The 72,089-nt window shown below is 46.4% G+C and overlaps 1 protein-coding gene across 1 annotated transcript; it reads right to left on the bottom strand.

Annotated features, from left to right (window-relative positions):
• Nucleotides 1-22,031: 22,031 nt before the first annotated feature.
• LOC138677400 (NXPE family member 3-like) lies at nt 22,032-69,679 on the bottom strand. The gene is made up of 6 exons (XM_069767495.1): nt 69,406-69,679; nt 63,087-63,578; nt 61,887-62,107; nt 60,936-61,009; nt 23,755-23,958; nt 22,032-23,530 (listed from the first exon to the last, which is right to left on the bottom strand). The coding sequence occupies exons 1-6, from the start codon at nt 69,454-69,456 to the stop codon at nt 22,998-23,000; spliced, it is 1,575 nt and encodes a 524-aa protein (XP_069623596.1). The 5' UTR covers nt 69,457-69,679; the 3' UTR covers nt 22,032-22,997.
• Nucleotides 69,680-72,089: the final 2,410 nt, after the last annotated feature.

The following is a 72,089-nucleotide window of genomic DNA, read 5'->3' as shown; positions in this document are numbered from 1 at the left end:
GCGAGGCAGCCGCAGTTACCGAACGCCAACAGTCCTACAGGGGGAGCTGGGCCTACTGGCACTATAGAACCAGCCTCGACTACCAGTTCACGCAGCCCACATAGGAAGCTCCTAAACTGGAGGCACCCTGGAGTTGGCTAACCCGACCGCAACACGACGGGGCAAGCATAGGCGTCTCAGTGAGCTTGACACTACCCGGAAACAGCTGACGGTGCTGGAACCAGGTTTGGCACGAGGGAGTACCAGTGACAAAAACACTGCCGAGAACCAGCTGGCGGTGCTGGAACCCAGATGCGTTGCCTATTAAAGATTGTCTTCCTTGAGCCCCAACTAGCGGTGCTGGAGCAAAGGGTAAGCAGGGGGAGCAGAGTGTAGGCCGAAGCCTGCACTGGAGGCAGCTTTGTGTCAGCGTTGCGTTTGCAGGACACTTTGCCGGCTACACAGTGTGGGAACAGCTGGCGTTGCTGAACCCCACTAACACAATGGCGGGTGTTTTTCTCTGTGCAGCTAGCACTTGCGGGCAAAAACTTGCGATGTTAGAGCCCGTGGTGAAGCAGGAGGAGGAGGAGGAGAGGAGCAGAGTGTAGGCCGAAGCCTAGTTGAACCAATTTCAAAGGAAACCTTTAACCCCCCCTCAGGTGTTACAAACTACAAGAGACACACCTTGTGCAGTATTAATGCTGCACAAGTGAAAGGTTGCTCTATTAATTTGTCTACTTGCACACGCTGAATGAAAGACGTACACAATTTAGCCCATTCTACAGTCAAACTGTAGTGGATGCGTGACTTGGCTTTTTAAGGAGACGCAGCACAGGTGTCCCAAATAACGCCTTGGTGCTTGGCGCAGCTTCCTGAGCGTTGTTATTTGCTGTACAGGAGTCTGCGCTCTTGTGTTATCCCTTGGCAATGCCCTGTTAGAGCTGCCCGTCTTATGACCTCATTTCATGTTGGCCGGTGCGGTTAACGATGGCCATAAATCCCAGACCCACAGTGCCTTTTCCTAAAGTCACACTGCGGTGCTGTGATTCGTGGCCTTGTGCAGTAAATATGTCCGCCGCTCACACATGTCCTTACACCTGCTTCAGACTGGGCGGCCTCAGCTGATCCCTTATCGCATGCCGCGGCCATGAGGCCGCACAGTCAGAAGAAGGCGGAAGGAGGGGAGTGAAGACAGGGGAACATATGCACTGCTCGTGCCCATCAATCACACCCTCGCAGTCAAAATATATGAGACAATGAGGGGCGTTGTGTCGGGCAGGGCGGACGCACAGGCACAGCCAGCCAACCAATGATGTCAGAAGACGGGCAGCGCTAACAATGCGGGTGCTGCGTGTCATTAGAAAGGAAAGTCACACCTCAGGGACAGTGGAATGGTCTCTAATGAGACACATTTTGTACGTGTTGAGTTCCACGTGGGCAAGGAAAAAAAGTCAGCCACCTTGTACAAATGCAGCAGTACTGCTGTACAAGGTGGCTGTTATACATAGAAACACCTGGGGGGGTGGGGCCAGGTTCCCTTTAATTTCAGTTCATGTGCCTGCGTGGCGTTTGCAGGTCACGTTGCCGGCTACACAGCATGGGAACAGCTGGCGGTGCTGAACCCCACTGACACATTGGCTGGTGTTTTTCTCTGTGCAGCTAGCACTTCCGGGCAGAAACTGGAGCTGTTTGAGCCCAGGGTCAGCAGGAGGAGGAGAGGAGCAGAGTGTAGGCCGAAGCCTGCACTGGTGGCAGCTTTTGGTCAGTTGTGCCAGCGTGGCTTGTGCTGGACACGATGCCGGCTACACAGCGGGGGAACAGCTGGCGGTGCTGAACCCCACTAACACAATGGTGGGTGTTTTTCTCTGTGCAGCTAGCATGTCCGGGCAGAAACTGGCGGTGTTTGAGCCCAGGGTCAGCAGGAGGAGGAGAGGAGCAGAGTGTAGGCCGAAGCCTGCACTGGTGGCAGCTTTTGGTCGGTTGTGCCAGCGTGGCTTGTGCTGGACACGATGTCGGCTACGCAGCAGGGGAACAGCTGGCGGTGCTGAACCCCACTGACACAATGGTGGGTGTTTTTCTCTGTGCAGCTAGCACTTCCGGGCAGAAACTGGAGGTGTTTGAGCCCAGGGTCAGCAGGAGGAGGAGAGGAGCAGAGTGTAGGCCGAAGCCTGCACTGGTGGCAGCTTTTGGTCTGTTGTGCCAGCGTGGCTTGTGCTGGACACGATGCCGGCTACACAGCGGGGGAACAGCTGGCGGTGCTGAACCCCACTGACACAATGGTGGGTGTTTTTCTCTGTGCAGCTAGCATGTCCGGGCAGAAACTGGCGGTGTTTGAGCCCAGGGTCAGCAGGAGGAGGAGAGGAGCAGAGTGTAGGCCGAAGCCTGCACTGGTGGCAGCTTTTGGTCGGTTGTGCCAGCGTGGCTTGTGCTGGACACGATGTCGGCTACACAGCAGGGGAACAGCTGGCGGTGCTGAACCCCACTAACACATTGGCTGGTGTTTTTCTCTGTGCAGCTAGCAGTTCCGGGCAAAAACTAGCGGTGTTTGAGCCCAGGGTCAGCAGGAGAGGAGCAGAGTGTAGGCCGAAGCCTAGTTGAACCAATTTCAAAGGTTACCTTTAACCCCCCCTCAGGTGTTGCAAGGTACAAGAGCCACACCTTGTGCAGCATTAATGTTGCACAAGTAAAAGGTTGCTCTATTTAATTTGCTCCTTGCACATGCTGAATAAAACACGTACACTATTTAGCCCACTATACTGTCAAACAGTAGTGGAGGCGTGACTTGTCTTTTTAAGGAGATGCAGCACAGGTGTCAAAATTTACACCTAGCTGCTGGGCGCAGATTCCTGAGCGTTGTTATTTGCTGTACAGGAGTCTGCGCTATTGTGATCCCTTGGTCATGCGCTGTGAGCGCTTCCTGTCTTCTGACCTCATTTTATGTCGGCCGTTGCGGTTAGCGATGGACATGAATCCCAGACCCACAGTGTGTTTTCAAAAAATCACACTGCGTGGCTGGGATTCGTGGCCTTGTGCAGTAAATATGTTTGACACTCACACATGTCCTTACACCAGCTTCAGACTGGGCGACCTCATCTGATCCCTTATCGCCTGCCGCGGCCATGAGGACACCCAGTCTGAAGAAGGCGGAAGGAGATGAGTGAACACAGGCAAACATATGCACTGCACATGCCCATCAATCACACCCTCACTGTCCAAAAAAATAAGACACCGAGGGGCGTTGTTTCGAGCAGGGCAGACGCACAGGCGCAGCCAGCTAACCAATGATGTCAAAAGACGGGCAGCGCTAACAAGGGTGGTGCTGCGTATCATTAGAAAGGAAAGTCACACCTCAGGGACAGTGGAATGGTCTCAATGAGACACATTTTGTACGTGTTGAGTTCCACGTGGGCAAGGAGAAAAAGTCAGCCACCTTGTACAAATGCAGCAGTACTGCTGTACAAGGTGGCTGTTATACATAGAAACACCTGGGGGTGGGGGGCAGGCTCCCTTCAATTTCAGTTCATGTGCCTGCGTGGCGTTTGCAGGTCACGTTGCAAGCTACACAGCAGGGGAACAGCTGGCGTTGCTGAACCCCACTGACACATTGACTGGTGTTTTTCTCTGTGCAGCTCGCATGTCCGGGCAAAAACTGGCGGTGTTAGAGCCCAGGGTCAGCAGGAGGAGGAGAGGAGCAATGTGTAGGCCGAAGCCTGCACTGGTGGCAGCTTTTGGTCGGTTGTGCCAGCGTGGCTTGTGCTGGACACGATGCAAGCTACACAGCAGGGGAACAGCTGGCGTTGCTGAACCCCACTGACACATTGACTGGTGTTTTTCTCTGTGCAGATCGCATGTCCGGGCAAAAACTGGCGGTGTTAGAGCCCAGGGTCAGCAGGAGGAGGAGAGGAGAAGAGTGTAGGCCGAAGCCTAGTTGAACCAATTTCAAAGGTTACCTTTAACCCCCCCCTCAGGTGTTGCAAGGTACAAGAGCCACACCTTGTGCAGCATTAATGCTGCACAAGTAAAAGGTTGCTCTATTTAGTTTGCTCCTTGCACACGCTGAATAAAACACGTACACTATTTAGCCCATTATACTGTCAAACAGTTGTGGAGGCGTGACTTGTCTTTTTAAGGAGACGCAGCACAGGTGTAAAAATTTGCACCTAGGTACTGGGCGCAGATTCCTGAGCGTTGTTATTTGCTGTACAGGAGTCTGCGCTATTGTGATCCCTTGGCCATGCGCTGTGAGCGCTTCCTGTCTTCTGACCTCATTTCATGTCGGCCGTTGCGATTAGCGATGGACATGAATCCCAGACCCACAGTGTGTTTTCAAAAAATCACACTGCATGGCTGGGATTCGTGGCCTTGTGCAGTAAATAGGTTTGCCGCTCACACATGTCCTTACACCTGCTTCAGACTGGGCGGCCTCAGCTGATCCCCTATCGCCTACCACGGCCAGGAGGCCGCACAGTCTGAAGAAGGCGGAAGGAGATGAGTTAAGACAGGCGAACATATGCACTGCTCGTGCCCATAAACCACACCCTCGCTGACAAAATAAATATGACAACGAGGGTTGTTGTTTTTAGCAGGGCAGATGCACAGGCGCAGCCAGCTAATCATGATGACAAAAGACGGGAAACGCTACCAAGGGGGGTGCTGCGTATCATTAGAAAGGAAAGTCACACCTCAGGGACAGTGGAATGGTCTCAATGAGACACATTTTGTACGTGTTGAGTTCCACGTGGGCAAGGAGAAAAAGTCAGCCACCTTGTACAAATGCAGCAGTACTGCTGTACTAGGTGGCTGTTATACATAGAAACACCTGGGGGGGTGGGGCCAGGTTACCTTTAATTTCAGTTCATGTGCCTGCGTGGCGTTTGCAGGTCACGTTGCCGGCTACACAGCAGGGGAACAGCTGGCGGTGCTGAACCCCACTAACACATTGGCTGGTGTTTTTCTCTGTGCAGCTAGCACTTCCGGGCAAAAACTAGCGGTGTTTGAGCCCAGGGTCAGCAGGAGGAGGAGAGGAGCAGAGTGTAGGCCGAAGCCTGCACTGGTGGCAGCTTTTGTTCTGTTGTGCCAGCGTGGCTTGTGCTGGACACGTTGCCGACTACACAGCAGGGGAACAGCTGGCGGTGCTGAACCCCACTGACACATCACCTAGTGTTTTTTCTGTGTAGACAACACTTCCAGGTGGCAACTGACAGTGTTGAAACCCAGGGAATCAAAGAGGAGCAGAGTGTAGGCCGAAGCCTGCAGTGGAGCAAGTTGAAAGGGAACTTTTAACCCCCCCCCCAGGCATTTGTTGCTGAAAGAGCCATCTTGTACAGCAGTAATACTGTACATGGAAAATGGTGGCTCCGAAAATTATGCTCCTTGCAAACGCTGAAGTACACACTCATATAATGTGTCCCCTCACACCGTCAAACCATCCCGGAAGTGGGACTTTCCTTTGTAATGTGACACAGCACAGCCGTCATTCCAACCCCCTTGGTGCCGGGCGCCACCTCCTCAACGTTGTTTGGTTCTGTCACGGAGCCCGCGCTGTAATGTTATCCCTTGGCCATGCACAGTTAGCGGTGCCCGTCTTCTGACATCATGTAGGTGTCAGGCTGGCAGTGCCTGTGCATCCAAGCTGCCCTAGATCCAACCTTGCAGTGTCATCTAATGTAGTCCCACTGCGGGCCAGGGATCCATGGGCATGCGCAGTGCATATCATCGCCTCTCACTCACCTCCTTCCTGCTTCTTCAGACTGTGCGGCGTCACGGCCGTGGCATGCTATTAGGGATCAGCTGACGCCGCCTAGTCTGAAGAAGCGTGAAGAAGGGGAGTGAGAGGCTAGTATATGCACTGCGCATGGCCATGGATACCAGGCCCACTGTGGGATCATATTAGACGACACTGCGAGGTGTGATTTCGGGCAGCGTGGACGCACAGGCGCAGCCAGGACGACAACAAATGATGTCAGAGGACGGGCAGCGCAAACTGTGCATGGCCAAGGGATAACATAACAGCGCAGGGTCCATGACGGAATCGAACAACGCTAAGGAGGCAGCGCACGGTGCCAAGGGGGTAGCAATGACGGCTGTGCTGCGTCACATTACAAAGGAAAGTCCCACCTCCGGGACGGTTGGACGGTGTGAGGGGACACATTACATGAGTGTGTAGTTCAGCGTTTGCAAGGAGCATAATTTCAAGAGCGACCATTCCCTTGTGCAGTATTAGTGCTGCACATGGTGGCTCTTTCAGTAACAAACGCCTAGGGGGGGGGGGACAGGTCCCCTTACATTTTAGTTGTGCCAGCGTGGCGGTCGCATGACACGTTGCCGGATACACAGCTGGGGATCAGCTGACGTTACTGAACCCCAATAACAGAGGAGCGACTGTTGACTGTGCACACAGCACTTCCAGGCACCAACTGGCGGTGTTAGAGCCCAGGGACAGCAGGAGGAGCAGATTGGAGGTATTGCCGCACACACAGCTGGGGATCAGCTGACGTTACTGAACCCCAATAACAGAGGAGCGACTGTTGACTGTGCACACAGCACTTCCAGGCACCAACTGGCGGTGTTAGAGCCCAGGGACAGCAGGAGGAGCAGATTGGAGGTATTGCCGCACACACAGCTGGGGATCAGCTGACGTTACTGAACCCCAATAACAGAGGAGCGACTGTTGACTGTGCACACAGCACTTCCAGGCACCAACTGGCAGTGTTAGAGCCCAGAGACAGCAGGAGGAGCAGAGGAACAGAGTGTAGGCCGAAGCCTGATTGAAGCAAGTTGAGAGGGAACCTTTAACCCCCCCGAAGACGTTTGTAGCTGAAAGAGCCATCTTGTGCAGCACTAACGATGCAAAAGGAAAAGGTGGTTCTTTTAATTATGCTCCTTGCAAACACCGAAGTAAACACTAAAAATGTGTCCCCTTATACCGTTAAACCGTCCCGGAGGTGCGAATTTCCTTCGTAATGGGACACAGCACAGCTGACATTCCTATCCCCTTGGTGCCGTACGCTGCCTCCTCAGCGTTGTTTTAAGCTGTCACGGAGCCTGCGCTGTTCTGTTAGCCCTTGGCCATGCCCAATTAGCGCTGCCTGTCTTCTGACATAATTTGGTGTCAGGTTGTTACTGCCTGTGCGTCCACGCTGCTCCAGATCCCACCTCGCAGTCTCGTCCAACGTAATCCCACTGCGGACCTTGGAACCATGGACATGCACAGTGCATATCCTCGACTCTCACTCCCCTCCTTCCCTCTTCTTCAGACTGTGCGGTGTCACGGCCGTGGCATGCTATTAGGGATCAGCTGACGGCGCACAGTCTAAAGAAGGCGGAGGGAAATGAGCGAGAGCCCGAGGGGAAGATATGCACTGCGCATGGCCATGGATCCCAGGCCCGCAGTGTGACTCAATCAGAAGACACAGCGAGGCGGGATCTCGGGCAGCGCGGCCGCACAGGCGCAGCCAGCCTGACACCAAATTATGTCAGAAGACAGGCAGCGCAAATAGGGCATGCCCAAGGGATAACAGAACAGCGCAGGCTCCGTGACAGCTTAAAACAACGCTGAGGAGGCAGCGCATGGCACCAAGGGGGTAGGAATGACGGCTGTGCTGCGTCACATTGCGAAGGAAAGTCCCAGCTCCGGGACAGTATAACGGTATCAGTGAACACATTTTATAAGTGTTAAGTTCTGCGTGTGCAAGGAGCTAAAAAAAAAGAGCTACCTTTTCCTTGTGCAGCATTACTGCTGCACAAGATTGCTCTTTCAGTAACAAACGACGGGGGGAGGGGACAGGTTCCCTTACATTTAGGTTGTTGTGCCAGCGTGGCGGTCGCAGGACACATTGCCGGCTACACAGCTGGGGATCAGCTGACGTTACTGAAACCCAATAACACTGGGTCGTATGTTTTTACTGTGCAGCCTGCACTTCTGAGCCGCAACTGGCGGTGTTGGAGCCCAGGAATAGCAGTTCAGGTGGTAGAAAGATGAACACAGCAGGAGACCTGGATGACACCCAATTACTTAATCAGGCAGAGGAGTGGCAAATTCCTGCGAGATCCAGGCCTGGTTCATTTTCAGGAAAGTAAGCCGGTCAACGTTATCGGAGGATAGTCGCATGCGACGGTCTGTTAGTACACCACCTGCGGCACTAAAGACACGTACCGATAAGACACTAGCCGCAGGGCAAGCCAGCACCTCCAATGCATACTGACTTAGCTCTGGCCATGTATCCAGCTTAGAGACCCAAAACTTGAACGGGGAAGAGCCGTCGGGGAGTACAGTAAGAGGGCAAGCCATGTAGTCTGTCACCATCTGACGGAACCGTTGCCTCCTGCTGACTGGAGATGATGGTGTAGACATTTGGGGCGAGCACACAAAAGTGTGCCAGAGTTGTGCCATACTGGGCTTGCCTTGGGCAGAGGCACTGCTTCTGCTCCCTCTTTGGGCAGAGCCTCCCCCACTGCCTCGACGCACTGAGCTGCTTTGTAAAGCACTAGCAGCACTCCTCTCAGTTGGACAGGAGAAGATGATGGAATTCACCAGTGTGTCGTGGTACTCCCGCAATTTACGCTCCCGGGTCAACGCAGGGATGAGGTTTTGGACGTTGTCCCGGTAGCGAGGATCGAGGAGGGTGAACACCCAATAATCAGGCATGTTGAGAATGTGGTCGATGCGGCGGTCGTTTCTCAGGCACTGCAGCATGAAATCCACCATGTGCTGCAGAGTGCCAACTGGCCCAGAAACGCTGTCCCCTGCTTGAGACATGATCTCTACCCGCTCGTCATCACCCCACCCTCGCTGTACACACTGACCACTGGACAATTGTGTCGCTCCCTCCTCTGGACGGAGCTCTTCCTCCTCCATTGACTCCTCCTCATCCTCCTCACAAATTGGCCCCTGCGTACCCCTTTGTGAGGAACCACGTGGCGCTGACTCTCCAGAAGCTGATGGAAAAGGTGACTCCTCATCCTCCACCTCTTCCACAACATCATCCCTTAACCCTTGCAAAGTTTGCTGAAGCAGGCAGATAAGGGGGACAGTCATGCTGACTAGTGCATCATCTGCACTTGCCATCCGCGTGGAATAATCAAAAGGACGCAAAACCTGGCAGACGTCCTTCATAGTGGCCCACTCTGTGGTTGTGAAGTCTGATCGGCGCTGACTGCGATTTCTTTGCGCCTGATGCAGCTGGTACTCCATAACTGCTTGCTGCTGCTCACACAACCGCTCCAACATATGTAACGTGGAATTCCACCGGGTAGGTAGGTCACATATGATGCGGTGTTCCGGAAGGCGGAATCGGTGCTGCAGAGCAGCAATGCGGGATCTGGCCAAGCTGGAACGCCGCAAGTGAGCACACTCTAGGCGGACCTTGTGCAGCAGGGCATCAAGATCCGGATAGTCCCTCAGAAAACTCTGCACAACCAAATTGAGCACATGTGCCAGACATGGGATGTGAGTGAGGTTGCCAAGGGCCAAAGCTGCCACCAGATTTCGGCCATTGTCACACACTACCATGCCTGGCTGGAGATTCGCTGGCAGTAACCACACATCGCTCTCCTGCTTGATGGCATTCCAGAGCTCCTGCGCTGTGTGGCTTCGATGCCCCAATGAAACTAGTTTCAAGACGGCCTGCTGACGTTTGGCCACGGCTGTGCTCATGTCGGTCATAGGTAAACGTTCACGGGTCCATGTGGAGGTGGACTGTGACGGATCCTGCAGAGAGGAATCAGAGGAACTGGTGTAAGAGGAGGAGTCGATGCGTACAGACTGGATTCCTGCAATCCTTGGAGTGGGCAGGACACGTCCTGCGCCACTCGCACGTTCTGTACCTGGCTCAACAACATTAACCCAATGGGCAGTGAGGGAAACATATCGCCCCTGTCCATGCTGACTGGTCCACGCATCGGTGGTGAGGTGGACCTTGCTACTGACGGCGTTCAGTAGCGCATGTTTTATGTTTGCCTCAACATGCCTGTGCAGGGCAGGGACAGCCTGCCTGCTGAAGTAAAAGCGGCTGGGCACCTTGTACTGTGGGACTGCCAATGCCATCAAGTCACGGAAGCTGTCAGTTTCCACCAGCCTGAACGAGAGCATTTCCAGGGACAACAGTTTGGCAATGCCTGCATTCAGAGCCTGTGCTCGGGGGTGGTTGGCCGAGAATGCCCGCCTTTTCTCCCATGCCTGTACTACCGATGGCTGTAGAGTAGACTGGGAGTGTGAGGATGACTGGGAAGGTGGTGCTGTGGGTGGAATTACACTAGGTCTCTGGACAACAGTGGAGGAAGAGGCAACACGAGATGAAAAGGTGGTAGCTGCCGCTGTTGGTTGGCCTACGTCTTCACTGTGTTTCTGTAACTCCACCGCGTGCCTGGTCCGCACAAGTTTCCACATATTTGTGGTATTGAGGTTGCTGACACTTTTACCTCTTTTTACTTTCTGATGACACAGCTTGCATTTGACAAAACAAATGTCATCTGCAACTGTGTCAAAAAAGGACCAGGCACTGCAAGTCTTGGGAGCGCCCTTTTTGGCTTTGGAAAGAGACAGGCTCCTAACGGGTGCCAAAGTGGAGGCTACAGGCTCCGCAGTCTTCCCCCTCCCTCTCCCTCTTTGGCCCGTAAGGGGAAGCTCTTCCTCAGAGCTGCTCCCACCACCTTCCTGTTCCTCACGCCACGATGGGTCAAGGACCTCATCATCTCCACTACCCTCTGCCACCAACTGCTCCTCCTGGGTAGTCTCGGCAGCACAGTACGCATCAGAAAGCGGCACCTGAGTTTCATCATCAGATGCGTACTGTGCTGTGGTCACCGGAGGCACTGGCCCACCTGCCTCTTCAGAGTCAGAGAGAAAAAGCTGTTGGGCATCACTGCACACTGCCTCTTCTTCCATTTCTCCAATGCTGCTTGGCTGGCCCCCTGTTTCCAAGCCAAGAGATTCAGAGAACAGAAGTAGAGACGGCTCCTGTCCTGGGCTCTCTGACTGCCTGGCCAATTTGGCAGGTGGTGAAGAGACAGATGGCTGCTCTCCAGTGCTCTGTGCCTGAGAGGATGTGGCACTAACTGAAGTCGATGCCGAGGCGTTAGCTGCCATCCACCCGACAACGGCTTCAATTTGGTCTTCACGCAGCAGCGGTGCACGGCGCTCTCCGACAAAGCTGCGCATGAAGGACTGTTCCCTGCTGAAACTGAGTGACGACGAGTCACCGGCGCCCGCAGCAGGCACAGAATCACCACGTCCTCTCCCTGCTCCTCTCCCTGCTCCGCGCCCACGCCCACGTGCCTTACTCCCTGCCCTCTTCATCTTGGTTGACAGATAAAGATAAGCAGAAAAGTACTAAGGCCTTAGCGTGCTTATTCCTGAAATGCTCCTTCTAACAGGTGTAAGAAACACTAATGTTGTAAAGTGTGGACTAAACTTTATTATTTTTCAAATGTGGCCTACACAAGTGTTAAGTTGTGTTTGGTGAACTTTACTTTTTTTTTGTGCAGATCGGGCTACAGAGCTAGTTTAAATCACACGGAGACCGTGCAGACAGCCGTAAACGGCGCTGCAAGGCCAAAAAACCCTCCTCTAGGTTATCCTATGTAGTGTTTTTCCACTATTTAGCTGGAGACGGGTGGAAAGACACTAATAGGAATTTTATTTTTTAAATTTTAAACAGGCTGCACTATTTGAAAAAAAGGAAATTGTTTTTCAAGGTATGAGGCAGTAACGCACCCTGAGCTGAATCCAACCGGCTATGGCTGCACACAGACTACAGGGCGAGCTGCGCTCACACAGAGACCGTGCAGACAGCCGTAAACGGCGCTGCAAGGCCAAAAAACCCTCCTCTAGGTTATCCTATGTAGTGTTTTTCCACTATTTAGCTGGAGACGGGTGGAAAGACACTAATAGGAATTTTTTTTTTTAAATTTTAAACAGGCTGCACTATTTGAAAAAAAGGAAATTGTTTTTCAAGGTATGAGGCAGTAACGCACCCTGAGCTGAATCCAACCGGCTATAGCTGCACACAGACTACAGGGCGAGCTGCGCTCACACAGAGACCGTGCAGACAGCCGTAAACGGCGCTGCAAGGCCCAATAAACCCCCTCTAGGTTATCCTATGTAGTGTTTTTCCACTATTTAGCTGGAGACGGGTGGAAAAACACTAATAGGGAATTTTTTTTAAAATTTTTAAACAGGCTGCACTATTTGAAAAAAAGGAAAATTTTTCTCAAGGTATGAGCCAGTAACGAACCCTGAGCTGAATCCAACCGGCTATGGCTGCACACAGACTACAGGGCGAGCTGGGCTCACACGGAGACCGTGCAGACAGCCGTAAACGGCGCTGCAAGGCCCAAAAACCCCCCTCTAGGTTATCCTATGTAGTGTTTTTCCACAATTTAGCTGGAGACGGGTGGAAAAACACTAATAGGGAATTTTTGTAAAAATTTTTAAACAGGCTGCACTATTTGAAAGAAAGGAAAATTTTTCTCAAGGTATGAGCCAGTAACGAACCCTGAGCTGAATCCAACCGGCTATGGCTGCACACAGACTACAGGGCGAGCTGGGCTCACACGGAGACCGTGCAGACAGCCGTAAACGGCGCTGCAAGGCCCAAAAACCCCCCTCTAGGTTATCCTATGTAGTGTTTTTCCACAATTTAGCTGGAGACGGGTGGAAAAACACTAATAGGAAATTTGAGAAAAAATGTGCAGCAGGCTGCACTAAGAGCAAAAAAGAACAACTGTGTGAGGCAGTGTGAACCCCCCCTGAGCTGAATACAACCGGGTATATGGCTGCACACAGACTACAGAGTGAGCTGCACACACACACACACACACAGAGACCTTGCAGAACGCTGTTAAAACAGCGCTGCAAGGCAAGAGCAAGGTGAACAGTGAAGAACACACAGCGTTTTGCTGAACTAGCCTTTGGAAAAGAAAATAAAGCAATTAGCTAGCTCAACTGGCCCTCAGTTAGAACACAGCGTCCTGTCCCTAACTGAAATCACAACAGAGTGAGCGCAAAATGGCGGCAGCGTTTTTTATAGTGCAGAGTGACATCATTTCAGCAGCCAATCACAGCCTTGCCAGTACTTACATGCCCACCATGCTAAACAGGATGTGCCCATACTTCCAATCATTCCTCATTGGCTGCTGCGTTCTGTTTGAATTCTGGGAACTTCCGATTCCGGTATCCGATACGCGGGAAGTATCGGAATTCGGTATCGGAATTCCGATACCGCAAATATCGGCCGATACCCGATACTTGCGGTATCGGAATGCTCAACACTAGTCACAACTCGTATGAAAGCTCAATAACAGTTGCTGCTGCCCTGAGGCTAACGGATGAATTTCAGCAGGATGCTTGAATGACGAAACAATTCACGGTTTTGGCTTTGCTAACTAATATGAAGATATTTGATCCAATATAATAAAAAAGGCAGATTTTATTCCACTGGCCGACTACTTCTTCGTATTATTGGATCAAGGATCTTCATTTTGAATAGTGCAGCCCAAATTGTGAATTGTGTTTTTCTTCACGTCTTTTTTGTTGGCAGTCTTCCTTACTATTTAGTAAATTATTGTACTTTTTGATTCCTTGGCCCAAGTGCATTTCTTATATTTATTTGCATTTACGATCAATTGCAATTTTTTCACCCATGCTTCTGACTTCAGAATAAAGCAGTAGTATTAGGCTGGCATCACACTCAGCGTAGGGAAATACGGTCCGTATTATACAGGCGTAATGTTTCCAAAATAGTGATCCGTATGTCATCCGTAGGCAGGGTGTGGCAGCGTATTTTGCGCATGTACTTCTGCGTATGCAATCTGTATGACATCCATAATGCGTTTTTTTCTCGCAACCATACAAAATTGACATTTAATGGTTTTCAGGGGGCATAAACCCTAATTAAAGCCTCTACAACAGGTGGCACGCTCCCATCTGGCCATTTTGTGGGTGTGCGTCTGTTGGTGTATTGTTGTTATGTTGGCACCATGTCTGAGCTGCTGCATTTAACCCCAACTCAGCGGGTGTTATTTAACTGGGTGTTGTCTCGTCGTTTTAGCCCGCCATCCATGATAGTGGATCCGCGAAGGAAGAGAAGAATGTGGGTGCATCCACTTTTGAGACAACGGATCACTAAAGGAGATTTTCACAGGCTGTATAGAGCTCTCCGGGCACATCCTGAAAAATGTTATCTTTACTGTCGAATGACAATACCAACCTTTGACATCTTGTTGGAGACAGTACATCCAGGAATAACATTTCAGGACACCAGGATGCGAAAATTCATATCCGCAGAGGAGCGTCTTCTCCTTAACTTACGGTATGTATTCACCATCCTCACATACTGTATGTTGATGATGTTTTCTTTTTTACGTTGTTTCTTAGCAGCTCCATAAAATTATATGTGTAAATTAGAGCCAAAGCTGCTACAAAATATGTATTTGCAATGTTCAATTACATACCCAGTGTAGATTTTGCAAGTTGCACTGTTAATCCTGCCTCTTTAATTTATAATTTTTTTTTAAACTCTTGTTTTGGTATAGTGTTTTAATTAGATAATATTATTTGTTCTGTACTTTGAGCTTCCTGTCAACTGGATTGTCCTTTGCCGGACTACATCTGGAGTTTCTCATAGGACGGTCCACTATTTCTGGCATTGTGCATGCAACATGTATGGAAATATGGTCAAAACTCCACGAACTTGTCGTGCCTGAGCCAAAAATGGATGATTGGCTCAAAATAGCCCTTGGATTTAATGTCATTTGCCAATTCACTCTTTGCATCGGAGCACTGGATGGGAAACATATCAGGGTGCGTAAGCCGGCGAACTCGGGCACCCAATTCTACAATTATAAGCAGTTTTTCTCTGTAGTTCTGTTAGCTGTAGTTAACAGTAACTACAGATTTATAATTGTAGATATTGGGGCCTATGGGTGAACTGGAGACTCTAGGGTCTTCAATTCGGCCATTGTGGGTCGGCAGCTATGTGAAAATCAGTTTGACCTCCCCCCACCACGACAACTCCCAGGCTCCAATGCTGAAGCAGTGCCATATGTTCTTGTGGGAGATGAGCCCTTCCAATTGATGAGGCATGTGATGAGGCCTTATCCCTGGTGCAACCGGGACCACCGGCGGCGGGGGTTTAATTTGAAGCTTTCCAGGGCATGGCGACTGGTGGAGTGTGCCTTTGGTATTCTGTGTGCCAAATGGAGTGTCCTCCAGTCTGCCATTCAACTGAGTGAGACTAATGTTAACGAAGTGATAAAAGCGTGTGTTGTTTTACACAATTTTACGAGACATCATGATTGCTCCTCAGCTGCTAATGGGGAAGATTAGAGTTGAGCGACTTTTACTTTTTTAGGATCGAGTCGGGTTTCGCAAAACCCGACTTTGTCAAAAGTCGAGTCGGGTGAAATCGGCCGATTATTGCGAAAAGTCGGGGGCCGACCGAAACATGAAACCCAATGCAAGTCAATGGGGAATCAAAGTCGCCAGTGAGAGGAGGACAAGAAAACACCTACAGTGCCCATTTTAATGCCAAAAACATCAATTCTTTTTACTTAAGCTTGTCAATCTTAATTTACTTTATAATAATAGTTAGGCATTGAAAACTGGGGGTTATTTGGCTAAAGTTGTGGGGGGGGGTAAGGCTGGCTCAAGATTTTTGTGGGCTCAGGAAACGCGGAATACGTCACAGCGGTGGAGCAGGGAGAGGTAAGTATGGCAACTTAGCATGTGCTGTGACCATGAGCAAGCAGGGGGGCCCAATCGTTGGCACTGGCACAACGCCCCTCATAGTACGGCGGTGTGTTTGATGGCAGGTGGCGCCTCTCATTGCCAGAGACACTTTTGCGCACTATGAGGGGCCCTGTGCCAGTGTCAACGAGTATGCCCCCCACCTGATGAAGGAACCTGCACTTTCATCTGCACCTTCCTCTTTGTCTCCGTGTAAGCTGGTATAGTATGCGGGAAGGGGAACCTGACTTTCAGCAGGGTCAGATTCTGGCTGTGTAGAGTGCAAGGGGAATGTAGTGGTCTGGGTCAATGTAGCAGCAGACTCATCTAGCAGGGGCTGGGCAATGGGCAGGATGAGGAGGAAACACAGATATAGGCCTAAACAATAAAATAGGCTAAATGCAGTTCAAAATTGGTAACAGGACTAAACAGCTGAACCAAACGGTCTACAAGAGTTGCTTGTTTGGTAGCCAATATTTGCTCAAGGTTCTTTTGTGGCATGATATTTTGTAATTTTCCTTTATATCGTGGATCCAGGAGGCGGGCCAATCAGTAATCGTCATCGGTCACCATTTTGATAATGCGGGGTCCCTTTTTAGGATATGCAAGGCATACTCAGCCATGTGGTCCAATGTTCCAGGTGTCAATTCACTGCTTGTGCTGGGTTGAGGAGCACTTTCTTGCAAATCAACATCACTTGTGTCCCGCAAAAACCCTGTACCTGACCTTGCAATGCCAACAGTTTCTAATGCCCCCCGAGAAGCATCCTCCTCCCATAAATATTCATCCCCATCATTCTCCTCCTCCTCCTCTTTATCCGCCACCTCATCCAGGAGAGTTCCCTGAGCAGACAATGGCTGACTGTCATCAAGGCTTCCTTCCTCCTCGGCTGCCAATGCCAGCTCCTTAATGTACGACAGACTTTGTATCAGCAGACGCATTAGTGGGATGCTCATGCTTATGATGGCTTCATCTGCACTTAGCAGCCGTGTGCATTCCTCAAAACACTGAAGGACTTGACAGAGGTCTTGGAGCTTTGACCACTGCACACCAGACAACTCCATGTCTGCAATCCAACTGCCTGCCCGTGTATGTGTATCCCCCCACAAATTAATCACAGCATGCCTCTGTTCATACAACCTCTGAACCATGTGCAGTGTGGAGTTCCACCTTGTTGCAACATCGATGATTAGGTGGTGCTGGGGAAGATTCAGCGATCGCTAATGGTTCAGCTTTCGGCTGCAGTGTACAGGCGACCGGTGGATGTGCGAGCAAAGTCTTCGCACCTTCAGGAGCAGGGCTGGTAACTCCAGATAATTTTTGAGAAAGCACTGCACCACCAGTTTCAAGGTGTGAGCCAGGCAAGGTATGTGTTTAAGTTTTGAAAGGGCTATGGCTGCCATAAAATTCCTTCCGTTATCACTGACTACCTTGCCTGTTGTGAGTTCCGTTCTGGAGCTTCCTCCTGTGGTTGCTAATGGTATTTTTGTGAGTTCTGAATTTGGGCTCCCTCTGGTGGTTTCAAGTGGAACTGCTGCTCCGTTAGGTAGTTGTAGCAGCTGCATTCACTAATCACCTTGCCTGGGTTTGTTATTTAAACCTGCTCTGGGCTTTAGTCTATGGCCTGCTGTCAATGTTCTTGGTTGGATTTGATTCTTCCCTTGCATTTCTCATATGGCCAGTCCTTGTCTGCAAAAGATAAGTTTTGCTAGTTTTGTTTGTCCATTTGTTCGGACTTTATTGCTTTGCATTTTGTCTCTTTTGTCCAGCTTGTCACCATGTCTTATTCAGGCTTGCTGGAAGCTCTGGGAAAGCAGATTTGCCCCTCCACACCGTGAGTCAGTGTGGAGTTCATTTTTGTAAACTCTGCGTGGAGTTTGTAGTTTTTATACTGACCGCACAGTATCCTTTGCTCTCTGTCTATCTAGTTTAGTTTTGGCCTCCCTTTGCTGAAATCTAATTTCATTTCTGTGTTCGTCATTTCCCTCTCCTTTCACAGTCAATATTTGTGGGGGGCTGTCTTTCCTTTTGGGGGTTTCTCTGAGGCAAGACAGCTTTCTATTTCCTTCTTTAGGGGTAGTTATATCTGAGACTGTGACGAGGTGTCTAGGGAGTGTCAGGAACATCCCACGGCTATTTCTAGTTGTGTTGTTAGGATTATGGACTGCGGTCAGTAGAGATACCACCTTCTCAGAGCTCGTTCCATGTTGCGTTTTAGCCACCAGGTCATTTCAGTGTGGCCTCTTAACCACCAGGTCATAACACTTGCCGGCCTCAAGATGTACACTGCCCAGCCATGACTGAGTTTGTTGCTGCAAGTACTCGGCCAGTACTTCCGCGGTGTGTCTGTTGTTGCCCAAACACTTCATTTCTAACACAGCCTGCTGACGCTTACCACTAGCTGTTCGATAATGGGACACCTCGTGTGCAACACTGGCAGCTGCGGATGGAGTGGTCATGCGACTGCGCTCTGTGGACGAGCTTTCGCTTCTGGAGGAGGAGGAAGAGGAGTGGTTGTTAACGCCTACAGCCAACTGTTTCCTAGACCATGGGCTAGGCAGGACTGTCCCACTATGGCTTTCCCCTCTGGACCTTGCATCCACGACATTAACCCAGTGAGCCGTGATGGACACGTAATGTCTATGGCCATGCCTACTGGTCCATGCATCTGTTGTGAGGTGCACTTTTCTACTGACTGATTGCCTCAGTGCATGGGCAATGCGGTCTTTGACATGCTGGTGGAGGGCTGGGAATGCTTTTCTCGCAAAGAAGTGTTGACTGGGTAGGTCAAAGCATGGTACTGCGTAGGCCATCAGGGCTTTTAAAGCTTCGCTTTCAACCATCCGGTAGGGCATCATCTCTAATGAGATTAGTCTAGCAATGTGGGTGTTCAAACCCTGTGTACGTGGATGAGAGGATGAGTACTTTCTTTTCCTAACGAGAGTTTCTTGTGGGGTGAGCTGGAGTGGAGAGGTGCATATGGTGGAACTAGCGGTGGTGGTGGTGGACATGGGGGATTGAGAGAGGGTTGGTGACGGTATTCTTGATGTTGGCCTACATATAGTGTTTCCTACCAATAACCTTGTGATTCCCTGACTGCTTTGGCCTTGCGACGATACCTCCACATTTGCTGCTGGTGGTGTCCTAACTGGTGGGCTTACAGTGAGGGAAGCAATGTAGCGTTGCTGACTACCTTCATTCTGAGCAGGTGCACCAACGGTATGGGACATTTGGTAATTAGTCCAGGCTTGCAAGTGCATGCTGGTTAAATGTCTAAGCATGCACGTTGTATTTAAATTTTGAAGATTCTTCCCTCTGCTAAAGGTCTTTGAGCATTTCTTACAGATAACTTTTGACTGATCATTCCGATCTTGGTTAAAAAATTCCCACACTGCACTCTTCCTACTATGCAATACCTTTTCAGGCATTGCACGCTGTGCTACTTTAACCAGATGGCCACGCTGTCCTAAAACTGTTTTTATTTTTGACAAACGTTTTTGGCCTGACACGGGCCTGCCAGATGACAGCTGTTGCAATGTAGATGGCTGCTGCGCATCATCCTCCTCTGCTTCCGAGCTACTGGCAGTGGCACCCTCTTCCCCCAATGGCTGCCAATCTGGGTCAACAACTGGGTCATCTCTCACCTCTTCTTCAATTTCATGTGCACCTTCCTCTGTGTCACCATGTAAGGTGCTATAGCGTTCATGACGGGGCACCATAGTCTCATCAGGGTCAGATTCTGGCTCAGTACACTGCGAGGGCAATGTAGTGATCTGAGTCAATGGAACAGCATAATAATCTAGCTGTGGCTGTGCATCTGTGCACTCCTTGTCCGATTCATCTTGTAATGGGCATTTAACAATTTCCCTCTCTAACCCAGGCACGCTTGTACCTGACCAGGAGCATCCACTGATGACGCACTGCTTTTATATTTGGAACTTTCTGAAGAAGATGTGAAAGAGCTAGAGGCTGAGACAGCAATGAAAGCCAAAATTTTTTCCTGCTGCTCCGGCTATAAAAGCTGTTTTCCTGCTCCCAGAAAAGGGAGCCTTCGAGGCCTTGTGTAGCCAGATGCTGACGCTGGCTGAACGGCTCCAGCCTTAGATGCTATTGTGCTTTTGCCACTACCACCAGATGCACCACCACCACCATCAGTACCAGCTGGCAACCACCGCCCACGGCCTCTTCCACGAGACTTCCTCATTTTTTGGAAAATCTAACCAAAATAACAACTGTTATATGGTACTGTAAAACAAGGTAGAAGGTGTATATAAACGTGTTGCAAATTTGAATCTCCCTTTTTTGGGGGGAGACTGAACCACAACTCAGGCCCAGTGCATAAAACAACACAATGTAAGTGGCAGAAAGTGGCTGGCTGATATACACCAAACTAACAGGACTGCAGTAGATCCACTTTGTGAGAATTTGAAACTCCCTTTTTTTGGGAAACTGACCCAAAACTCAGGTCCAGTGTATAGAACAACGAAATCTAAGTGGCAGAAAGTGGCTGGCTGATATACGACAAAAATACAAGGACTGTAGTACAATTTCAATCTCCCTACAATGATCTCAGGACAAGTATGGCAGCAATAAAAAGGACTGCTGCACACAAGAGTGTGGACAAATAAACAAGATAACTGTGCAAAACAGGATTTTTGCTTTTAAAAAAGCAGTTGGTTTGCACAGCGGCGTGCAAACAGCAATGCAGATATCAGGGAGACTTATAAGGCAGCCTAATAAGCTACAGAGATGATGCACAAAAATATAAACTCCACTGTCCCTGCAAAAAAATGGTGGTGTTGGACAGTGGAAATCGCTACAGCACAAGCAGTTTTGGGGGTTAATCTTCCCTCCCTAACTATATCTCGTCTTCTGATGAAGCTGCAGCAACCTCTCCCTATGCTACGATCGGCAGAAGTAAGATGGCGGTCGGCGGGAACGCCCCTTTATAGCCCCTCTGATGCTGCAGAAAGCAAGCTAATCACTGCCATGCCCTTCTCTAAGATGGTCGGGACCAAGACCTATGTCATCACGCTGCCCACACTCTGCGTCCTTCTTCATTGGCTGAAAAATGGCGCTGAAAGCGTCATACGAAACGCAACTTTGGCGTGAAGATCGCCTACCTCATGGCCGATCCCACACTAGGATCGGGTCAGGTTTCACGAAACCCGTCTCTGCCGAAAGTCGGCAATTTTTGAATTTGTCTGATCCGTTTCGCTCAACCCTACTCTTTAGTATTACATTTAGTCCTGAGTGCGGCCAGTGTTGTGTCCTTTTTAATCACATCTTTTAAATCTTGTTTGTTAAGATATGTTTGATGATCTGTTTCAACAAAGGTCGTTATAGAAATTTTGCGAAAAACTCCAATGTTTCTCCTTTTTGAATATAATTATCATGGAGTGGTGTGTAAGTAGCTAGGCATTAATTGCATGGCATACTGAACAATATGGGTATTTTTTCATTGACCTGACTTATTAATCAGAATACAAGTTGCACCATGGAAACAGGTTGTAAAACATAAGAATCTCATTAGTGTTAAATTTATAGCGTTGGGCATAAAACATAAAATGTTGCCATGTTTCACCGCCTTCTCTTCTTTCTCATTCTTAGTTTTACATAGCTAGCAGATTTAAAAGCAAACTTGAGAGATCTGCTAAATGTTATATCTGTCAAATTATATCAAACCAAAACTTTTATCAGGAAATTTAATTTTATGGAGTCAAACACTAGTGGGCCTGTATGGGTAATTACTAATGATGAGCCATCATGCACAGATATTGTCTTATCCGAGCATGATCGGGTGTATCTTGGGCGTGCTCGTATATTATGTTCAAGCCTTCGCAGCTGCATGAGTTGCGGCCTGAACACATGCGGGGACTGCCTGTTTGTTAATGAATCCCCCCATGTGTTCAGGCTGCCTAACAACTGCAAATCATGCAGCTGCAGGGACTGGAACATAATATACAGCATGCCCAAGATACTAGGATGTATCCGAGCACGTTATTCGAGCATATTCACCCATCACTAGTAATTGCTCTACTATTCGATCGACATTTCTTTGCTCCACCATTGTTGCACCTTGTTGATAAATTCCGCTCTTTTTGTGTATGCTTGTAGGGGTAGTGACATTTTTAGGTGGAGGGATGTCCTTTCACATCACTGAGCACAGTGAACCAATAAATGCTTTGGAGAGGATAATGAAGAAATAATCTACTCTGCAGAAATCCACATGGGTGTAAGATCTTCAATGCAAGAGTCAGTTGCATCAAAGTAGCAGGAAACGTCATCAATACTGCTGATTTTGTGAGACAGTTCTTAATAATAAAAATATTAATAATATTTTTTATTTAAATAACATCAAGATATTCCACAGCACTTTACAATAAGGGGTGAGAAATACAGACAGTAACGTCAGTACAAGGAAAGACAGTTGGACAGTTACATTACGAGTGAGGGTTCGGCCCACAAGCTACAATCTACAAGGACTTAGGGGGCACAATAGGTGATAATGTCTCGTTATTTCAGGTCCAAGCATTATAGCAAATAGAGATTTTCATGTAAACCTACATGATCCGGTCATCAGCCCCTGCGCTTAAATGCATTTATCGTGTGCATGGAGAGTGTGGGGACAGATGAATGGGAGGAAGCAGATTCCAAATAATGTTTAAGACAAGGGAACAGGGGATAGTTCGGTTAGTGAGTTGAGGGGATAAGTTTGTTTAAAGAGAGGCCTTTTTAATGACCACTTAAAAACGTGGGGCTAGGTAACAGTCAGATCGTCTGAGGTAATGCATTCCAGAGAATTTGCGTAGCACGGGGGAAGTTGTGGATGGAGGTGCAACTTTCGGACAATGGAGGATGTTAAAATCAAAAAACCTGACCAGCATCTCCGTAGTGGAGAAAAAGGTTTGGTGTTATCATTCATATTCTCTGAAAAAAAGGCCAAGAAAGTAAAAATTCTGACGGGGTATGTAAACTTTTGAGCACAACTGTATCTTGGCCCATACAGAGTGCTGCCGTGTCCTTTTTTGTATGGAGGATGTTAGTCTCTGGGCAGTTTCAGAACCAAGGGCACGTGTAGGGCAATAGACAGAGATGTAGGAGGACCACCTATAGGGTGGCGCAAAACTGTTGAGAGCCCTATGGATGAGAGGTATGACTTTATATTTTATTCTGGATGGACAGCCGGTGTATTGACTGGCACAAGCTGGAGGCATTGGTGTAGAAATATGACCCTGGCTGCCGCATTCAGGACAGATTGGAGAAGAGAAAGTTCTTATGTTTTCACTCCATATTATTGAGGACACATAAATGAAAGCATCAGGTCCACCTCATTTTTTATAATGATCCCTATCGGATGAAGATTTTCCGGTTCTCGGTGGCATGAGGTCATTTGCCAGACGTCCAATATAGTTACTGGAAGCTCGAAAAACATAGATCTCATCACTGTATCCAACTGATAGGACAACCAATCGCTTCCATGGTCAAACCTATATCCAGTGTTAGCTGATTTAATGAGAATCTTTGTATCAGGGCTACGTTCCAAGAGTTGTCTAATAGCTTCTCGAATGTGCCACAATCGTCGGACATAAAATGAAATGGGATATGTGAGAAAGTGACTCCAACAAGTCAACACAATGACCATATTTTTCCGTGGGCCGAGTCTCTGAAGCTCTGTAGCAATGTACTGCAGCTCTTTAATTCCTGTACGTTCCATGCGCAGAGGCTTCTGATGCGCTCTCCACTCGACTATGTAGTTATTATCCGAGTCTGTGGCCAACAATGGGCCAGGGTTATGAGTAACGTGAAGATCTATTTGCTTGAGAGCTGAAAATGAAGAAAATAAAATTAATTAGCTGATCTTTCCAACAATTTAAAAAGCAAAGTCTTGAAGATCTTCGTAAATTATAGTATATAACTCATACAACCCTTTTTAGAATTAAGTTTAAAAATGTATTAGATATTTCTTACTATTCCAGTAAAATTATATTAACACTCTGAAGTGCCTTTGGTATATCTGAGTACTCATGTGAGTCATTTGGACGACCTACTTGGAACAAACTTCACTAGGTATTCCCACCATTGGCGGAGTGTGGAGTCTCCGAACATGTAGACCATATTTCCGGCAAGGCACTTAGCTACTTTGATGGAGGTATTGAAATCTTGATTGGAGCAAACGTGAGAGGTCCATATATCTTCATAATAAAATCCTGATGGATTTGGATTTTTCAGTAGAGATGTACAAGTATTGTTAGCTTATTAAAAAAAAAATATACAGTTAATTTGAAGTATCATTCATAAGTTCATTTCTGATTATTTTCTGTTAGATTTTCAATAAAGTATTTAATATTTGAAAGATAATGAATATGAAGAATATGAAAAATAGTAGACAATCACCAAGGAAGCCTTAGCATACACAACAAAATAGTCTCCAAAATGTTTCTCATTACTTGACGCCCTTCATTCTCTACTAATTTTTATAGTATCATGTTTGTTTTTTGCACAATTGTATTACTTGTCACTAAGCATACACAGTTTTGTTTGAAGACTGCGGTTGCACACATTCACACTAGGGTTGAGCGACTTTTGTTTTTATAGGATCGGGTCGTATTTCACGAAACCCGACTTTTTCAAAAGTTGGGTCGAGTAAAATCGGCCGATCCTATAGAAAAGTCGGGGTCGGGGTCGGCTGAAACACGAAACCCAATGCAGTGCATTGGGTTTCTAATGGTTCCCAGGGTCTGAAGGAGCGGAAACTCTCCTTCAGGCCCTGCGATCCATATTAATGTGTAAAATAAAGAATAAAAATAAAAAATATTGCTATACTCACCCTCGGACGCGCCCTGGTTGTAACCGGGAGCCTTCCTTCCTAAGAATCAGCGCGTGAAGGACCTTTCGATGACGTCGCAGCTTCTGATTGTTCGCGTGACGCCCATGTGACCGCTCACGTGTCCAATCAGAAGCCGTGATGTCATTGAAAGGTCCTTTAAGCGCTGATTCTTAGGAAGGAAAGCTGTGGGTTACAACCAGGGTGCGTCCGAGGGTGAGTATATTCCTAATAGGCACGCTCGGGGTCCTCCGAGTATTTTTTAGTGCTCGGAGTTTTAGATTTTATTGCCGCAGCTGAATGATTTACATCTGTTAGCCAGCATAAGTACATGTGAGGGTTGCCTGGTTGCCCATAATTGACACCATTTTATGATATACACCTCTCAATGAATACATCTAGGGGTGCAGAGATAGTTTTGACACCATGGGTCTGTCACAGAATTTTATACCATTGGACAGCCATGATGAGTGACTCGAGAGGAACAAGCGCTATTTGCCTATTCAAGTGAATGGGTCTGTGCACATGTAAGTGTGTTTCCACGGACCGTGTGTCCATGGGTAGAACACGCTGACATGTCCATTTTTTAATGTCATCACGAGCCATAAAATGTCCCACAGTGCCCACACACGTGCATACGCATAATAAACATGGATGTCATCCATGTGCCACGCATCAGTGCCAGGGAAGAAGCGTTACAGTAAGCACTGTTCCCTGGTGCTGGGTGCTGAACACAGCTCTCATCATTCTCCACTGCTCTGTCGGCGATCGACATATGCAGGGGAGAATGACTCTCCCCTGCTTGTGCCAATCGCGGGAGAGGAGAGCAGAGGAGAATAATGAGGGCCATTTCAGCACCCAGCACCAGGGAACAGCGCTTACTGTAACACTTCTTCCCTGGTGCCCATCCTTGTGGTACTGATGCAACACACACATGCTTAAAGGTCCTTTAAGCGCTGATTCTTAGGAAGGAAAGCTGCGGGTTACAACCAGGGTGCGTCCGAGGGTGAGTATATTCCTAATAGGCACGCTCGGGGTCCTCCGAGTATTTTTTAGTGCTCGAAGTTTTAGATTTTATTGCCGCAGCTGAATGATTTACATCTGTTAGCCAGCATAAGTACATGTGAGGGTTGCCTGGTTGCCCATAATTGACACCATTTTATGATATACACCTCTCAATGAATTCATCTAGGGGTGCAGAGATAGTTTTGACACCATGGGTCTGTCACAGAATTTTGTACCATTGGACAGCCATGATGAGTGACTCGAGAGGAACAAGCGCTATTTGCCTATTCAAGTGAATGGGTCTGTGCACATGTCAGTGTGTTTCCACGGACCGTGTGTCCATGGGTAGAACACGCTGACATGTCCATTTTTTTATGTCATCACGAGCCATAAAATGTCCCACAGTGCCCACACACGTGCATACGCATAACAAACATGGATGTCGTCCATGTGCCACGCATCAGTGCCAAGGAAGAAGCGTTACAGTAAGCACTGTTCCCTGGTGCTGGGTGCTGAACACAGCTCTCATCATTCTCCACTGCTCTGTCGGCGATCGACATATGCAGGGGAGAATGACTCTCCCCTGCTTGTGCCAATCGCGGGAGAGCAGAGGAGAATAATGAGGGCCATTTCAGCACCCAGCACCAGGGAACAGCGCTTACTGTAACACTTCTTCCCTGGTGCCCATCCTTGTGGTACTGATGCAACACACACATGCTTTAAGGTCCTTTAAGTGCTGATTCTTAGGAAGGAAAGCTGCGGGTTACAACCAGGGTGCGTCCGAGGGTGAGTATATTCCTAATAGGCACGCTCGGGGTCCTCCGAGTATTTTTTAGTGCTCGGAGTTTTAGATTTTATTGCCGCAGCTGAATGATTTACATCTGTTAGCCAGCATAAGTACATGTGAGGGTTGCCTGGTTGCCCATAATTGACACCATTTTATGATACACACCTCTCAATGAATTCATCTAGGGGTGCAGAGATAGTTTTGACACCATGGGTCTGTCACAGAATTTTATACCATTGGACAGCCATGATGAGTGACTCGAGAGGAACAAGCGCTATTTGCCTATTCAAGTGAATGGGTCTGTGCACATGTCAGTGTGTTTCCACGGACCGTGTGTCCATGGGTAGAACACGCTGACATGTCCATTTTTTAATGTCAGCACGAGCCATAAAATGTCCCACAGTGCCCACACACGTGCATACGCATAACAAACATGGATGTCATCCATGTGCCACGCATCAGTGCCAGGGAAGAAGCGTTACAGTAAGCACTGTTCCCTGGTGCTGGGTGCTGAACACAGCTCTCATCATTCTCCACTGCTCTGTCGGTGATCGACATATGCAGGGGAGAATGACTCTCCCCTGCTTGTGCCAATCGCGGGAGAGGAGAGCAGAGGAGAATAATGAGGGCCATTTCAGCACCCAGCACCAGGGAACAGCGCTTACTGTAACACTTCTTCCCTGGTGCCCATCCTTGTGGTACTGATGCAACACACACATGCCACACGTGTGCCGCAAGTGTTACACATGCAGGCACTGAGATCTCTGGTACCGGAAATATCAGGACGTGTGAAAGAGACCTTACAGAGGGTTTTTATATTTGGCAGCTGTCACACACTAAAAGACGCTTTTTATTGCAAAAAAAGTTTTTGCATCATCACATTTTGAGAGCTATAATGTTTCCAAATTTTGGCCGACAGAGTCATGTGAGGGCTTGTTTTTTGCGAGATGAGTTGACGGTTTTATTGGTACAATTTTCGGGCACATGACTTTTTTATTGTTTTTTATTCTGATTTTGGGAGGAAGAATGAAATAAAAACAGCAAATCATGAATTTCTTTTGGGGGAGGTGTTTATACCATTCCGCATGTAGTTAAATTGATAAAGCAGTTTTATTCTTCCGGTAAGAACGATGACAGTGATATCTCATTTATATCTTTGTTAATGTTTTTGCGCTTTTATACAATAAAAATATTTTATATAAAAATAATTATTTTTGAATGGCTTTATTCTGAGAGCTATAACTTTTTTATTTTTCCGCTGCTGGAGGTGTATGAAGGTTTGTTTTTTGCCTCCATACACCCCTTATTACAGAGCAGGAGGATAATAAGAATGTCAGATATTAAAAGTGGAGCATGATTGGAGTTTATGTGGTGACTTGCATAACTTAAAAAAAATAATAATAATCAAACATGGGGGATTTGAATCCAGAAAAAGCTCAACTCTAAAGACCATGGACAGCAGCCTTACCATTGCACCACCAGCTCATGGAGATGAAACATTCAAGTACTGTAGTGAGGGAATCTGAATAACCTTTTGATTGTGATGTTTGAATGTTTCAGGTATCAGACTCAGGTATCAGAGTCAGGTATCAGAGTCAGGTATCACAGTCAGGTATCAAAGTCAGGTATCAGAGTCAGGTATCAGACTCAAGTAGTAGAATCAGGTATCAGAGTCAGGTATCAAAGTCAGGTATCAGACTCAAGTAGTAGAATCAGGTATCAGAGTCAGGTATCAAAGTCAGGTATCAGACTCAAGTAGTAGAATCAGGTATCACAATCAGGTATCAGAGTCAGGCATCAGAGTCAGGTATCAGACAGATTATTTCTGATGTTTGACTTTGATACGTGATCATGTCCTAAAATGAACACTGCACATATGGACAGGATAGTACCTCAGAAGTTAGAAAGGGGTTAAAGAGTCAATATTGACTTTTAGGATTGCTATTTTGAATGAATTTAAAGGAATTGTTCATTTAAATTAATAAAAATAAAAATGCATTGCTCACTGATCTCCAGTTACTGTTATTCTGATCCGAAATCTGATTAGCTTTGCTTCCTGCTGTGGCGATCTCCCAGCAGAAGGACATATTGCCATCTATTTTATGTCAGAGAATGCACCAGGAAGCACAGACAAGCCAGGACTAGATAAGCATTAGAGCAAAAATAAATGCAGATGATCACTCAGGGTCTGATTTGTTGTCTGTTTATGTTGTCGGAACCCTTTTAAAAAAATTTTAAATTCCTTGAAAAATATTTTTAACCCCTTAGCGACCGCCGATACGCCTTTTAACGGCGGCCGCTAAGGGTATTAATTAACGGCGCTGTGGAAAAAGTAAATAGCGCCCCCCAGAGTCAGACTTTCTCCCGGGTCTCGGCTGCCGGGGGTAGCCGAGACCCCAGAGAACATGATTCGGGGTTTTTTTAACCCACCCCGCATTTGCGATCACCGGTAATTAACCGTTTACCGGCGATCGCAAAAAAAAAAGAAAACACGATCTCTTTTTAATTTCTCTGTCCTCCGATGTGATCGCACATCGGAGGACAGAGAAAAGGGGTCCCAGGTAGCCCCCCAATACTCACCTATCTCCCCCGATGCTCCTCGTGTCTCCCGGTGGGCGCCGCCATCTTCAAAATGGCGGGCGCATGCGCAGTGCGCCCGCCGGCCGGCCCCGCGAGGATCTTTGGGGTCTCGGCTGCCGGGGGTAGCCGAGACCCCAAAGAGCATGATCGGGGTCGGTTTTACCGACCCCTGTTTTGCGATCGCCGGTAATTAACTGTTTAGCGGCGACCGCAAAAAAAAAAAAAAAAAAAGAAGTAAAGTGTAATTCTCTGTCCTCTGATGTGATTGCACATCAGAGGACAGAGAAATAGGGGGATTCGGGGACCCTACAATACTCACCTGTGTCCCTGGATCCTCTTGCTGCTCCTCCTGGCCGCCGGCAGAAGAAAATGACGGGCGCATGCACAGTGCGCCCGCCATCTGTCTCCATCTGCCGGCCGGCAGGAGAACAGCAGTTGGGGCTAAAATTAGGGTTAGGGGTAGGGTTAAGGCTAGGGTTAGGGTTAGGGGTAGGGTTAGGGGTAGGGTTAGGGTTAGGGGTTGGGTTAGGGGTAGGGTTAGGGTTAGGGCTAGGGTTAGGGCTAGGGCTAGGGTTAGGGCTAGGGTTAGGGTTAGGGTTAGGGCTAGGGTTAGGGCTAGGGTTAGGGCTAGGGTTAGGGCTAGGGTTGGGGCTAAATTTAGGGTTAGGGTTGGGGCTAAATTTAGGGTTAGGGTTGGGGCTAAATTTAGGGTTAGGCTTCTTTCACACTTACATCGGTACGGGGCCGTCGCAATGTGTCGGCCCGACAAACCGACGCACGTTGTGAAAATTGTGCACAACGTGGGCAGCAGCTGTAGTTTTTCAACGCATCCGCTGCCCAATCTATGTCCTGGGGAGGAGGGGGCGGAGTTACGGCCACACATGCGCGGTCAGAAATGGCGGATGCGACGTACAAAAAAACGTTTCATTGAACGTTTTTTTGTGCCGACGGTCCGCCAAAACACAACTGATCCAGTGCACGACGGACGCGACGTGTGGCCATCTGTCACGATTAGAGTTGAGCGACCTTGACCTTTTTAAAGTTGAGCCGGGTTTCGCGAAACCCGACTATCTCAAAAGTCGGGTCGAGTGAAATCGGCCGATTATGGCGAAAAGTCGGGATCGACCGAAACACGAAACCCAATGCAAGTCAATGGGGCAGCATAGTCGGCAGTGAGTGGGGGCCAGGAAAACACCTAGAGTGCCCATTTTAATGTCAAAACCATCCATTCTTCTTAATGAAGCTTGTCAAGCTTAATTTACCTTATAATAATTAGAAGGCATTTGAAATTGGGGGTCATTTGGCTAAAGTTGTGGGGGGTAGGGCTGGTTCAAGTAATTAGTGGGCCCAGGAAATCTGGACCACGTCACGGCAGTGGAGCAGGGAGAGGTAAGTATTTCAACTTTGCAAGTGCTGTGAACCTGAGCAAGCAGGGGGGGCCCACTTGTTGGCATTGGCACTGGCACAGGGCCCCTCAAAGTACAGCGGTGTGTTTGCACGGCGGGGGCGCCTCCCACCGGCAGCAACACTTTTGCGTACTATGAGAGGCCCTGTGCCAGTGACGTCGCCAACTAGTATTCCTCCCCCCACCTGATGAAGGAACCTGCGCTTTCATCTGCACCTTCCTCTTTGTCCCCGTGTAAGGTGGTATGGTATGCGGGAAGAGCAACCTGACTTTCAGCAGGGTCACAATGTTGTTGTGTAGCGTGCACGGGGAATGTTGCGTTATGGGTCAATGTACCAGCAGACTCATCTATCACTGGCTGGGCAATGGGCACGATGAAGTGGGAACACAGATATAGGCCCAAATAATAAAGTGGGCTAAATGCAGTTCAAAATTGGTAACACAGGAATAACCAGGGGGCATTGCAGTGGAGGACAACTGGAATGAGAGGCTGACACAGAGAGTAGGGCCAAATCAGTAAGTAGTCGAAATGCAGTTCAAAATTGGCAACCGTAGTAAACAGGCAGCACAGCTTTGTTCAGTGGAGGAGAACAGCAAGGAGTGGCAGACACCGATAGTAGGCCCCAAACCAACTAGTACGCCAAATGCAGTTGTTCCATTTAACCACAATTTAATGAGAGCCTGAAGATAGAAGCTCAGGAAAGGCAACCTGGGGAACACCTTGGAGTGTAACACACCATCTCTCTCCACCCCATACCCAATTTGTAGGCCTAATGCAGTGTAGTTTCCAAGAACTACTAAACGAGAGCCGGAAGATCGAAGCTCAGGAAAGGCAACCTGGTGAACACCTTGGAGTGTAACACAACCTCTCTCTACACCCCATACCCAATTTGTAGGCCTAATGCAGCGTAGTTTCCAACAACTACTAAACGAGAGCCGGAAGATCGAAGCTCAGGAAAGGCAACCTGGGGAACACCTTGGAGTGTAACACAACCTCTCTCTACACCACGGAAGGGCTGATTCTTAGGAAGGAAGGCTGTTGGAAATAAGCATTGCGCGTCCGAGGGTGATTATATTCTTATTAGGTATATACTCACCCTCGGACGCGCCCTGCTTCTTTATTTGTAATGAATGTTTATTTGCAATGTGGTTTTGACTTACTCGATTATTTTTGTAATTAATGATTTTATTAATTTCATTGTTTTACATCTTCTTGGCAATAATATAAAGAAGACGCGACAGGACAACACTCGGTGGATGCCATATCTGTGTTTTCAATTAAAAAAACCTTTCAGTTAACTACTTGCAGGAGAAAGTAATTGTAGCTGGTGGACATTTTTAGTACAGTTCCAGATTTTTGTTGTGTGTTTGTTTTTAATGTTAAAATGTCTGCATTTGATATCTCACCAGTATTTTCTTTTTTATAAGCAAAATACTTATTTTTTTACTTTATGATGTTGGTTCAAGGGGTACACGGGCAGCAGTAGACAGGTCAGTGGAGGCCTAGTGGAAGGAGGGAACGCAGACAGGCTTCGAAGGCCTAACATAATAAAATGGGCTGGCTGTAGGCAATTTATAATTGGTTCCATGGGAACACGGGCAGCAGTAGACAGGTCACTGGAGGCATAGTGGAATGAGGGACCGCAGACAGGCTTCGAAGCCCTAACATCATAAATTGGGCTGCCTGTAGGCACTTTTAAATTGGTTCCAGGGGTACACGGGCAGCAGTGGTCTGGTCAGTGTAGTAGTAGTTGAAAGGAGTGACCGCAGACAGGCTTCGCAGGCCTAACATAACAAAATTGGGCTGGCTGTAGGCACTTTTAAATTGGTTCCAGGGGTACACGGGCAGCAGTGGTCTGGTCAGTGGAAGTCTAGTGGAAGGAGTGACGGCAGACAGGCTTCGAAGGCCTAACATAACAAAATTGGGCTGGCTGTAGGCACTTTTAAATTGGTTCCAGGGGTACACGGGCAGCAGTGGTCTGGTCAGTGGAAGTCTAGTGGAAGGAGTGACGGCAGACAGGCTTCGAAGGCCTAACATAACAAAATTGGGCTGGCTGTAGGCACTTTTAAATTGGTTCCAGGGGTACACGGGCAGCAGTGGTCTGGTCAGTGGAAGTCTAGTGGAAGGAGTGACGGCAGACAGGCTTCGAAGGCCTAACATAACAAAATTGGGCTGGCTGTAGGCACTTTTAAATTGGTTCCAGGGGTACACGGGCAGCAGTGGTCTGGTCAGTGGAAGTCTAGTGGAAGGAGTGACCGCAGACAGGCTTTGAAGGCCTAACATAACAAAATTGGGCTGGCTGTAGGCACTTTTAAATTGGTTACAGGGGTACACGGGCAGCAGTGGTCTTGTCAGTGGAAGTCTAGTGGAAGAAGTGACGGCAGACAGGCTTCGAAGGCCTAACATAACAAAATTGGGCTGGCTGTAGGCACTTTTAAATTGGTTCCAGGGGTACACGGGCAGCAGTGGTCTGGTCAGTGGAAGTCTAGTGGAAGGAGTGACGGCAGACAGGCTTCGAAGGCCTAACATAACAAAATTGGGCTGGCTGTAGGCACTTTTAAATTGTTTCCAGGGGTACACGGGCAGCAGTGGTCTGGTCAGTGGAAGTCTAGTGGAAGGAGTGACGGCAGACAGGCTTCGAAGGCCTAACATAACAAAATTGGGCTGGCTGTAGGCACTTTTAAATTGGTTCCAGGGGTACACGGGCAGCAGTGGTCTGGTCAGTGGAAGTCTAGTGGAAGGAGTGACGGCAGACAGGCTTCGAAGGCCTAACATAACAAAATTGGGCTGGCTGTAGGCACTTTTAAATTGGTTCCAGGGGTACACGGGCAGCAGTGGTCTGGTCAGTGGAAGTCTAGTGGAAGGAGTGACGGCAGACAGGCTTCGAAGGCCTAACATAACAAAATTGGGCTGGCTGTAGGCACTTTTAAATTGGTTCCAGGGGTACACGGGCAGCAGTGGTCTGGTCAGTGGAAGTCTAGTGGAAGGAGTGACCGCAGACAGGCTTTGAAGGCCTGACATAACAAAATTGGGCTGGCTGTAGGCACTTTTAAATTGGTTCCAGGGGTACACGGGCAGCAGTGGTCTTGTCAGTGGAAGTGTAGTGGAAGGAGTGACGGCAGACAGGCTTCGAAGGCCTAACATAACAAAATTGGGCTGGCTGTAGGCACTTTTAAATTTGTTCCAGGGGTACACGGGCAGCAGTGGTCTGGTCAGTGTAGTAGTAGTTGAAAGAACGGACCGCAGACAGGCTTCGAAGGCCTAACATAACAAAAATGTCAAAACAATGGTATTGTCAGTGCCAGGCATTGAAGGATGGCAGCGCATAGACTAAACATTGGTGAAGCTGTGAGAGATAATTTTGCTAGTGGTAGAGCACTGTTTGAGCTGGGGGGGGGAACTGTCTTGTGGCCGGCGGTACAGGCACAGGGCCCCTCATATTACAATGGTGTGTCTGACGTTGGGTGCGCACCACCACCGCCAGAGACACTTTATTGTACTATGAGGGACCCAGTGGCAGTGCCGTCGACCAAAAGCGGGCACACCCACCTCTTCAGACAAACAGCACTCTCACGGGTGCTGGCGCAAAGTGGCGATACCACGGCCCCGTGTGGGGAGTTTGGCCATTTTGTTAGGAGTAAACATGTCGTATGCTGGACAATCAGGTGCAGAAAATTACGAGATTGGAAAAGTCATTCAGAAGAGTCCACAGTCAAGACCTTTTCATAGGAAAGTTAGGTGTCAGCCGGGCAAGGTGGGGCAAAAGATTTCGAAATCCAGTTGTGGTTCATTTTAATGAAGGTTAGATCATCTACATTTTGGGTAGCCAGACGAGTCCTTTTTTCAGTTAGTATTGAACCTGCAGCACTGAATACTCTTTCTGATAGGACACTAGCTGCCGGGCAAGCAAGCTCCTGCAATGCATATTCTGCCAATTCTGGCCAGGTGTCTAATTTGGATGCCCAGTAATCAAATGGGAATGAAGGTTGAGGGAGAACGTCGATAAGGGATGAAAAATAGTTTGTAACCATACTGGACAAATGTTGTCTCCTGTCACTTTGAATTGATGCTGCAGTACCTGTCCTGTCTGCGGTCATAGCAAAATCACTCCACAACCTGGTCAGAAAACCCCTCTGGCCAACGCCACTTCTGATTTCTGCCCCTCTAACACCTCTGGTCTGCTGGCCCCTGGAGCTCGTGTGAGAACGATCATGGGTGCTGTGTGCAGGGAATGCCAGAAGCAAACGGTCAACAAGAGTTGATTGTTTTGTTGCTAATATTAGTTCCAAGTTCTCATGTGGCATAATATTTTGCAATTTGCCTTTATAGCGAGGATCAAGGAGGCAGGCCAACCAGTAATCGTCATCGTTCATCATTTTTGTAATGCGTGTGTCCCTTTTGAGGATACGCAAGGCATAATCCGCCATGTGCCCCAAAGTTCCTGTTGTCAAATCTGCGGTTGTGCTTGGTTGAGGGGCAGTTGCAGGCAAATCTACGTCACTTGTGTCCCTCAAAAAACCAGAACCCGGCCTTGCCACGCCACCAATTTCCAGTGACCCCGGGAAAGCTTCCTCATTAAAAATATACTCATCCCCATCATCCTCCTCATCCTCCACCTCCTCTTCGCCCGCTACCTCGTCCTGTACACTGCCCTGACCAGACAATGGCTGACTGTCATCAAGGCTTTCCTCTTCCTCTGGTGCAGACGCCTGATCCTTTATGTGCGTCAAACTTTGCATCAGCAGACACATTAGGGGGATGCTCATGCTTATTATGGCGTTGTCTGCACTAACCAGCCGTGTGCATTCCTCAAAACACTGAAGGACTTGACACATGTCTTTAATCTTCGACCACTGCACACCTGACAACTCCATGTCTGCCATCCTACTGCCTGCCCGTGTATGTGTATCCTCCCACAAAAACATAACAGCCCGCCTCTGTTCGCACAGTCTCTGAAGCATGTGCAGTGTTGAGTTCCACCTTGTAACAACGTCTATGATTAGGCGATGCTGGGGAAGGTTCAAAGAACGCTGATAGGTCTGCATACGGCTGGAGTGTACAGGCGAACGGCGGATATGTGCGCAAAGTCCACGCACTTTGAGGAGCAGGTCGGATAACCCCAGATAACTTTTCAGGAAGCACTGCACCACCAGGTTTAAGGTGTGAGCCAGGCAAGGAATGTGTTTCAGTTGGGAAAGGGAGATGGCAGCCATGAAATTCCTTCCGTTATCACTCACTACCTTGCCTGCCTCAAGATCTACAGTGCCCATCCACGACTGTGTTTCTTGCTGCAAGAACTCGGACAGAACTTCCGCGGTGTGTCTCTTGTCGCCCAAACACTTCATAGCCAATACAGCCTGCTGACGTTTCCCAGTAGCTGCCCCATAATGTGAGACCTGGTGTGCAACAGTGGCAGCTGCGGATGGAGTGGTTGTGCGACTACGGTCTGTGGACGAGCTCTCGCTTCTGCAGGAGGACGAGGAGGAGGAGGAGGAGGAGGGGGTGCGAACGGCTACAGCCAACTGTTTCCTAGACCGTGGGCTAGGCAGAACTGTCCCAAACTTGCTGTCCCCTGTGGACCCTGAATCCACCACATTTACCCAGTGTGCCGTGATGGACACGTAACGTCCCTGGCCATGCCTACTGGTCCATGCATCTGTTGTCAGGTGCACCTTTGTGCTCACAGATTGCCTGAGTGCATGGACGATGCGCTCTTTAACATGCTGGTGGAGGGCTGGGATGGCTTTTCTGGAAAAAAAGTGTCGACTGGGTAGCTCGTAGCGTGGTACAGCGTAGTCCATCAGGTCTTTGAAAGCTTCGCTTTCAACTAACCGGTAGGGCATCATCTCTAACGAGATTAGTCTAGCTATGTGGGCGTTCAAACCCTGTGTACGCGGATGGGAGGCTAAGTACTTCCTTTTTCTGACCATAGTCTCATGTAGGGTGAGCTGGACTGGAGAGCTGGAGATCGGGGAACTAGCGGGGGTGCCGGTGGACATGGCAGACTGAGAGACGGTGGGAGATGGTATTGTTGGCGCCGGTGCCCTAGATGCAGTGTTTCCTACTACGAAACTGGAGATTCCCTGACCCTGACTGCTTTGGCCTGGCAAAGAAACCTGCACAGATACTGCAGGTGGTGCAGAAAATGGTGGCCCTACACTGCCGGAAGGGATGTTGCGTTGATGACTAGCTTCATTGGCCGAGGGTGCTACAACCTTAAGGGACGTTTGGTAGTTAGTCCAAGCTTGCAAATGCATGGTGGTTAAATGTCTATGCATGCAACTTGTATTGAGACTTTTCAGATTCTGCCCTCTGCTTAAGGTAGTTGAACATTTTTGACAGATTACTTTGTGCTGATCAATTGGATGTTGTTTAAAAAAATGCCAGACTGCACTCTTTCTAGCATCGGATACCTTTTCAGGCATTGCAGACTGAGCTTTAACCGGATGGCCACGCTGTCCTCCAACAGGTTTTGACTTTGCCACGCGTTTTGGCCAAGATACGGGCCCGGCAGATGGAACCTGTTGCGATGTTGATGCCTGCTGCGGCCCCTCCTCCTCCGCTTCAGAACTGCTGCCGCCTGCACCCTGTTCCCCCAATGGCTGCCAATCGGGGTCAAGAACTGGGTCATCTATTACCTCTTCTTGTAGCTCGTGTGCAACTTCGTCTGTGTCACCGTGTCGGTCGGTGGTATAGCGTTCGTGATGGGGCAACATAGTCTCATCAGGGTCTGATTCTTGATCAGCACCCTGCGAGGGCAATGTTGTGGTCTGAGTCAAAGGACCAGCATAGTAGTCTGGCTGTGGCTGTGCGTCAGTGCACTCCATGTCAGATTCAACTTGTAATGGGCATGGACTGTTAACTGCTTCACTTTCTAAGCCAGGGACGGTATGTGTAAAGAGCTCCATGGAGTAACCCGTTGTGTCGCCTGCTGCATTCTTCTCTGTTGTTGTTTTTGCTGAAGAGGACAAGGAAGTGACTTGTCCCTGACCGTGAACATCCACTAACGACACGCTGCTTTTACTTTTACCAGTTTCACGAGAGGAGGCAAAAGAGCTAGAGGCTGAGTCAGCAAGATAAGCCAAAACTTGCTCTTGATGCTCCGGCTTTAAAAGCGGTTTTCCTACTCCCAGAAAAGGGAGGGTTCGAGGCCTTGTGTAGCCAGACGACGAAACTGGCTCCACAGCTCCAGACTTAGGTGCAATATTCTTTTTCTCACGACCACCTGATGCTCCACCACTACCACTACCCTCATTACCAGCTGACAATGAACGCCCCCGGCCACGACCTCTTCCACCAGACTTCCTCATTGTTTTAAAACCGTTACCAAATGAACGGTATTTGTTGCTGTCACACAACTTACACGGTGAGCTATAACTTCACTATGATTTAGCTACCCCTTTACAGGTGGGTGAGACCACAACGAAAATCAGCCACAATGTTACACACTCTGTTGTTGTTGGCAACAAATGAGATACCACACACGCAGGACTGTCACTGAAGCACAAATGTAAATATTTATCTCCCACTGGTTTTTTTTTGTTTATTTTAAAGGGAGACTTCAGAAAGAAAAAAAAAAAATTTTTACAGAAGAATTTATAAAACAAATAAAATGAAATGATTGCTTCAGGGAGAATTTAGGAAAAAAAAAAAATTTCTAGGGCCCACTGAGTGACAGATGACGCACACAGGAGTCAGGAGTGGCACACAAGCCCAGAGGCCAATATTAATCTCCCACTGATTGATTTAGTGATTTTTTTAGGTAGATTTTGTAACCCAAATCAAGCAAAAAAAATAATAGGCTTTCTATGGCCCACAATTGTGGAGAGAGAGAGAGATGGCACACCCAGGAGTCAAGACTGGCACACAATCAGAAGGGGCAATAAGAATCTCCCACAGATTTTTTTTTTTTTTTTTTCAGGGAGACTTTAGAGAAAAAAAACAAACAAAAAAAATGATTGTTTTCAGGAATAATTTAGAAACCAAAGAAAATAAACTGATTTTTTCAGGGAGAATTTAGAAAACAAATAAAACAAAAAATAGGCTTTCTAGGGCCCACTGAGTGACAGATGACGCACACAGGAGTCAGGAGTGCCACACAAGCCCAGAGGCCAATATTAATCTCCCACTGATTGATTGTGTGATTTTTTCTGGTAGATTTTGGAACACAAATCAAGCAAAATAATTAATAGGCTTTCTATGGCCCACAATTGGGGAGAGAGAGAGAGATGGCACACCCAGGAGTCAAGACTGGCACACAAGCAGAAGGGGCAATATGAATCTCCCACAGATTTTTTTTTTTTTTCAGGGAGACTTTAGAGAAAAAAAACAAAACAAAAAAAATGATTTTTTCCAGGAATAATTTAGAAACCAAAGAAAATAAAATGATTTTTTCAGGGAGAATTTAGAAAACAAATAAAACAAAAAATAGGCTTTCTAGGGCCCACTGAGTGACAGATGACGCACACAGGAGTCAGGAGTGCCACACAAGCCCAGAGGCCAATATTAATCTCACACTGATTGATTGTGTGATTTTTTCTGGTAGATTTTGGAACCCAAATCAAACAAAAAAATTAATAGGCTTTCTATGGCCCACTATTTGTGAGAGAGATGGCACGCTCAGGACTGGCACACAAGCCCAGAGGCCAATATTAATCTCCCACTTCTTTTTTTTTTTTCCAGGGAAAATTTATAAAGCCAATAAAAAAAAAAAAATAAATAGGCTTTCTATGGCCCACTATCTGAGAGAGAGAGATGGCACGCTTAGGACTGGCACACAAGCCCAAAGGCCAATATTAATCTCCCACTGATTGATTGATTGATTTTTTCAGGTAGAATTATGAACCCAAATCAACCCAAAAAATAAATAGGCTTTCTATGGCCCACTATTTGTGAGAGAGATGGCACGCTCAGGACTGGCACACAAGCCCAGAGGCCAATATTAATCTCCCACTTTTTTTTTTTTTTCCCCAGGGAAAATTTATAAACCCAATAAAATAATTAAAAAATAGGCTTTCTATGGCCCACTATCTGAGAGAGAGAGATGGCACGCTTAGGACTGGCACACAAGCCCAAAGGCCAATATTAATCTCCCACTGATTGATTTATTGATTTTTTCAGGTAGAATTTAGAACCCAAATCAAGCAAAAAAATTAATAGGCTTTCTATGGCCCACTGAGTGAGAGATGGCACACACAGGAGTCAGGAGTGGCACACAAGCCCTGAGGCCAATATTTTTCTCCCACTGATTGATGTTGTGATTTTTTCAGGTAGATTTTGGAACCCAAATCAAGATAAAAAAAATAGGCTTTCTATGGCCCACTGAGTGAGAGATGGCACACACAGGAGTAATGAGTGGCACACAAGCCCTGAGGCCAATATTTTTCTCCCACTGATTGATGTTGTGATTTTTTCTGGTAGATTTTGGAACCCAAATCAAGCAAAAAAATAAATAGGCTTTCTATGGCCCACTGAGTGAGAGATGACACAGACAGGGATGGCACTCTAGCAGAAATGCCAATTTTAATCTCCCACAAAAAAAAAAAAGGAACTGTCGTTCAATTACTATCTCCCTGCAGTAATCTCAGCCAGGTATGGCAGGCAGCAATAAGGAGTGGACTGATGCACAAATTAAATAAAAAGTGTGGACAAACAAACAAGATAGCTGTGCAGAAAGGAAGGAACAAGAGGATTTGTGCTTTGAAAAAAGCAGTTGGTTTGCACAGCGGCGTACACACAGCAATGCAGCTATCAGGGAGCCTTGTAGGGCAGCCCAATGAGCTACAGCGCTGAGGAAAAAAAAAAAAAAAAAAGGAGCTTCCACTGTCCCTGCACACCGAAGGTGGTGTTGGGCAGTGGAAATCGCTACAGCACAAGCGGTTTTGTGGTTAATGGACCCTGCCTAACGCTATCCCTGCTTCTGACGAAGCGGCAGCAACCTCTCCCTAAGCACAGATCAGCAGCAGTAAGATGGCGGTCGGCGGGAACGCCCCTTTATAGCCCCTGTGACGCCGCGGACAGCAAGCCAATCACTGCAATGCCCTTCTCTAAGATGGTGGGGACCAGGACCTATGTCATCACGCTGCCCACACTCTGCGTTTACCTTCATTGGCTGAGAAATGGCGCTTTTCGCGTCATTGAAACGCGACTTTGGCGCGAAAGTCGCGTACCGCATGGCCGACCACGCACAGGGGTCGGATCGGGTTTCATGAAACCCGACTTTGCCAAAAGTCGGCGACTTTTGAAAATGTTCGACCCGTTTCGCTCAACCCTAGTCACGATCCGTCGGCAATACAAGTCTATGGGCAAAAAACGCATCCTGCGGGCACATTTGCAGGATCCGTTTCTTGTCCAAAACGACGGATTGCGACGGAATGCCAAACGACACAAGTGTGAAAGTAGCCTTAGGGCTAGGGTTAGGGTTGGGGCTAAAGTTAGGGTTAGAGCTGGGATTAGTGTTAGGGTTTGGATTAGGGTTGGTATTAGGGTTAGGGTTGGCATTAGGGTTAAGGTTAGGGTTGTGATTAGGGGTGTTTTGGGATTAGGGTTAGGTTTGAGGTTAGGGTTCAGATTAGGATTAGGGGTGTTTGGATTTAGGGTTTTGATTAGGGTTATGGTTAGGGTTGACATTAGGGTTGTTTTGGGGTAAGGGTTGTGATTATGGTTAGGGTTAGTGATTAGGATTATGGATCAGGTTGGGATTAGGGTTAGGGGTGTGTTGGGGTTAGGGTTGGAGCTAGAATTGGGGGGTTTCCACTGTTCAGGTACATCAGGGGGTCTCCAAACACGACAGCCAATTTTGCGCTCAAAAAGTCAAATGGTGCTCCCTCCCTTCTGAGCTCTGCTGTGCGCACAAACAGTGGGTTACCCCCACATATGGGGCATCAGCATACTCGGGATAAATTGGACAACAACTTCTGTGGTCCAATTTCTCTTGTTACCCTTGTGAAAATAAAAACTTGGGGGCTACAATATCTTTTTTGTGAAAAAAAAAAATATTTTCACGACTCTGCATTCTAAACTTCTGTGAAGCACTTGGGCATTCAAAGTTCTCACCACACATCTAGATAAGTTCCTTGGGGGGTCTAGTTTCCAAAATGGGGTCACTTGTGGGGGGTTACTACAGTTTAGGTACATCAGGGGCTCTGCAATCGCAACATAATGCCCACAGACAATTCTATCAAAGTCTGCATTCCAAAAAGGCGCTCCTTCCATTCCGAGCTCTGCCGTGCGCCCAAACAGTGGTTTACCCCCACATATGGCACATCAGCGTACTTGGGATAAATTGGACAACAACTATTGCAGTCCAATTTCTCTTGTTACCCTTGTGAAAATAAAAACTTGGGGGCTACAATATCTTTTTTGTGGAAAAAAAAATATTTTTTATTTTCACGACTCTGCATTCTAAACTTCTGTGAAGCACTTGGGCATTCAAAGTTCTCACCACACATCTAGATAAGTTCCTTGGGGGGTCTAGTTTCCAAAATGGGGTCACTTGTGGAGGGTTTCTACTGGTTAGGTACATCAGGGGCTCTGCAAACGCAACATAATACCCGCAGACCATTCTATCAAAGTCTGCATTCCAAAACGGCGCTAATTCCTTCCGAGCTCTGACGTGCGCCCAAACAGTGGTTTACCCCCACATGTGGGGTACCAGCATACTCAGGACAAATTGGCAACAACTTTTGGGGTCCAATTTCTCTTGTTACCCTTGTGAAAATAAAAACTTGGGGGCTACAATATCTTTTTTGTGGAAAAAAAAAATATTTTTTATTTTCACGGCTCTGCATTATAAACTTCTGTGAAGCACTTGGGCATTGAAGGTTCTCACCACACATCTAGGTAAGTTCCATGGGGGGTCTAGTTTCCAAAATGGTGTCACTTGTGGGGGGTTTCCACTGTTTAGGCACATCAGGGGCTCTCCAAACGCGACATGGCGTCCGATCTCAATTCCAGCCAATTCTACATTGAAAAAGTAAAACGGTGCTCCTTCTCTTCCAAGCTCTGCGGTGCGCCCAAACAGTGGTTTACCCCCACATATTGGGTATTGACGTACTCAGGAGAAATTGCACAACAACTTTAGTGGTCTAATTTCTCCTGTTACCCTTGTGAAAAAAAAAATTTGTGGGCAAAAAGATCTTTTTTGTAGAAAAAATGCAATTTTTTTTTTCACGGCTCTACGTTATAAACTTCTGTGAAGCACGTGGGGGTTCAAAGTGCTCACCACACATCTAGATAAGTTCCTTAAGGGGTCTAGTTTCCAAAATGGTGTCACTTGTGGGGGGTTTCCACTGTTTAGGCACATCAGGGGCTCTCCAAACGCGACATGGCGTCCAATCTCAATTCCAGCCAATTCTACATTGAAAAAGTAAAACGGCGCTCCTTCACTTCCAAGCTCTGCGGTGCGCCCAAACAGTGGTTTACCCTCACATATGGGGTATCGACGTATTCAGGAGAAATCGCACAACAACTTTCGTGGTCTAATTTCTCCTGTTACCCTTGTGAAAATAAGAATTTGTGGGCGAAAGATCATTTTTGTGTAAACAAAAGCGATTTTTAATTTTCACGGCTCTACGTTATAAACTTCTGTGAAGCACTTGGGGGTTCAAAGTGCTCACCACACATCTAGATAAGTTCCTTAAGGGGTCTAGTTTCGAAAATGGTGTCACTTGTGCGGAGTTTCCACTGTTTAGGCACATCAGGGGCTCTCTAAACGTGACATGGCGTCCGATCTCAATTCCAGCCAATTCTGCATTGAAAAAGTCAAACGGCGCTCCTTCACTTCTAAGTTCTGCGGTGCGCCCTAACAGTGGTTTACCCCCACATATGGGGTATTGGCGTATTCAGGAGAAATTGCATAACAAAATTTATGATTACATTTCTGTTTTTACACTTGTGAAAATAAAAAAAATGGTTCTGAATTAAGATGTTTCCAAAAAAAAGTTAAATGTTCATTTTTTCCTTCCACATTGTTTCAGTTCCTGTGAAGCACGTAAATGGTTAATAAACTTCTTGAATATGGTTTTGAGCACCATGAGGGGTGTAGTTTTTAGAATGGTGTCACACTTCATTATTTTCTATCATATAGACCCCTCAAAATGACTTCAAATGTGATGTGGTCCCTAAAAAAAAATGGTGTTGTAAAAATGAGAAATTGCTAGTCAAATTTTAACTCTTATAACTCCCTAACAAAAAAAAATATTGTTTCCAAAATTGTGCTGATGTAAAGTAGACATGTGGGAAATGTTATTTATTAACTATTTTTCGTGACATATCTCTCTAATTTAAGCGCATAAAAATACAAAATTTGAAAATTGCAAAATTTTAAAAATTTTCGCCATATTTCCGTTTTTTTCATAAATAATCGCAAGTAATATCGAAGAAATGTTACCACTATCATGAAGTACAATATGTCACAAAAAAACAGTCTCAGAATCAGCGGGATCCGTTGAAGCGTTCCAGAGTTATAACCTCATAAAGTGACAGTGGTCAGAATTGCTATAAAAAAAACAAGAAAAAGAAGACATACACAGAACCGGGGATCACCAAAAAGGACAACAATAATCCCTATACAAAAATCATCAATTTTATTAAGGTCAAACAGAGACACAACAGACGGTTAAAAACAATGTTAAAAACAGTAACAGTACATCCCCAGATGGGGAATGCCCCCCCCAAGACCAAGAAAAAGTTAATGCGGGAATAGATGTATAAAGATACACAATCCAGATAGCATACAGAGTGCATGTAGAAACAAGAATATATATATAAATATAAACATATATACACACAACTGCTCAGAAGGACAGGACAAAAAAAAAAAAAAAACTATATACGCCCTATAGGCATGTGATTGTTATGGCCATAACAAAATAAAGAAAAATATAATGCTATAATTTTCACAAATTAGTTTTGATCAGTATCATAGCCACCAAGTTGTTAAATATATAAAATAGACCTAGCCCAAACTATATGGATATAAATACTACAAATGCGGGTACACTGAAAAAGGTACTGTCCACCATATCATATAGCTAGATCAACTGATATAAGTACAGTTAGGGCCAGAAATATTTGGACAGTGACACAAGATTTGTTATTTTAGCTGTTTACAAAAACATGTTCAGAAATACAATTATATATATAATATGGGCTGAAAGTGCACACTCCCAGCTGCAATATGATAGTTTCCACATCCAAATCGGAGAAAGGGTTTAGGAATCATAGCTCTGTAATAGAGTTGAGCGACCTTGACCTTTTTAGAGTCGAGCCGGGTTTTGCGAAACCCGACTATGTCCAAAGTCGGGTCGAGTGAAATCGGCCGATTATGACGTAAAGTCGGGATCGACCGAAACACGAAACCCAATGCAAGTCAATGGGGCAGCATAGTCGGCAGTGAGTGGGGGCCAGGAAAACACCTAGAGTGGCCATTTTAATGTCAAAACCATCCATTCTTCTTAATGAAGCTTGTCAAGCGTAATTTACCTTATAATAATTGGAAGGCATTTGAAATTGGGGGTCATTTGGCTAAAGTTGTGGGGGGTAGGGCTGGTTCAAGTAATTAGTGGGCCCAGGAAATCTGGACCACGTCACGGCAGTGGAGCAGGGAGAGGTAAGTATTTCAACTTTGCAAGTGCTGTGAACCTGAGCAAGCAGGGGGGGCCCACTCGTTGGCATTGGCACTGGCACAGGGCCCCTCAAAGTACAGCGGTGTGTTTGCACGGCGGGGGCGCCTCCCACCGGCAGCAACACTTTTGCGTACTATGAGAGGCCCTGTGCCAGTGACGTCGCCAACTAGTATTCCTCCCCCCACCTGATGAAGGAACCTGCACTTTCATCTGCACCTTCCTCTTTGTCCCCGTGTAAGGTGGTATGGTATGCGGGAAGAGCAACCTGACTTTCAGCAGGGTCACAATGTTGTTGTGTAGCGTGCACGGGGAATGTTGCGTTATGGGTCAATGTACCAGCAGACTCATCTATCACTGGCTGGGCAATGGGCACGATGAAGTGGAAACACAGATATAGGCCCAAAGAAGAAAGTGGGCTAAATGCAGTTCAAAATTGGTAACACAGGAATAACCAGGGGGCATTGCAGTGGAGGACAACTGGAATGAGAGGCTGACACAGAGAGTAGGGCCAAATCAGTAAGTAGTCGAAATGCAGTTCAAAATTGGCAACCGTAGTAAACAGGCGGCACAGCTTTGTTCAGTGGAGGAGAACAGCAAGGAGTGGCAGACACCGATAGTAGGCCCCAAACCAACTAGTACGCCAAATGCAGTTGTTCCATTTAACCACAATTTAATGAGAGCCTGAAGATAGAAGCTCAGGAAAGGCAACCTGGGGAACACCTTGGAGTGTAACACACCATCTCTCTCCACCCCATACCCATTTTGTATGGCCTAATGCAGTGTACTTTTCTACAACTACTAAACGAGAGTCGGAAGACCGAAGCAATGGCAAGGAAACCTGGGGAACACCTTAGAGTGTAACACACCCTCTCTCTACACCCCATACCCAATTTGAAGGCCTAATGCAGTGTAGTTTCCAAGAACTACTAAACGAGAGCCGGAAGATCGAAGCTCAGGAAAGGCAACCTGGGGAACACCTTGGAGTGTAACACACCCTCTCGCTACACCCCATACCCAATTTGAAGGCCTAATGCAGCGTAGTTTCCAACAACTACTAAACGAGAGCCGGAAGATCGAAGCTCAGGAAAGGCAACCTGGGGAACACCTTGGAGTGGAACACACCATCTCTCTACACCCCATACCCAATTTGAAGGCCTAATGCAGAGTAGTTTCCAAGAACTACTAAACGAGAGCCGGAAGATCGAAGCTCAGGAAAGGCAACCTGGGGAACACCTTGGAGTGTAACACAACGTCTCTCTACACGACGGAAGGGCTGATTCTTAGGAAGGAAGGCTGTTGGAAATAAGCATTGCGCGTCCGAGGGTGATTATATTCTTATTAGGTATATACTCACCCTCGGACGCGCCCTGCTTCTTTATTTGGAATGAATGTTTATTTGCAATGTGGTGTTGACTTTCTCTATTATTTTGGTAATTAATGATTTTATTATTTTCATTATTTTGCATCTTCTCGGCAATAATATAAAGAAGACGCGACAGGACAACACTCGGTGGATGCCATATGTGTGTTTTCAATTTAAAAAAACTTTCAGTTAACTACTTGCAGGAGAAAGTAATTGTAGCTGGTGGCCATTTTTAGTACTGTACCAGATTAGAGTTGTGTGTTTGTTTTTAATGTTAAAATGTCTGCATTTGATATCTCACCAGTATTTTCTTTTTTATAAGCAAAATACTTATTTTTATATTTTCTGATGTTGGTTCCAGGGGTACACGGCCAGCAGTGCCCTGGTCAGTGTAGTAGTAGTTGAAAGAATGGACCGCAGACAGGCATCGAAGGCCTAAAATAATAACACATGGCTGTAGGCAATTTTAAATTGGTTCCAGGGGTACACGGACAGCAGTGGTGTGGTCAGTGGAGGCCTAGTGGAAGGAGTGACCGCAGACAGGCATCGAAGGCCTAAAATAATAACACATGGCTGTAGGCAATTTTAAATTGGTTCCAGGGGTACACGGGCAGCAGTGACCTGGTCAGTGTAGTAGTAGTTGAAAGAATGGACCGCAGACAGGCATCGAAGGCCTAAAATAAAAAAATTGGGCTGGCTGTAGGCAATTTTAAATTGGTTCCAGGGGTACACGGGCAGCAGTGGTGTGGTCAGTGGAGGCCTAGTGGAAGGAGTGACCGCAGACAGGCATCGAAGGCCTAAAATAATAACACATGGCTGTAGGCAATTTTAAATTGGTTCCAGGGGTACACGGGCAGCAGTGACCTGGTCAGTGTAGTAGTAGTTGAAAAAATGGACCGCAGACAGGCATCGAATGCCTAAAATAATAACACATGGCTGTAGGCAATTTTAAATTGGTTACAGGGGTACACGGACAGCAGTGACCTGGTCAGTGTAGTAGTAGTTGAAAGAATGGACCGCAGACAGGCATCGAAGGCCTAAAATAAAAAAATTGGGCTGGCTGTAGGCAATTTTAAATTGGTTCCAGGGGTACACGGACAGCAGTGGTGTGGTCAGTGGAGGCCTAGTGGAAGGAGTGACCGCAGACAGGCATCGAAGGCCTAAAATAATAACACATGGCTGTAGGCAATTTTAAATTGGTTCCAGGGGTACACGGACAGCAGTGGTGTGGTCAGTGGAGGCCTAGTGGAAGGAGTGACCGCAGACAGGCATCGAAGGCCTAAAATAATAACACATGGCTGTAGGCAATTTTAAATTGGTTCCAGGGGTACACGGACAGCAGTGACCTGGTCAGTGTAGTAGTAGTTGAAAGAATGGACCGCAGACAGGCATCGAAGGCCTAAAATAAAAAAATTGGGCTGGCTGTAGGCAATTTTAAATTGGTTCCAGGGGTACACGGGCAGCAGTGGTGTGGTCAGTGGAGGCCTAGTGGAAGGAGTGACCGCAGACAGGCATCGAAGGCCTAAAATAATAACACATGGCTGTAGGCAATTTTAAATTGGTTCCAGGGGTACACGGACAGCAGTGGTGTGGTCAGTGGAGGCCTAGTGGAAGGAGTGACCGCAGACAGGCATCGAAGGCCTAAAATAATAACACATGGCTGTAGGCAATTTTAAATTGGTTCCAGGGGTACACGGACAGCAGTGACCTGGTCAGTGTAGTAGTAGTTGAAAGAATGGACCGCAGACAGGCATCGAAGGCCTAAAATAAAAAAATTGGGCTGGCTGTAGGCAATTTTAAATTGGTTCCAGGGGTACACGGACAGCAGTGGTGTGGTCAGTGGAGGCCTAGTGGAAGGAGTGACCGCAGACAGGCATCGAAGGCCTAAAATAATAACACATGGCTGTAGGCAATTTTAAATTGGTTCCAGGGGTACACGGACAGCAGTGGTGTGGTCAGTGGAGGCCTAGTGGAAGGAGTGACCGCAGACAGGCATCGAAGGCCTAAAATAATAACACATGGCTGTAGGCAATTTTAAATTGGTTCCAGGGGTACACGGACAGCAGTGACCTGGTCAGTGTAGTAGTAGTTGAAAGAATGGACCGCAGACAGGCATCGAAGGCCTAAAATAAAAAAATTGGGCTGGCTGTAGGCAATTTTAAATTGGTTCCAGGGGTACACGGGCAGCAGTGGTGTGGTCAGTGGAGGCCTAGTGGAAGGAGTGACCGCAGACAGGCATCGAAGGCCTAAAATAATAACACATGGCTGTAGGCAATTTTAAATTGGTTCCAGGGGTACACGGACAGCAGTGGTGTGGTCAGTGGAGGCCTAGTGGAAGGAGTGACCGCAGACAGGCATCGAAGGCCTAAAATAATAACACATGGCTGTAGGCAATTTTAAATTGGTTCCAGGGGTACACGGGCAGCAGTGACCTGGTCAGTGTAGTAGTAGTTGAAAAAATGGACCGCAGACAGGCATCGAATGCCTAAAATAATAACACATGGCTGTAGGCAATTTTAAATTGGTTACAGGGGTACACGGACAGCAGTGACCTGGTCAGTGTAGTAGTAGTTGAAAGAATGGACCGCAGACAGGCATCGAAGGCCTAAAATAAAAAAATTGGGCTGGCTGTAGGCAATTTTAAATTGGTTCCAGGGGTACACGGACAGCAGTGGTGTGGTCAGTGGAGGCCTAGTGGAAGGAGTGACCGCAGACAGGCATCGAAGGCCTAAAATAATAACACATGGCTGTAGGCAATTTTAAATTGGTTCCAGGGGTACACGGACAGCAGTGACCTGGTCAGTGTAGTAGTAGTTGAAAGAATGGACCGCAGACAGGCATCGAAGGCCTAAAATAAAAAAATTGGGCTGGCTGTAGGCAATTTTAAATTGGTTCCAGGGGTACACGGGCAGCAGTGACCTGGTCAGTGTAGTAGTAGTTGAAAGAATGGACCGCAGACAGGCTTAGAAGGCCTAACATAACAAACTTGGGCTGGCTGTAGGCACTTTTAAATTGGTTCCAGGGGTACACGGGCAGCAGTGGTCTGGTCAGTGGAAGTCTAGTGGAAGGAGTGACCGCAGACAGGCTTCCAAGGCCTAACATAACAAACTTGGGCTGGCTGTAGGCACTTTTAAATTGGTTCCAGGGGTACACGGGCAGCAGTGGTCTGGTCAGTGGAAGTCTAGTGGAAGGAGTGACCGCAGACAGGCTTCCAAGGCCTAACATAACAAACTTGGGCTGGCTGTAGGCACTTTTAAATTGGTTCCAGGGGTACACGGGCAGCAGTGGTCTGGTCAGTGGAAGTCTAGTGGAAGGAGTGACCGCAGACAGGCTTCCAAGGCCTAACATAACAAACTTGGGCTGGCTGTAGGCACTTTTAAATTGGTTCCAGGGGTACACGGGCAGCAGTGGTCTGGTCAGTGGAAGTCTAGTGGAAGGAGTGACCGCAGACAGGCTTCCAAGGCCTAACATAACAAACTTGGGCTGGCTGTAGGCACTTTTAAATTGGTTCCAGGGGTACACGGGCAGCAGTGGTCTGGTCAGTGGAAGTCTAGTGGAAGGAGTGACCGCAGACAGGCTTCCAAGGCCTAACATAACAAACTTGGGCTGGCTGTAGGCACTTTTAAATTGGTTCCAGGGGTACACGGGCAGCAGTGGTCTGGTCAGTGGAAGTCTAGTGGAAGGAGTGACCGCAGACAGGCTTCCAAGGCCTAACATAACAAACTTGGGCTGGCTGTAGGCACTTTTAAATTGGTTCCAGGGGTACACGGGCAGCAGTGGTCTGGTCAGTGGAAGTCTAGTGGAAGGAGTGACCGCAGACAGGCTTCCAAGGCCTAACATAACAAACTTGGGCTGGCTGTAGGCACTTTTAAATTGGTTCCAGGGGTACACGGGCAGCAGTGGTCTGGTCAGTGGAAGTCTAGTGGAAGGAGTGACCGCAGACAGGCTTCCAAGGCCTAACATAACAAACTTGGGCTGGCTGTAGGCACTTTTAAATTGGTTCCAGGGGTACACGGGCAGCAGTGGTCTGGTCAGTGGAAGTCTAGTGGAAGGAGTGACCGCAGACAGGCTTCGAAGGCCTAACATAACAAAATTGGGCTGGCTGTAGGCACTTTAAATTGGTTCCAGGGGTACATGGGCAGCAGTGTATGGTCAGTGGAAGTCTAGTGGAAGGAGTGACGGCAGACAGTCTTCGAAGGCCTAACATAACAAAATTGGGCTGACTGTAGGCACTTTTAAATTGGTTCCAGGGTAACACGGCCAGCAGTGGCCTGGTCAGTGTAGTAGTTGTAGAAAGAAGGGACCGCAGACAGGCTTCGAAGGCCTAACATAACAAAAATGTCAAAACAATGGTATTGTCAGTGCCAGGCATTGAAGGATGTCAGCGGCTAGACTACACATTGGTGAAGCTGTGAGAGATAATTTTGCTAGTGGTAGAGCACTGTTTGAGCTGGGGGGGGGAACTGTCTTGTGGCCGGCGGTACAGGCACAGGGCCCCTCATATTACAACGGTGTGTCTGACGTTGGGTGCGCACCACCACCGCCAGAGACACTTTATTGTACTATGAGGGACCCAGTGGCAGTGCCGTCGACCAAAAGCGGCCACACCCACCTCTTCAGACAAACAGCACTCTCAAGGGTCCAAGCGCAAAGTGGCGATAGCACGGCCCCGTGTGGGGAGTTTGGCCATTTCGTGAGGTGGAAACATGTCGTATGCTGGACAATCAGGTGAAGAAAATTACGAGATTGGAAAAGTCATTCAGAATAGTCCACAGGCAAGACCTTTTCATAGGAAAGCTAGGTGTCAGCCGGGCAGGGTGGGGCAAAAGATTTTGAAATCCAGTTGTGGTTCATTTTAATGAAGGTTAGATCATCTACATTTTGGGTAGCCAGACGAGTCCTTTTTTCTGTTAGTATTGAACCTGCAGCACTGAATACTCTTTCTGATAGGACACTAGCTGCCGGGCAAGCAAGCTCCTGCAATGCATATTCTGCCAATTCTGGCCAGGTGTCTAATTTGGATGCCCAGTAATCAAATGGGAATGACGGTTGAGGGAGAACGTCGATAAGGGATGAAAAATAGTTTGTAACCATACTGGACAAATGTTGTCTCCTGTCACTTTGAATTGATGCTGCAGTACCTGTCCTGTCTGCGGTCATAGAAAAATCACTCCACAACCTGGTCAGAAAACCCCTCTGTCCAACGCCACTTCTGATTTCTGCCCCTCTAACACCTCTGGTCTGCTGGCCCCTGGAGCTCGTGTGAGAACGATCACGGGCGCTGTGTGCAGGGAATGCCAGAAGCAAACGATCAACAAGAGTTGATTGTTTTGTTGCTAATATTAGTTCCAAGTTCTCATGTGGCATAATATTTTGCAATTTGCCTTTATAGCGAGGATCAAGGAGGCAGGCCAACCAGTAATCGTCATCGTTCATCATTTTTGTAATGCGTGTGTCCCTTTTGAGGATACGCAAGGCATAATCCGCCATGTGGGCCAAAGTTCCCGTTGTCAAATCTGCGGTTGTGCTTGGTTGAGGGGCAGTTGCAGGCAAATCTACGTCACTTGTGTCCCTCAAAAAACCAGAACCCGGCCTTGCCACGCCACCAATTTCCCGTGCCCCCGGGAAAGCTTCCTCATTAAAAATATACTCATCCCCATCATCCTCCTCATCCTCCACCTCCTCTTCGCCCGGTACCTCGTCATGTACACTGCCCTGACCAGACAATCGCTGACTGTCATCAAGGCTTTCCTCTTCCTCTGGTGCAGACGCCTGATCCTTTATGTGCGTCAAACTTTGCATCAGCAGACGCATTAGGGGGATGCTCATGCTTATTATGGCGTTGTCTGCACTAACCAGCCGTGTGCATTCCTCAAAACACTGAAGGACTTGACACATGTCTTGAATCTTCGACCACTGCACACCTGACAACTCCATGTCTGCCATCCTACTGCCTGCCCGTGTATGTGTATCCTCCCACAAAAACATAACAGCCCGCCTCTGTTCGCACAGTCTCTGAAGCATGTGCAGTGTTGAGTTCCACCTTGTTGCAACGTCTATGATTAGGCGATGCTGGGGAAGGTTCAAAGAACGCTGATAGGTCTGCATACGGCTGGAGTGTACAGGCGAACGGCGGATATGTGCGCAAAGTCCACGCACTTTGAGGAGCAGGTCGGATAACCCCGGATAACTTTTCAGGAAGCACTGCACCACCAGGTTTAAGGTGTGAGCCAGGCAAGGAATGTGTTTCAGTTGGGAAAGGGAGATGGCAGCCATGAAATTCCTTCCGTTATCACTCACTACCTTGCCTGCCTCAAGATCTACAGTGCCCAGCCACGACTGCGTTTCTTGCTGCAAGAACTCGGACAGAACTTCCGCGGTGTGTCTATTGTCGCCCAAACACTTCATAGCCAATACAGCCTGCTGACGTATGCCAGTAGCTGCCCCATAATGGGAGACCTGGTGTGCAACAGTGGCAGGTGCGGATGGAGTGTTTGTGCGACTGCGGTCTGTGGACGAGCTCTTGCTTCTGCAGGAGGACGAGGAGGAGGAGGAGGAGGGGGTGCGAACGGCTACAGACAACTGTTTACTAGACCGTGGGCTAGGCAGAACTGTCCCAAACTTGCTGTCCCCTGTGGACCCTGAATCCACCACATTTACCCAGTGTGCCGTGATGGACACGTAACGTCCCTGGCCATGCCTACTGGTCCATGCATCTGTTGTCAGGTGCACCTTTGTGCTCACAGATTGCCTGAGTGCATGGACGATGCGCTCTTTAACATGCTGGTGGAGGGCTGGGATGGCTTTTCTGGAAAAAAAGTGTCGACTGGGTAGCTCGTAGCGTGGTACAGCGTAGTCCATCAGGTCTTTGAAAGCTTCGCTTTCAACTAACCGGTAGGGCATCATCTCTAACGAGATTAGTCTAGCTATGTGGGCGTTCAAACCCTGTGTACGCGGATGCGAGGCTAAGTATTTCCTTTTTCTAACCATAGTCTCATGTAGGGTGAGCTGGACTGGAGAGCTGGAGATCGTGGAACTAGCGGGGGTGCCGGTGGACATGGCAGACTGAGAGACGGTGGGAGATGGTATTGTTGCCGCCGGTGCCCTAGATGCAGTGTTTCCTACTACGAAACTGGTGATTCCCTGACCCTGACTGCTTTGGCCTGGCAAAGATACCTGCACAGATACAGCAGGTGGTGCGCTAAATGGTGGTCCTACACTGCCGGAAGGGATGTTGCGTTGATGACTAGCTTCATTGGCCGAGGGTGCAACAACCTTAAGGGACGTTTGGTAGTTAGTCCAAGCTTTCAAATGCATGGTGGTTAAATGTCTATGCATGCAACTAGTATTGAGACTTTTCAGATTCTGACCTCTGCTTAAGGAAGTAGAACATTTTTGACAGATGACTTTGCGCTGATCAATTGGATGTTGTTTAAAAAAATGCCAGACTGCACTCTTTCTAGCATCGGATACCTTTTCAGGCATTGCAGACTGAGCTTTAACCGGATGGCCACGCTGTCCTCCACCAGGTTTTGGCTTTGCCACGCGTTTTGGGCAAGATACGGGCCCGGCAGATGGAACCTGTGGCGATGTTGATGCCTGCTGCGGCCCCTCCTCCTCCTCTGCTTCAGAACTGCTGCCGCCTGCACCCTGTTCCCCCAATGGCTGCCAATCGGGGTCAAGAACTGGGTCATCTAATAACTCTTCTTGTACCTCCTGCGCAACTTCGTCTGTGTCACCGTGTCGTTCGGTGGTATAGCGTTCGTGATGGGGCAACATAGTCTCATCAGGGTCTGATTCTTGATCAGCACCCTGCGAGGGCAATGTTGTGGTCTGAGTCAAAGGACCAGCATAGTAGTCTGGCTGTGGCTGTGCGTCAGTGCACTCCATGTCAGATTCAATTTGTAATGGGCATGGACTGTTAACTGCTTCACTTTCTAAGCCAGGGACGGTATGTGTAAAGAGCTCCATGGAGTAACCCGTTGTGTCGCCTGCTGCATTCTTCTCTGTTGTTGTTTTTGCTGAAGAGGACAAGGAAGTGACTTGTCCCTGACCGTGAACATCCACTAACGACGCGCTGCTTTTACTTTTACCAGTTTCACGAGATGAGGCAAAAGAGCTAGAGGCTGAGTCAGCAAGATAAGCCAAAACTTGCTCTTGCTGCTCCGGCTTTAAAAGCGGTTTTCCTAATCCCAGAAAAGGGAGCGTTCGAGGCCTTGTGTAGCCGGACGACGAACCTGGCTCCACAGCTCCAGACTTAGGTGCAATATTTTTTCCCCCACGACCACCTGATGCTCCACCACTACCACTACCCTCATTACCAGCTGACAATGAACGCCCCCGGCCACGACCTCTTCCACTAGACTTCCTCATTGTTTTAAAAACGTAACCAAACTAACGTTATTTGTTGCAGTCACACAACTTACACGGTGAGCTATAACTTCAGTATGATTTAGCTACCCCTTTACAGGTTGGTGAGACCACAGCGAAAATCAGGCCCAATGTTACACACTCTTTTTTTGGTGGCTGCAAATTAGAGAGATGCCCCACACGCAGGACTGTCACTGAAGCACAAATGTTAATATTAATGTCACACTATTATTTTTTTTTTATTTTTATTTTTTTCAGGAACACTTTAGAAACCCCCCAAAAAAAAAAAAATAGATTTTTGCAGGGAGAATTTAGAAAACAAATGTAACAAACTATATGCTTTCTATGGGCCACTGAGTGAGAGATGACGCACACAGGAATCAGGAGTGGCACACAAGCCCAGAGGCCAATATTTTTCTACCAATGATTGATGGAGTTATTTTCTCTGGTAGATTTTGGAACCCAAATCAAGGAAAAAAAATGTAGGCTTTCTATGGACCACAATTGGAGAGAGAGAGAGAGAGAGATGGCACACCCAGGAGTCAAGACTGGCACACAAGCAGAAAGGCCAATATTAATCTCCCACTGTTTTTTTTTTTTTTTTTTTTTTTTTTTTTTTTTTTCAGGGAGACTTTAGAAAAAAAAATAATAAAAAAAATATGATTTTATCAGGAAGAATTTAGAAACCAAATAAAATAAAATGATTTTTTCAGGGAGAATTTATAAAACAAATAAAAACAAAAATAGGCGTTCTATGGCCCACTGACTGAGAGATGACGCACACAGGAGTCAGGAGTGGCACACAAACCCAGAGGCCAATATTTTTCTACCAATGATTGATGTAGTTATTTTCTCTGGTAGATTTTGGAACCCAAATCAAGGAAAAAAAATGTAGGCTTTCTATGGACCACAATTGGAGAGAGAGAGAGAGAGAGATGGCACACCCAGGAGTCAAGACTGGCACACAAGCAGAAAGGCCAATATTAATCTCCCACTGTTTTTTTTGGTTGTTTTTTTTTTTTTTTTTTTCAGGGAGACTTTAGAAAAAAAAATAATAAAAAAAATATGATTTTATCAGGAAGAATTTAGAAACCAAATAAAATAAAATGATTTTTTCAGGGAGAATTTATAAAACAAATAAAACCAAAAATAGGCGTTCTATGGCCCACTGACTGAGAGATGACGCACCCAGGAGTCAAGACTGGCACACAAGCAGAAAGGCCAATATTAATCTCCCACTGTTTTTTTTGGTTGTTTTTTTTTTTTTTTTTTCAGGGAGACTTTAGAAAAAAAAATAATAAAAAAAATATGATTTTATCAGGAAGAATTTAGAAACCAAATAAAATAAAATGATTTTTTCAGGGAGAATTTATAAAACAAATAAAACCAAAAATAGGCGTTCTATGGCCCACTGACTGAGAGATGACGCACCCAGGAGTCAAGACTGGCACACAAGCAGAAAGGCCAATATTAATCTCCCACTGTTTTTTTTTTTTTTTTTCAGGGAGACTTTAGAAAAAAAAATAATAAAAAAAATATGATTTTATCAGGAAGAATTTAGAAACCAAATAAAATAAAATGATTTTTTCAGGGAGAATTTAGAAAACAAATAAAACCAAAAATAGGCGTTCTATGGCCCACTGACTGAGAGATGACGCACACAGGAGTCAGGAGTGGCACACAAACCCAGAGGCCAATATTTTTCTACCAATGATTGATGTAGTTATTTTCTCTGGTAGATTTTAGAACCCAAATCAAGGAAAAAAAATATAGGCTTTCTATGGACCACAATTGGAGAGAGAGAGAGAGAGAGAGAGAGAGAGAGATGGCACACCCAGGAGTCAAGACTGGCACACAAGCAGAAAGGCCAATATTAATCTCCCACTGTTTTTTTGGTTGTTTTTTTTTTTTTTTTTTCAGGGAGACTTTAGAAATAAAAATAATAAAAAAAATATGATTTTATCAGGAAGAATTTAGAAACCAAATAAAATAAAATGATTTTTTCAGGGAGAATTTAGAAAACAAATAAAACCAAAAATATGCGTTCTATGGCCCACTGACTGAGAGAGAGAGAGAGATGGAACGCTTAGTACTGGCACACAAGCCCAAAGGGCAATATTAATCTCCCTTTTTTTTTCCAGGGAGAATTTCTGAAACCCAAAAAAAAAATAAAATAGGCTTTCTATGGCCCACTATTTGTGAGAGAGATGGGACGCTCAGGACTGGCACAGATGGCACGCTCAGGACTGGCACAGAAGCCCAGAGGCCAATATTAATCTCCCTTTTTTTCTGGGAGAATTTATAAAACCAAAAAAATATTTAAATAGGCTTTCTATGGCCCACTATTTGTGAGAGAGATGGCACGCTCAGGACTGGCACAGATGGCACGCTCACAACTGGCACACAAGCCCAGAGGCCAATATTAATCTCCCTTTTTTCAGGGAAAATTGATAAAACAAAAAAAAAAATTAAATAGGCTTTCTATGGCCCACTATTTGTGAGAGAGATGGCACGCTCAGGGCTGGCTGGCACAGATGGCACGCTCAGGACTGGCACACAAGCCCAGAGGCCAATATTAATCTCCCTTTTTTTCTGGGAGAATTTATAAAACCAAAAAAATATTTAAATAGGCTTTCTATGGCCCACTATTTGTGAGAGAGATGGCACGCTCAGGACTGGCACAGATGGCACGCTCACAACTGGCACACAAGCCCAGAGGCCAATATTAATCTCCCTTTTTTCAGGGAAAATTGATAAAACAAAAAAAAAAATTAAATAGGCTTTCTATGGCCCACTATTTGTGAGAGAGATGGCACGCTCAGGGCTGGCTGGCACAGATGGCACGCTCAGGACTGGCACACAAGCCCAGAGGCCAATATTAATCTCCCTTTTTTTCTGGGAGAATTTATAAAACCAAAAAAATATTTAAATAGGCTTTCTATGGCCCACTATTTGTGAGAGAGATGGCACGCTCAGGACTGGCACAGATGGCACGCTCACAACTGGCACACAAGCCCAGAGGCCAATATTAATCTCCCTTTTTTCAGGGAAAATTTATAAAACAAAAAAAAAAATTAAATAGGCTTTCTATGGCCCACTATTTGTGAGAGAGATGGCACGCTCAGGGCTGGCACAGATGGCACGCTCAGGACTGGCACACAAGCCCAGAGGCCAATATTAATCTCCCTTTTTTTCAGGGAGAATTTATAAAACCAAAAAAAAAAATAAATAGGCTTTCTATGGCCCACTATTTGTGAGAGAGATGGCACACTCAGGACTGGCACACAAGCCCAAAGGCCAATATTAATCTCCCACTGTATTTTTATCAGGGAGAATTTATACACCCCACAAAAAAAAATACAGAAAAATGAAAAGGCTTTCTATGGCCCACTATGTGAGAGAGATGGCACACACAGGGATGGCACTCTAGCAGAAATGCCAAATTGCCAATCTTAATCTCCCACCAAAAAAAAAAAAAAAAAAAAAACAGGGAATGTCCTACAATTACTATCTCCCTGCCTGCAGTAATCTCAGCCAGGTATGGCAGGCAGCAATAAGGAGTGGACTGATGCACAAATGAAATAAAAAGTGTGGACAAACAAAAAAGATAGCTGTGCAGAAAGGAAGGAACAAGAGGATTTGTGCTTTGAAAAAAGCAGTTGGTTTGCACAGCGGCGTACACACAGCAATGCAGCTATCAGGGAGCCTTCTAGGGCAGCCCAATGAGCTACAGCGCTGAGGGGAAAAAAAAAAAAAAAAAAACTTCCACTGTCCCTGCACACCGAGGGTGGTGTTGGACAGTGCAAATCGCTGCAGCACAAGCGGTTTTGTGGTTAATGGACCCTGCCTAACGCTATCCCTGCTTCTGACAAAGCGGCAGCAACCTCTCCCTAAGCTCAGATCAGCAGCAGTAAGATGGCGGTCGGCGGGAACGCCTCTTTATAGCCCCTGTGACGTCGCAGACAGCAAGCCAATCACTGCAATGCCCTTCTCTAAGATGGTGGGGACCAGGACCTATGTCATCACGCTGCCCACACTCTGCGTTTACCTTCATTGGCTGAGAAATGGCGCTTTTCGCGTCATTGAAACGCGACTTTGGCGCGAAAGTCGCGTACCGCATGGCCGACCCCGCACAGGGGTCGGATCGGGTTTCATGAAACCCCGACTTAGCCAAAAGTCGGCGACTTTTGAAAATGTTCGACCCGTTTCGCTCAACCCTACTCTGTAATGCATAGCGTCCTCTTTTTCAAGGGACCAAAAGTAATTGGACAATAGACTCTAAGGGCTGCAATTAACTCTGAAGGTGTCTCCCTCGTTAACCTGTAATCAATGAAGTAGTTAAAAGGTCAGGGGTGGATTCCAGGTGTGTGGTTTTGCATTTGGAAGCTGTTGCTGTGAGCAGACAACATGCGGTCAAAGGAACTCTCAATTGAGGTGAAGCAGAACATCCTGAGGCTGAAAAAAAAGAAAAAATCCATCAGAGAGATAGCAGACATGCTTGGAGTAGCAAAATCAACAGTTGGGTACATTCTGAGAAAAAAGGAATTGACTGGTGAGCTTGGGAACTCAAAAAGGCCTGGGCGTCCACGGATGACAACAGTGGTGGATGATCGCCGCATACTTAATTTGGTGAAGAAGAACCCGTTCACAACATCAACTGAAGTCCAGAACACTCTCAGTGAAGTAGGTGTATCTGTCTCTAAGTCAACAGTAAAGAGAAGACTCCATGACATTAAATACAAAGGGTTCACATCTAGATGCAAACCATTCATCAATACCAAAAATAGACAGAAAAACACCTCAAGAAGCCAGCTCAGTTCTGGAAAAGTATTCTATGGACAGATGAGACAAAGATCAACCTGTACCAGAATGATGGGAAGAAAAAAGTTTGGAGAAGAAAGGGAACGGCACATGATCCAAGGCACACCACATCCTCTGTAAAACATGGTGGAGGCAACGTGATGGCATGGGCATGCATGGCTTTCAATGGCACTGGGTCACTTGTGTTTATTGATGACATAAGAGCAGACAAGAGTAGCCGGATGAATTCTGAAGTGGACCGGGATATACTTTCAGCCCAGATTCAGCCAAATGCTGCAAAGTTGATTGGACGGCGCTTCATAGTACAGATGGACAATGACCCCAAGCATACAGCCAAAGCTACCCAGGAGTTCATGAGTGCCAAAAAGTGGAACATTCTGCAATGGCCAAGTCAATCTCCAGATCTAAACCCAATTGAGCATGCATTTCACTTGCTCAAATCCAGACTTAAGACGGAAAGACCCACAAACAAGCAAGACCTGAAGGCTGCGGCTGTAAAGGCCTGGCAAAGCATTAAGAAGGAGGAAACCCAGCGTTTGGTGATGTCCATGGGTTACAGACTTAAGGCAGTGATTGCCTCCAAAGGATTTGCAACAAAATATTGAAAATAAAAATATTTTGTTTGGGTTATGTTTATTTGTCCAATTACTTTTGACCTCCTAAAATGTGGAGTGTTTGTAAAGAAATGTGTACAATTCCTACATTTTCTATCAGATATTTTTGTTCAACCCTTCAAATTAAACGTTACAATCTGCACTTGAATTCTGTTGTAGAGGTTTCATTTCAAATCCAATGTGGTGGCATGCAGAGCCCAACTCGCGAAAATTGTGTCACTGTCCAAATATTTCTGGCCCTAACTATATATATAGGTGTACCATGTATAATATAAAGACCCCAAATGTATATAAAGTGCGAAATGCAAAAAATTATATATCCATGGAATGAGCTCAGAGGAATACCTGAACCCCACAAGCTGGCAATGTAATATCTATAAGCCTAAAATGATAATAATAAAAGGCATATCAATGTAACACCTGCCAAAAGGCAGTAAATACAAATAGAAGAAGAGGCATACAGGTATACACCAAAAGGGGCTAGAATGAGCTGAAAAAAGGAGCCATACAATTACGAAATAGCCTGTCCAGAGCTGCAAGCAGCACTCAAAAAAGCTTGACAACGGTCAGGGGGGACAAAGGGAGCCCAACGCGTGTCGCCACGGCGTGGCTTCGTCAGGAGCAGAAGTGGTCAGAATTGCAAAAATTGGCCTGGTCATTAAGTACCAAATTGGTTCTGTCACTAAGGGGTTAATTGAATTGAAAGAAAGATGGATGATAGATAGATAGATAGATAGATAGATAGATAGATAGATAGTTAGATAGATAGATAGATAGATAGATAGATAGATAGATAGATAGATAGATAGATAGATAGATAGATAAAACATACCTCTGACATTATCTTTTTGGGGTAGGACATTAAAAGGTTTGACATTCGATGAAAGTTCTTGCTCAATCATTGACCTTGAAGAGACAGAAAAATATTGTTTTTGCTTTTGCTATCCCCGCTCACAGCAGGCTCTCCAGGCATAAAATCTGTAGACAGCGAGGTGCTTATCGCAGAAGTGGGCGCTACCAGACTAGTGTAGTCCAGCAATGTTAATAAATAATAAATCTTTCCCCATTAGTTAACAAGAGCACCCTCTTTGACAAGTGACACATCCGTAACTTCTGTGTTTCAGCCTCTATCTCCGGCTGTTTTCAGATCACAAGTGCCTTTCACAAAACTGATTGTGGAGCTACTGAACAAGATTAAGGGACCTTTTTAAATGCTTTACTGAGAGAATGACTTTTGGGTAATCATCAACATTAACAGAAATAAACACATGAAATAGATCACTCTGTGTGTAATGACGCTATCTAATACATGAGCTTCACTTTTTGTAGTGAAGAGCTGAAATACATTAAGTTTTCATGATATTCTAATTGAATGAGAAGCATTTGTGCATCGAAAAAAACCTGCTGACAGATTCCCTTTAAGATGAAACCAAGTTTATTGTTTAAAGATTCTGTCCAATCATGACACATTGATGAAGTAATCAAGAGATAGTTAATAAATAAGAGGTTGTCGGGTATCTGAGAGCCTGCACCCCAAGATCACCCATTATATTCTGTGGTGACAACCAGATATTACAATTTGACTGGAGCTGCAAAGCAAACCTTCACTCAATGTTTAGCAATCTCTGCCAGGTTCTACAGAACTACTGCTATTATTTTACACACAGCTCTTCTGCTGTGTCGGCCAGCAGCTGCTTTGAGCTGACTGAGGAGGTTCTGGTGTTTATTTCTTTGTTTTTTGATATTTTTTAGGTAGAAGAGAAAAAACTAAACAAGGACTTACAATGAGAAGAACTGTTTTTCTGCTTTATTTAGGATATCACGATTGCCACCAGATGAATGGTCCCGATAAGCGTCACAGGGTAGTGTTTTTGGTCTTTTGCACACCCATTTTTCTTCATTGAGTGAGTCATAATATTCACAAACGTCTTGCCCAGGAAGGTCAAAATTACATTCCACCACTTCTTCGGTTCCGTTTTTCACAAAATAGCCTTTGAAAAAAACCTTGGTCAAAGATAAGAACAAATAGTGAATGACATGACTAAAGAGTCATTCCCATAATCGAAAGTTATTCCATATCCATAATCTATGAAACTTCTGGAAGCAACCCAACACCGCACTCAGCCTCCTTCAGTAACCCACAACAATGAATAGGGATCGTGGTTGAACATGCGCACTTCTACTACATTCAGAGAGGGTTCTTTAGAGGCCCATCTTGGGATTTCTGTGGGAACCCGTGAGCAGATTCTTCATGACCGATATGTTTTCCACTTGTAATGACAGGGGATCAAGTTCAGTTCAGTTGCTAACACCCCTTTTAACTTTTCTATCGAGAGCAGGGGTGTTCAGCTTTTGGAATGGGGTTGGATAATGCCTTTGTGAGCAGCCTTCCCCATTATAGATGTTTTGTAATTTACATTGAAAATATTTGCCCAGATTTATGTCCTTCTCATCTATCACTCTCTGAAGTGCTAAATTGGGGGTCCAAAACATACAAGCCCCTTATTTAGAGAATCCTACAGATAGAACAACCCTCTATCAAACATTTGTGGCATATGTCATCAATAGTCCAGAAATGTCAGAACCGGAACAATATATTATAAGTTGTCTCAATCAGGAATGCTAATTTTTCTTTAACTTTGGCCCTAATCTAACACTGTGCCCCTCATACTTGAAAAATGCATCAGGCTCTTCAGTGAAGACCCCAAGAGATGTATCGTGTATGGATTGGTGTACTAGTGTCATCCTACATTTTGCCTCATGTCAGTCAGATTGAAACTCCGTTGACCACTCAATGCCCTGGGACCCTTCTGTTGCTCTAGGAGTAGGGTGGCACATTATCAACAGGGGGCACTGGGGGGGGGTAGTTCTGCAAATGGGTGTGGTTTAGTGGTACAAAGTACTTGCAGTGATAGTCTGAAATATCAAATATCACTGTGCTTTACTGTGATAACGTTTTCATTAGTTGTCTATTTTGCTTTACCTTATCTGGTCGTGAAATCCTTTTCTCATTCAATATTCCAATAGCTTCACTGGAATGCATGAGCTTTATGGAGACCATGGTCTCACCCGGCCACTGGAGAATGAAGGAAGCTGTGTAGGAGCCGTTCTTGTTGTCTGTCACAGACCCACTCACTCCAGCTTTGAGACTTGGGGAATGAAGCTTTGCATGAAAAAAATCCCCACCATAGCTCTTTGCCCGACCTTTATGGTCCTTGGCCATGATGAGAACTTCCAAATTTTCTCCCACGACATAGGAAGGCCGGGGATAAAGTAGGAAAAATTCTGATGTCTTTGGATGGGTGGAGAACTCTAAAGTTGTATTGTTTGGGGGCAGAGACCATTCAGTCAACTTTAAAAGAATGAGGAGCTCTTCATCCCAGGGGTTCATGGTTGGCAATGATGCAGTGCTAAATGTTGCAGATGTATTTGCCTCTTGTGTGAACCTTTCTTTCCATTCTAGTCTGTAGATAAACTGAAAATTATCATAAAACACTAAAGAGATAGAAATCGAGTGAAATCAAAACTATAGAATACATGAGAAGGCTGTAAGCCTCGGTGAAGCCCAGTATGGGGCACCGGTGGCCAAAATCAGTATCTTTTAACTGTGATTTTGCCATGTAAGGTGGATCCTGACTGCCAAACTCATCCAATAATTAAATAGAAAAATGGCTTCGCTTGAGTCAGACTGATATGCAATAACTTGTATTAAAAGGGTTGTGCAGTAAGAACGTTGGTCTTGAAAGCATCTATACCAAAAATGGTAACAGATAAAAGTGGAAAACTTAATAAAAAAACAAAACAATGGGCATATAATGTTTTCCTGTTTCCTTGTACCCCATCATATCCTACTGAACAAGAGGCATTGTGGAAATAAAATGCGGCTCATATGATGCCCGATGCGTCACTTTCATCGACTCCATTTTTTACTAGAAATTGTTTCTACTTTATTTATTATTTTATCTCCTGTAAGATTGCTCTCACTAAGTGTATTGGGGAACACTTGCTTGGCACAGGATTAACGTAGTCAGGCACGATTTTTTAAAACAAAAACAGTCCATGCGGTTTATTAAAGGTCATAAACCGGGTTATGCACAGTCCATATTATACATTCCATCGAACACAATAGGCACCAACTGGTGATAGTAACTTGCAGCTTTATATTGCACACTTCATATACGGCTTTGACTCACGAACACTAAACATGCTGGGCCTCTCACTTCACCCAGTATCATGGGTGTCCGTACGCCGTACACTTCACCAATGTCCATGGAGCACCACAGGCACCAACATACGACATTACGGTTTGCAGCAACTAAACACGCTGGTCCTCTCCTGACCAGTTGCCGTGGGTTACCACACAGTTCATTTCACAAGTACCAGAAGTCTGTACAAGTACCTGACGGGAGCTCCTGCTCCACCTGCCGACTCCTTGTCAGTCCTCTGGGAAAGCTGCCTCACGGGAATCACCAACTTGCCTTTGCAGCATATCTTAGTCAGTCCAGACCCACCGAAGGACGGTTGCTTCCCCACATGAACTGCACATGTGACCTGTCCAGGTGCTATTCAGGACCTCGTCCAACACCCCAGGCCACCAGCAAATCCAAAGCCCACCATGTGCTCTTCAGGACTCCTACTCCCAGGAAATTCAACACACCCGGCTCACAAGGTCCAAAGCCCCACCATGTGCTATTCAGGACCTCGTCCAACACAGGTGGTTCAGTTTGCTATTCAGGGATCCGGTCCTACTCCCAGAACCTCCCAACACACAGGCTCTCCAGGACCTTCCACTGGAACCACACGGGAACCATACAGAGGGACACCCATGTGACCCACACCCTGGTCACATTATATACCCTTAACCACTCCCCTGGGTGGGAGTGTGGATGTGTGGCTAGTTTGTCCCACCCATCTCACACAACTAGCCTAGTAAGTCTCCCTTACAGCTACACCACACATATGCACACTTGAGGGACTACAGGTCCCAGAACAACAACATTGCATCAGACTTACTACGCAGACTCCCTCTGCGACACATATCGGCCATTCACGACACAGCTAGTCACTGTTTCACCACGATTATCGCAATAGATATGCCTCCATGCACATCCCAAGGAGCACTCACAGCGCCCCATAGCTGTCACAGGGGTCACTGCAACACACTCCTAAAAACACTTTACAGTCTAAGACTTATTGTCGGTCTCTTAAAATAATATGCATTGGACACACACTCCTTTCTCGTGTGGCTGTCACAAATTGCATGAAGCTGGTTTCTCATCATTCATTTCTTGTCTCTTCCTCACACTTTGGATGACGCTTGTCTCTTCTCATTTCCCAGGTTCTTATCTGAACACACTCCTTTATTATCCCTCTCTCACGTACTGGATGAGGGTTATCTCACCTCACTTCTGGAGCTCTCTCTCACACATACTCCATGATTTCTTTCTTACTCCATGCTCTGAGGGGGCTGCAATATGTGCCTAAACAGTGGAAACCCCCCCAATTCTAACTGAAACCCTAACCCAAACACACCCCTAACCCTAATCCCAACCCTTACCATAACCCTAACTACACCCCTAACCTGAACATGCCCCATTCCAAATCCCAACCACACCCCTAACCCCAACACACCCCTAACCCTAATCCCAACCATAACCCTAAACACACCCCTAACCCTGACACACCCCTAACCCTAATCCCAACCCTAATCCCAACCGTAAATGTAATCCAAACCCTAACCCTAACTTTAGCACCATCCCTAACTTTAGCCCCAACTCCAACTTTAGCCCTAACCCTAACTTTGGCCCCAACCCTAACCCTAACTGAAGCCCCAATCCTAACCCTAACTGTAGCCCTAAACCTAACTGTTGCCCCAAACCTATCCCTAACTGAAGCCCCAACCCTAACCCTAACTGTAGCCCTAAACCTAACTGTTGCCCCAACCCTAACCCTAACTTTGGCCCCAACCCTAACCCTAACTGTAGCCCTAAACCTAACTGTTGCCCCAACCCTAACCCTAACTGTAGCCTTAACCATAACTTTAGCCCCAACCCAAACTTTAGCCCCAACCTTAACTTTAACCCCAACCCTAACTTTAGCCCCAACCTTAACTTTAACCCCAACCCTAACTGTAGCCCCAACGCTAACCCTAACTCTAGCCCTAACCATAACCCTAATGGGAAAATGGAAATAAATACATTTTTAAAATTTTATTATTTTCCCTAACTAAGGGGGTAATGAAGGGGGGTTTGATTTACTTTTATGGCGTGTTTTTTTATTCCGACTGTTGTGAGGCAGAATGAACAAAAATCTGCAATTCGTGAACTTCTTGTGGGAGGCGTTTATACCGTTCCATGTTTGATAAAATGGATAAAGCAGTTTTATTCTTCAGGTCAATATGGTTACAGCGATAACTCATTTATATAATTTTTTTAATGTTTTGGCGCTTTTATACGATAAAATCTATTTTATATAAAAAGTAATTATTTTTGCATCGCTTTATTCTGAGGATTATAACTTTTTTATTTTTTTCACTTATGACACTGTATGGTGGCTCGTTTATTGCAGGACAAGAAGTCATTTTCAGCTGTACCATGTTTTTTTACATCCCTCTTTTTAAACGCGTGTTATTCCACTTTTTGATCGATGGTATGATAATAAAGTGTTGGTTTTGCCTTTTTTTTAGGGTGAGCACTAAAGGGGTTAACTAGTGGGACAGTTTTATAGGTCGGGTCATTACGGACGCGTCAATACTAAATATGTGTACTTTTATTGTTTTTTTTTTTCATTTAGACAAAGAAATGTATTTATTGTAACAATTTTTGTTTCCTTATTTAGGTTTTTTTTTTTATAAGTGTAAATATATATTTTTTACTTTCTAACATTATCCCAGGGGGTGCCATCATACTATTGTGTCAGATCGCTGATCTGACACTTTGCAATGCACTGTGTCAGATCAGCGATCACACAGGCACTGAAGGAGGCTTGCTGGCGCTTGCTCTGAGCAGGCGCTTGCAGGCCACCTCCCTGCAGGACCCGGAAGGCCCCCCGCATCCATTTTGGATCCAGTGCCTGCAGGGAGGAGGTAGGAGTCCCTCAGAGCAATGCAATCACATTGCGTTGCTCCGAGGGTCTCAGGGAAACACGCAGGGAGCCCCCTCCCAGTGCGAAGCTTCCCTGTGTCGCCGCAACGCTGCGATAATGATTGATCGCAGTGTTCCGGGGTAAATGTCCCAGGAGCGGTCCGTGAACGCTCCTGGCACATAGTGCCAGATTTCAGCTGCGATAGTCAGCTGACACCCGGCCCCGATCGGCTGCGCTCTCCCCGTGAGCGTGGCTGATCGGTGATGACGTACTATCCCGTCGATGGTCATACGGGCCAATACCACCTTCACGGGATAGTACGTCAGATGTCAGAAAGGTGTTAAGCAAGAACAGTTGAGAAAATAATGGTGTTATGGTCTGCTTATGCACCTAACTTGTCCATAAGTAGTAGATACTTGTGAAATCGGAGGTCAGTGTGGATATTACAGAAGAGGTCTTGAGGATTGCTGGAGAAGACCCCTGTGAGCAGTGTTGACAAACTTGCACATCAAAGGGAAGATGGAGTGGGAGGACATCAGGCAAAAACACACAGCGGAACAGCGATGCAGCTTGAAGGTATGTGCACACGTTCAGGTTTTTTCACGTTTTTTTCATGTTTTTTCGCAATAAAAACGCAATAAAAATGCATTACAAACTGCAGACATATGCATCCTATTATTTACAATGCATTCTGCAATTTTTGTGCACGTGATGCGTTTTTTTCCTCCAAGAAAACGCATTGCGGTAAAAAAAGCAGCATGTTCATGAATTTTGCGGATTTTTCGCGTTTTTCCCGCTATTCTATGCATTTGGGAAAAAAACACACAAAAAACGCACCAAAAAATGCATCAAAAACGCGGAAAAAAAATGCAAAAAAAACGCATGCGGATTTCTGGCAGAAATGTCCATTTTTTGTCAGGAAATTTTTGCTAGAAAATCCTGACGTGTGCACGTACCCTCAGAGAGGTGAGAGGAAAAAAAGAAAAGAAAACCCCACTAGAAGTGAGGAATCAATGGAGATCAAACCCAGGTCAAAAGACGCCCGTACTGGGGCAAGAATAATAAATCCAATTGCCGGAGACAATTAAAGTAAGACAAAAAGAAAAAACAATTACTATTGTCTTGATAAAAAACCGTGTAAAAGAAAAAGATGGAAAAAGGAAATGTAGGTGATGATACAGATCAGAGAAAAATGAATGAATCTAAACATTGAAGAGAAATTATTTAAACGATGAAAGATTGGTGGGAAATGTAATGTTTGGCAATTATATCAAATATTAGCTATTCTTATATTCTAGACATAAAAGGTTAATTTATTATGTAAAAACATGTAGAATATCTGGAAAAAATATTTAAAATAAAAGGAAATACTTTTGTAAAGATAATTTATAAAAAAAGTATCCGTGATTTAATTTAAACCATTAAGGGTGAGTGTGTTAAACTTTGATGTTCTGTTGAACTGCGCGCTTATCTGCAGCCTTGGAGTCGCTAGAACTTGTTCTTCAACATGAAAGGGACAGGTGTGGCGAATGCAAACACGTAAATCACAAGACACTGAAGTCACAGGTTCCTTAGTAACTTTAACCAATGTATATGACACTGCCTTCAATAGTGATTACGGCAACTCTCCGAAGAACGGATTATTCAAGATATCATAAAAGTTATGACTCTTGAAGTTATCCATTGGTGGGATTTATACAGGGATTCCGCACAAATACTATTTCTTGTTGTTTGTTTCAATAGATTTTTAATTATTGTTCCAAAAATAAAAAAAAATGTTTTTTTGTTTTTACAACAATAGCAAGCTGTGCATGTGGCAGATCACATATCTTTTAACTATATATTCTCTTAATATTGTACTATACTTAAGAAATATTATTTCTTGTAATGGGAGAGATAGGCAGGGGAAGGGCAGAAGGACAACAGCTAAGGGGGTATTAGTAGAGTAAATGGGTATATCCAAATCGAGGATAATAACAGGAGTAAATGCTGTCTAGTCCATTTTCTTAAAAAAAAAGTAAACAATGCAAACATCTATCTGTTTTAACAGATATAAACGATCTTTTAACTATTATTAATGAAAGAAAATACATTCATGCCAACTTTATATCCACCAATAATACACAGTATATTTACTTCTAATTACGTTTCTAATAATTCCACATTTAATAAAACAAACTTGTGTATTCCAAGCCAAGTGTGCAGATTAATAGACTTACCCCAGCGAGGAGAGAAACTGTGCACAGTGCAAGGAACGCCAGCTTCTTCATTGTCTGCTTGGATACCGTGCCTCAGAGATTCATAACATCCACTTCTATCTCAACATTTCCAAGGGACTCCAGTCAAAGACGAAGCAGAATTCATTCTCCTCATCAATATTCCTCATCATAATAAACTTATTTGGCTGCTCCCATCTCACAATTGGAGGACAGCGTATAAGGAGAGGAACAGACAGCTCAACTCATGAAGGTGATTTACAGGATAAGCAGCATTCATCTCTCTTCGCAACTATTATCTCAGCATCTCAGGAAATACGCAGAAGATACAAACTATCGCGGAGGAATTCTTCTACTTGTGTCACTTCCAGGTAATGAGGTTTGATGACTGGGACAAATAGAAGCCCAGCTGAGTTAATTATTAGTAACATGAAAAAAAAACTAATTCCACCAAGTTCAACGTGTAAAGCCTACTAAGATCATATTTAAGAAAAACAGAAACTGGTAGTGTGTTCTTCTGGGCATAATCCTGGTGGGCTGATTTGTATGGGCCGGCATGAAGAATGTTTATACAGCACACAGGGGTGAACCTAGGATCTCTGCTGCCTGAGGCGAAGTTCAAAATCCCCCCCCTCCCAAACACAAGTATGTCAGCTCTGTCACACGCACATACAAGAACCACACAGAAGAATCCAGAACAAGGATCATTAATGGCAATGGCAGGCCTGGCACAGGCATACAAACACACAATGATGGCTGCAGAGCGGTGGTCCTATAGGCAGACCCAGTCCTGCATCCTTAAAGCACTGGAGGCAGGACTGATTGCCAACCTATTATCTCTGGCACATGCTTACAAAACTCTGAGCAGCTCCAACATGGCCGATGCCTGAAACTGACCAGCCAGACATGTCCACCATGCAGCATCATCCACACACCACATGCAACGACCTGCAGTCTGAGCACAACAAGCCATCAGTGAACTAAGCTGGTAAAATGGTGCGTCTTCCCCAACAGACCATGCCTCCTAATCCCGAAACACTTAGCCAATCACAAGCGCCGCACACGGGGCTGTCCAGAGCTAATATCAGGGGCCTTCCTATAGGGTTTAGCAAGGGACAGGGGCTGGCTGGCAAATTTTTGCCTGGGGGCAAACACACAGCAGTAGCCCATGAGCAGCGGCCCATCGTTAAAAAGGTTGTCCGATCTTAAGCTACAAGTCCAAAGTCACTATATGTGAATCCTCACATCATGTTCACTGTGCGCTGTGAAGATTCTCTGGGGCTGGCGGTGGGACTGGGCAGTTATGTGATTAAGTATGTGCAGTGCCCCAGGGTCCTGGTCGTTGCAGTAATGTCCTTCTTCCACCAGGGGGAGTGATGTTACGTCTGAAGGCAATAAAAGAGATCACTTTACCAGGTATCACAAACCACACAACACACTTCACACTCCAGTCTGCCAGGGGGAGCTATGCTCCTATCTATTAGGGCACTCCACACAATCAGGTAAAACTGGTGGGCTGAACAGGAAGTAGAGAGAAGCAAGCTGGGTTTCACCCAGGCAGCACCAGTCTGGTGGACGCTGGCTGGGCTTCACCCACTGAGCTGCTATCTGGGCCAATGGATTAAACGGTATGAGGCAGTGACGCACTCTGAGCTGACTACAACCGGCTGTGGCTGTGGACAGACTACAGAGCGATGTGCACTCACACAGAGACCGTGCAGACAGCCGTAAACGGCGCTGCAAGGCCCAAAAAAGCTCCTCTATGTAATCCTATGTATTGTTTTTCCACAATTTAGCTGGATACGGCTGGAAAGCCACTAATAGGAAATATTTGAAAAAATGTGCAGCAGGCTGCACTAATTGCAAAAAAGGACAATGGATTGAATGGTATGAGGCAGTGATGCACCCTGAGCTGACTACAACTGGCTGTGGCTGTGGACAGACTACAGAGCGATGTGCACTCACACAGAGACCGTGCAGACAGCCGTAAACGGCGCTGCAAGGCCCAAAAAAGCTCCTCTATGTAATCCTATGTAGTGTTTTTCCACAATTTAGCTGGATACGGGTGGAAAGCCACTAATAGGAAATATTTGAAAAAATGTGCAGCAGGCTGCACTTATTGCAAAAAAGGACAATGGATAGAACGGTATGAGGCACTGACGCCCCCTTAGCTGACTACAACCGGCTGTGGATGCGGACAGACTACAAAGCGATGTGCACTCACACACACAGAGACGTTGCAGACAGCTGTGAACAGCGCTGCAAGGCAAAAACAAGGTTCTTACACAGCAGTTGCTAAATTAGCCTGGGTAAAGTACAATGAAGCAAATCGCTATATCTAAATTGACCCTCAGTCAGAACACAGCGTCCTGTCCCTAACTGAATACACAGCAGACTGAGCCCAAAATGGCGGCAGCGACTTTTATACTACATCATGACATCATTTCAGCAGCCAATCACAGCCATGCCAGTAGTTACATCGTCGCTTCATCTGCAATTTTTCTAGTATTGCCAAACCATTGACCGATTTGACCAAGAAGGGTGCTGATTTGGTCAATTGGTCTTCTGCTGCTGTGGAAGCTTTTCAAGAGTTGAAGCGTCGTTTTTCTTCTGCCCCTGTGTTGTGTCAACCTGATGTTTCTCTTCCGTTCCAGGTCGAGGTTAATGCTTCTGAGATTGGAGCAGGG

The sequence above is a fragment of the Ranitomeya imitator genome, chromosome 4, assembly GCF_032444005.1.
Source record: "Ranitomeya imitator isolate aRanImi1 chromosome 4, aRanImi1.pri, whole genome shotgun sequence".
NCBI lineage: Eukaryota > Metazoa > Chordata > Amphibia > Anura > Dendrobatidae > Ranitomeya > Ranitomeya imitator.
The sequence above is the reverse complement of the archived record's forward strand: the minus strand, read 5'-3'. Positions and strand labels throughout refer to the sequence as shown.

Bases quoted from the DNA above. Each gene is read 5' to 3' on its own strand.
- LOC138677400 (XM_069767495.1), bottom strand. From the start codon at position 69,456: ATGAAGAAGCTGGCGTTCCTTGCACTGTGCACAGTTTCTCTCCTCGCT. The intron at 62,108-63,086 runs GTAAAGCAAAAT...TCTTTGACCAAG, and splicing joins GGATTTCACGACCAGATAAG to GTTTTTTTCAAAGGCTATTT. The intron at 23,531-23,754 runs GTAGGTCGTCCA...CTTCATTTTCAG, and splicing joins CCTAGTGAAGTTTGTTCCAA to CTCTCAAGCAAATAGATCTT.